Source organism: Lissotriton helveticus, chromosome 5_1 (genome assembly GCF_964261635.1).
Source record: "Lissotriton helveticus chromosome 5_1, aLisHel1.1, whole genome shotgun sequence".
NCBI classification, from domain to species: Eukaryota; Metazoa; Chordata; class Amphibia; order Caudata; family Salamandridae; genus Lissotriton; species Lissotriton helveticus.
In genome coordinates this window covers 1,286,083,717-1,286,155,805 of record NC_136065.1, presented here as the reverse complement: position 1 = coordinate 1,286,155,805, position 72,089 = coordinate 1,286,083,717, and the positions used below count along the sequence as shown (strand labels likewise).

The following is a 72,089-nucleotide window of genomic DNA, read 5'->3' as shown; positions in this document are numbered from 1 at the left end:
TGTCTTAGACAGCTGGGTTAGAGAGGTTTAAACTGCTGCACAAGACGGCCAGCCAAAGAGACATGCACACTTTAAACTGAAAGTGCAATGCCCATCACTGCTTTCTACCACTGCCTGACTGAAAGAATTATGGATTTAACCCAGATCTCTTCACTGGGGGTGAATGTTTTGATTTGTTCTGCATTCTGTGTGTCTTTTGACTGGCAGCAGCAGCAGAAACCAGAAAGCCCTGCCTCCCTGTCCTGACATCCGGCTCGGGATGGGGTTTTGAAAAATAAAATGGTAATAAATTAACTATATTATCATTTTATTTGCCATATCTGGGGGCAATTTGGTTATTGGAGCATTGCTTCTCCACCTTAATGCAGGAGCCGCCCCTGGTATATTCAAAATCTGTGATTTCTGTCAAATGTAATACTATCCAACCTGTTCTGGTTGTACCACTGTCTTTCTCAATTGCTGTTGTAAGGTTTGTGGATGCATGCTAATGTTACTCCTGTACTTCGTGACAGTGTAAAACAGGACAGCTTTGTACCACTGATATGCCAGCATTTGTTTATCTGCTTTTATTACCTTACCCTTCTCTACTAGGAAGAATCTGCCTACAATTAATGTTAGTGATTTATAGCAGAGAGATAGATAGACATGCTATCAATATAAATCATGATGTTCTTGGGTGTGTAAATAAAAAGATTGCAGTGCCTGATATCGGAGCAGCTGTTAGCAAGAGGGTAAAGAGTAATATAAGAGGAGTAATTCTTTGGTATGACTGAGTTTGTATGGCAGAATAATATACTGGCAGACCCTGTTCAGGAGACCACAGGGAAGGCAGGGGCTACTACTCTCCAAACATGGTAGTTGAGGTGATTTGTCACTGGTGCCCATCCTACAGTGGCTTCACAAACTGGTAAAAGTACACCCTTTCCACATTTGACTCTCATGGTAGTGAAGGTGAGCAGCCAAAAGCTTCTTAGGGAAGTAGTGTAGGGGACATCACCACAGAAATTAAAATGTCAACCAACAGACACAATAACATATTGTCAAGCACAGTGCTTATATTTTAATTAAAATTAATTAATTTAATCTCGCAGCAAAATGAAATGCCAGACAGCACAATTAGAGTTGTCAGTTACAGTGTTGTACTGCTGTCTGCGATCTCCACTGAGGTGCTACAATCCTTCGGTACACTCCCCCACTCAGAGTTTCCTAGTGTCTACACAACCTCCGCTGTACATCATTGGTCTAGGCTTGAATTAGGGAGAGTTCACTCAAAGGTACCTCAGAGTTGAGATGGACAAAGAGTTCAGTTCACTTTTACCAATTAAAGTTCATCCTTTAAAAGGTTTAAATGTGTTCTGAGGAATTCTCCAGCTTCCTCAGTCTTTCATTCCATTTACAGTTAGGCCCTGTGGTACCTGGGTTACTGTAGATCAGGGGTCTCCAACCAGTAGCTCGGGAGCTACTCATAGCTCACCAGCACCCACAATGTAGCTCTCAGAGGAAGCCAAAGTACCAAGTCGATTTCAGAGCTACTGTCTATATTAAAGAAGGCAGCACTGCTCGTTTCATTATCCGTAGGAGTTACAGACAGCCAAACCAATGGCAGGGCATCTTGATAACACTCAAACACACACTGTGTTGGCTAATCAATCAATCAGGGATTTATAGAGCATATTTCTCACCCGTGAGGGTCTCTAGGTGCTAGGGGTATGGATTTGGGCAGCTCTGGTCATTCAAAAAGCCAGGTCTTGAGGCTCTTCCTGAATGCTTGCAGGTTGGGGCTTCATCTGATGCTGAGGGGGCGCTCGTTCCAGGTCTTGGCCGCGATATATGAGAAGGATCTCTCTCCTGTTCTGGCTCTGTGGATGTGGGGGATTTCAGCCAAGGACTGGTCAGCGGAGTGGAGGTTTCTCTTGGGGCCGTAGAAGAAGATTCTTTTGTTGAGGTATTGGGGTCCGGTGTGATGGAGGGCTTTGTAGGTGTGTGTGAACAGCTTGAAGGTCACTCTTTTTTTGACGGGGAGCCAGTGGAGGTCTCGTAGGTGCTGGGTGATGTGGTCTTGTCATGGGATGTTGAGAACGAGTCTGGCTGCAGCGTTCTGCACGGTCTGAAGTTTGTGGAGTAGAGATGTGTTGATTCCAGCTGAGAGGACATTCCCGTAGTCCAGCCTGCTGGTGATGAGTGTTTGGATGACGGTCTTCCTGTATTCGCGGGGATCTATTTGAAGGTCTTGCGGAGTATGCAGAGGGTATTGAAGCATGTGGAGGCTACGTCGTTGGCATATGGGTCTGATACATGAACCATCTTTATCCACTTTAAATCTACCTAAGAAGGAGATTGGCCATGTTATATGCCCTGCTCTATCAGTTGAACCGTGTGTGACTTCAAAGAATTATGGCATCTGTAACCAGGGCTGACCCACCAAAGTGTGTGACTGGAAGAACTAGAGTGAAAATGTGTTAGTTGGTAGCATGATCAACCAAAGAGCTGAAGAGAAGAGAGTATGCATCCAGGGCAGAGAAAATGAAAGCATCACATTCATTTTTGTGTGGGTGTGTGACATTGTATCCTTCCCTATTAAACCCTGTTGATTCCTTAAAGCTACTCCTAGTGTCAAGGACTGCTAAATATGTATGCTGGTCCCCATCATAAGAGTATTATCTAGGACGCAATTGTGTCCGCTTACAGTATACTTGTGCCATAGCCATAACATTTTTATCCTTGACTATTTTGGGCATACAAGTCTAGTAATTACATACTTGCTGCCATCATTGACATATTAAGAGCATGATGGCTGGCCTTCTTTTAGCCATTCCTGACAGAGTGGCAACCGCTTCGCCCATAATAATGGCCATAACTGATATATGTTGGGCATCCAGCTGTGGCACAGTGGTAGCCCTGGTTTAATGGTGGGCATTATTAGCATAATAAAGGCATTCTTAGTGTTATGCTAAGCAAGCATGTCCTATGATTCCAATACTTGGGTATTTGAAGCAGAGTTTGTCCATGAAAGGCAATTTTACATGGCGATACTCAATGAAAACAAAAAGCTGATGTTTAGGGACTGTGTATTTTCTAGCAATGAAAATTGATTTGATTTTTAAAGGAAAAAATTATGCATTTTCAGAAAAGGTTTTTCTTCTGGAAAAGTGAGTTTGATTGCTCAACGTGATAAGTGGTTTTGATAGACAAATATGTGTATTTTCAAAAACCAATATGCTAATGAAGAGAACATATTGCAATTCTAAAACACATTTAAAGTTGTTAGCTGAATAATAATTCAATTTGAGTTGGGGAGACTTACTGCTGTGGTAATACCCTTTGTGGCACACAGCAAGTGATGATTTGAATGTTACTTGATTACAAGCAATTAATATTGATAAACGTTTTACTAGCATTCTGCTGATAACTTCACCTAGAATGTTTGGGTGGTTACTACTAATAATCGTGCTTAGGGTGGTCATAGTGTAATGTTAATACACATCATCAGCCTTTTACAGTGATAAAATATGCTAGTAGCTCGGCAGGACTTTCCTTGAGCAGAATTAGCTCTCACTACATAAAAGGTTGGAGACCCCTGCTGTAGATGCTGCTCTAGCAGTCAGGGGCGGGCGAATTCAGCTGTCCTGCTCCTGCCGTGGCAGTTCTTGCACTGGGTGCAATGCAATGACTTTACTGGCCAGTTCCAGCACATAGGCTCACACGGTAGGATCGGTCTTATGGGTTGGGTGCAGATGGAATTGGACAAGTTATTCTGATGGAGTACTACAAAGTTCTTCAGAGACCTTATTGTTACTCTAAGTACACTTGTTGGGATGGGACTATCCCCTGAATTGTAAATGGGCATATGCCCTTGCCCATAAAGTCTGGACTTGCTGCAAGAGGAGCTGATAGTCTACCTGAAGATTAGAAGGATGCCTATTAGCTTAGACGGGGTGGGGGGTGTGTCTGGCCATGCAAGAGGAGAGACTGACACACCTTCCCATCCAATTACAAGATATAGACAGTAGTCCTATGCCCTCTATGAGGGTACAAGTTGTGTGTTCCTTCAGGTCACAGAACAGTGACAGGCCTTAGCCTCTGCACACTTGCTAGATAAGTGTGTTGCCAGGGCTAAACAAAAAGCCAGAATACCAGTTTCACATGCAGTCAGGCACTTAGGGCAAGGGCATATGCCCATTTACAATGCAGGGGATAGACCTGTCCCAACAAGTGTACTTAGAGTAAAGATAAGGTCTCTCAAGAATTGTGTAGTACTCCATCGAAATAACCGTACAAACTGAATGACCTGCATTAAAGTCTGTATGGGAAAGTCCTAAGCCAGATATTCAAGCCCCCTCAAAGGACTCGAACAAGCACTAGCAGAGTAAATCAGTTCAACTTATTTTACCTGTATAAGTTTGTTGTAATGGCTTTATGCTGTATGCAATGCACAACCATAACACACAAAAATATACCAACACAGAGACACAAACAGTTACCCACACAATATATATCTATAATAGCCACACATACCGGCATGTTCTTTCTGAGTTCACCACAAACCCAATCAGACTTCATCCCAAATATCTGTCTTTTCCCAGCCTACTTATAGCATACATTTTCGTTTGGTGGAATTCAGGCATATATTTTCAGTGTATGTAACCAGTATATACGTAATCCATCTGCAGTGAAAGGTTTCCTTACACCACTCTGCAACGAAAGTGCCGATGCTATGGGACTTATCCGCGTACCTCTGTGCAGCTCCTGTAAATTTAAAGAAGCCAGTGGGGCAATGCTTGTAGAAAGCACCATTACTGAAATTACACCACCTGAAATCTGCATCCTAATTTCCACGGTGTTGTCGAGTGGTTCAATGTTACTTTTGAAAAGATCAGTAATCACTGTTCTTGATGCCAATAGCACTTTCCATTTTGGGACAGGTAGTCATTTTTTTATACTTCTATTAGTAGGGGCTTTAAAATACCAGCAAACAAAGTGTTGGTGGAAAAAGAGCAAGGGGGTGACTGAAGATGCAAAATATACATAGGTCCACTTGGAAGCTCTAAGGTGGGGAGCAGTTTGCCCTCTATGATTAATTATGCCATGGTAGTGTTTTATATATGTATTAATGGTATAAGTGTAGCTTTCAACAATCCAAAAACACCCTAACTATAAAAAAAGGTGGTTTATTATTTGGGGTGGGTGAGCGCCCATTTCAAGGAATAATACTTATTTTCAGGCTGAATCCTCAAAGTCACTAAATTAAACTGAGCTCAATCCCCTATTGGTTATAGTACAGAGCAGACAGGCTTAATTTAGGGAAATGTGTAAAGTATGTATGCACTACCAAACAGTAATGAAGTCAAAACACCAAGCAATAAAATCCCAAGCCAAATTAGAAAAATAGAGTAAAATATAAAAAGAATCATGACACTAAAACAACAAAAATCCTATAAGTGAAACTGGAGATCTGAATATTTGAAGTTGCAAGTAGAATTAACGCCAATAACACCAACAGCCAATAATGGTCTATGTAGACTGGATCTTGGCGCAAATTGAGACTAACTGTAATGGAGCCCTGAATACAACAAAAGTGGATTGATCTGGGTCTAAAGTCTTGAAGTGAACATGTTTTAATACGTTTCTAAGTCCCACTTCAGAAAGGGAAACAATCCTCCCTGGGTGGGCTCCAGCTGAAATTGTAGCTACCACAGGATACTTGAAGCAATTTGGTCCCTAAGGAGCTTTGGAGATTTCTTGTGAACACACAGAATGGAACTTAAATGTTTTTTCAGAGGTGGGGGTACCTTTGAGCAGGATGAATCTGAAATCCAATCTGAAGCTATGAAAATGCTGATCAGATACTTTTTCCTACAGGTTCCTTGAGCTCTGAAGGATATGGTTTGAAACTTTTACAAACTTTCTTCTGGTACCCAAACATCCACAGGAGTATATGTCTAAGGCTCAGAGGACCTCATTTATTAGTGGTGTGCCGCTCTGTAAAAACAGGTTCCCCGTGGGACCCGGTGTCGCCTAAACGCTTGGCAGACAGTCTGGTAGTCCTGGAGCCTTATATAAGGCATATCCTCGGTGTATCTTTCGGGTCAGGGAAGCTGCCGGTCGGATGGAAACAGGCGGTGGTGCTCCCGCTCAGGAAGAAACCACATTTAGGCTTCGAGGTATTAGAAAATCTGAGGCCCATCTCCCTCCTGCCTTTTCTGTCAAAAGTGGCGGAAAAGGTGGTTAATATCCAAATTATGAAGCACGTAGAGGAAAGGGGACTGCTCCATGCGACGCAGTTTGGTTTCAGGCCACGTCATTCCACTGAGTCCGCCCTCCTCATGGCAACGGAACATCTGAGAGAGGGCGTGGATGCAGGCCAAACTATGGCTCTGATCTTGTTGGACCTCAGCGCGGCGTTCGACACTGTAGCACACAACATCTTGCTACAGTGTCTGAACAGAGGTGGCATCTCTGGCACCGCGCTGAGATGGATCCAAGACTTCCTCAATGAGAGAAGTTTTCAAGTCAGGCAGGGAGACTGCTATTCTAGGGGGGTGCCTTTGGGCCAAGGCGTGCCGCAGGGCTCGTCCTTGAGCCCTACCCTTTTTAATTTGTACGTCGCGCCTGTTGCATCGATCGTGGAGAGTCATGGCCTCCAACTAGTCTCTTATGCCGACGACACGCAGCTGGTAATCTCCCTGTCGCAGGCGCCCTGTCTTGCTGCCGATGGCTTCCGTTCGTGTATGAAAGATCTTGCCGAATGGATGGCCAACAATTGCTTGAAGCTGAACGGCAGCAAGACAGAGGTGCTGGTGGTAGGGAGAGCCCAGTCTGCCTGGTCGCCGGCATGGTGGCCCTCCTGCCTTGGCCCCACCCCTACCCCGTGCCTAGAGGCGCGCAATTTGGGGGTGTGGTTTGACGTAGGGCTCACCTTTGGCCCCCAGATTAATCGGGTGGTGGGAGTCTGCTTCGGGATTCTGAAGAAGCTGAGAAAGGTCCTGGACTTACTCCCGCTGGAAGCACATCAAACCCTGGTTCATGCCCTGGTAACAGCTCGGGCGGACTATGGGAACCTGCTGTACCTGGGAGCGCCAGAAAAAAGCATGGCCCGGCTGCAAGTGCTGCAGAATGCGGCTGCACGGCTGATACTCAGACTGCCAAAAAGGGCGCACTCTAAGGCGGCCCTCCAGCAGCTACACTGGCTCCCTGTAAGGAGAAGAGTGGAGTATAAAGCCCTATGTACCTGTCACCGTATTTTGAATGGCAGGGCACCCGTCCCCCTGACGAATTTGATCGAAGCCTACATACCAACACGGGCACTTAGATCAACAGGGGGTGGCTTACTGAGGACCCCAAGAATCAAGAAGGCCCGCATGGGAGGCAGGTCTTTCAGATATTTGGCGGCAACTTACTGGAACAAACTGCCAACGGACCTGCGTCTGGAACTAGATGAGGCCAGATTCCGGGCAAAGTTAAAAACCTATCTTTATAGCAAATAAGGGCCCGTGATGTTTTGCTCCCTGTCATCTGTCTACTCCCACTCTCAGCGCGTGGACACGCCGGTGTGCGTAAGCGCAGCGCTCAATAAATGTCCCAATAAATAAAAATAAAAAATAAATAAATAAATAGGGGAAGACACTTAGAGACTCTCTAGGTGTCACGCAGAGGCCAACAGAAAACTTCAGTCCAGGTCCAGTTGCCACTAATCAGGTGGGCACTTCAGGCAAAAACACTCTTGCAGCTTTTTTGTTGTCTCTTTAACCACACAAGACATCAGCCAACCGACACTTGGAGACTACTTCTTTGTCCTGTGTACAAGAGAGAGCAGGACCAGTCCTCTGAGGTTACAGAGAGCAGGCCCAGAACTCTTCTATCTTCTGCAGGTCCAGTAAGTGTTCTGAGGAGGTGCCTGGGTTGTCATATTTATGCCTGGCACCAGCTATAGGGTGGGGGTGACTCCTGGGTGCTTCCCAACTAGTGGGGTGAAGGTTTTTGGGGGGAAGCACAACCCATTATTTCAGCAGTTCCTGTTTGTCCTACTGCAAACAATCCCACAGTGCCTCTTACCCTCAATATCCAAGATTGGCGAAACCTTCTTCCCTTTTGCAGAGCCTATGTACCCACTCAGAGGTGTGGCCAGGTTAATGAGCAGTCTACTCCTCTGTGGTCATTAAAACAGTTCTGGTGGAACGGAAATACTGACTTTGTGACTGTCCCGGATTCGGCTTGGATCTGTGTGCAGTTTAGCGCTGTGTGGAGAGCCTGAGCTCTGGACTTGAGTCCGAGCCGCCTACTGGAGTAGCGCGAGGTGTGTGGGCGGTCTTGGACACCCGGCAGTCGGCGCTGGGTGGGGGCTGGTGGATCGAAGGTTCCTGTCTCTGAGTGTTGAGTGGCTGGGAAACGCAATTGCAGCCTCTCCATTATGCCGCCAAAAGGAACGCGTGGCAGGCCCCGGGCATCAAACACGGCGAATTTGGAGGACAGTACAGCTGGCGCTGAGGTGAGCGAGGCTACACGAGTGGCTGCTGCTATACCTGCAATGGGCGCTGCTGCTGGCGTGTCTGCTGTAATGGATGCTGCACTCAATAGAAACAAGGATGGCGGCGAGAAGAAAAAGATTCCGGCAATATTTTCAGTAAATCAAGATAAGCGGAAGGGTAAACAGCCTGTTCCTCCCATCAATGACTCTGCTCAAATAAGCACCACGGCAGAATTGTCTCTCAATATTGAGGTTAGTGAAGCCCTCATGCAGAATGTTGCTATATCTATTGCTGAGAATGCGGAGAGTGGTGAGGGGAATACTAAAGTTGTCTCTGAACTTTATCCAGCTACTACTATTCCCTTAACATCTGTTGGATGACGCTGACTCGGGAGAGCGTGTGAGTGATTTGGAGACCCAGGGGGACATGGTGCCGGGGGCTAATGAGGGCAATGAATATTCCAGTGGGCTTCCCCGCTTAGTAAGGGAGGATCAAATGCTCATGCCAAATACAGAATGATTTTTACTCACTCTCTGATCACTCAAACTCATCCTGTGAGGACTTAACATTACAGTATACAACGCAGATGAGTGTTAATGATGGTAGTGAACATAGCTCATTTTTGGAGGAAGCAGGAGAGCTTAACGAAGGGCAATCCCTCACTGTTCGCAAAAAAATAGAGTTAACTATCTGCAACGGTGGTAGGACCATAGAACGTCCTGTATCTGAACAATTACCTCTTGGTGAAGATGAGATATCTCTCTCACTCATCTATCAGTCAATTATGTCTCATCGTGCAGAAACACGGGAGGAGAGTCAGAGAGTTCAGAATATTTGCAGGAAATTACAAAATTCAGTCCGACGGATGTCAAAATCGCATGCAGAATTTCTGTCGAGGTTTAATGAAGCTGAAGCGCGGATCTCGAATCTGGAGGATGAACTGGCTCAACAAAAAATTAAGACTGCCTCTATTCAATCAGTTAAGGACAACACGCAGTGGAAGATGGCCGATATTGAAAATCGTGCTTGTAGGAATAACTTAAGAGTGATTCAGATTCCAGAGGGGAAGGAAGGACAGAATCCTCGGCGCTACATCATTGAATTATTCACAAAAGCCTTCCCGGAGTTGTCTAAATGGGACTGGGACCGTGAAATCGAGAGAGCTCACCGCTTTCCATTTAATAGGCGTGTTCATACGGGTAGTGGTTCTGTGCAGCTAGTTGAGAGACCAAGAGCTTTTTTGATTTCACTTAATAGCTTTTTGGCACGTGAAGATGTATTTCATCTAGCACAGCCCAATAAAAAAAGATCGGCTGGGGATTTTGAGTTTTTTGTGCAGCCGGACTTCTGCCGGCATACGGTTGAACTCCGATGGCAGCTGCGTGAATTGATTCCTCGATTTCAGGCAAAAGGTACTCAAGCCTATTTGTTAAATCCAGCAAAGCTGAAGGTGATCTTCAAGGATCGCATTCACTTTTTTTCTAGCGAAGGTCCCGCTAATGAGTTCTTGTAATCAGTTTAGTGAGTGCTGGGGTTATATAAAACAATAAATTGTAGCATTGTATTTAGTGTGGGAATATATTTTTGTGTTGGCATAGTCTTGTGGCATAGTCTTATTTTTTTCCTTTTTTTATATACTAGAACTGGGTAGAGTCAGGAGTAGGGGCAAGGGGGAGTAAGGTTCACCTGCATCTACAGGACCACATGTCCTAAAGTCTTGTTACGGGGGGTGAGGTTTGTTGTGCGGGAGAGGGGGGGTTCTGGGGTGGGTCACCTAAGTGGGGCAAAAAGGGTAAAAAAAATCACAGTAACTCTAGAAGGAAATAAAGTTAGAGTTGTTTCTCTGGCTTATCGTATAATTTGTGTTTTTATCATGTTTAACATGATGGTGTGGATAGAAGTGTTGTTTAAATATCATTATGACAGTTAAGGGGGTAAAGATCTGTTCATTAAATGTTTCCGGCCTTAAAAACTGGCATAAGAGAAATAGAGTCATGGCAGAGTTGCGTAGTATTCAACCAGACTTGGTATGTCTCCAAGAGATTGAGATATTAAATATACAGTCTGTACAATTTATGGCTCCAACTTTGGCGATGCTTCTATTTTTGAAGCACTAAATTTAGAACTAGCAACTTGGGGGACACCTTTGATAGTATGTGGAGATATAAATATCAATGTATCCACTGTAGATTTGCAAACGGTGCCCCGCAATTATAATGGTCGGAAACCAAGAGTGTTTAAAGCTTTATATAATCTTTTAAAGGATCATGAATTTGAATTTGAATTTAAAAGCATTTGTTCAGCGCACTTCTACCCAGCGGTTTCATGGCGCTATTGCGATAACAGAGGATGAGAGCGAAGGGGGGGAGTTTAAACAGAATAGGCTTTAATGAAAAGAAAAGTTTTAAGGTCCCTCCGGAACTGGGTATAGGAGGGCACAGTGCGGAGGGCAACAGGGAGGGAGTTCCAAAAGGTAGGGGCCAAAACAGCGAACCTCGCGCCGCCAGCTCTCAGTTTCTTAAATCGGGGGATGGCTAGGAGGGCCGCGTGGGAAGAGCGGAGCTCTCTGCCAGGGAGATAAGGAGTGACAGCGGAACAAAGAAATTTAGGGGCAGTCCCGGCTCTTGCCTGAAAAGTAAGGCAGCCGAGCTTAAAGAGAGCACGCTCCCGCACCGGCAGCCAGTGCAGCGCCTTTAGTAGTGGACTGGCCCGATGGTATTTGGGGAGGCCATGAATCAGGCGCGCAGCCTGGTTCATTACCAGCTGCAAGCGGTGGATTGCGTAAGCGGGAGCCCCGTTGTAGACTACGTTGCCGTAATCAATACGGGACAATACCAAGGCTAGCACGATGATTTTCAAGGCGGGGAGAGAAAAGAAACGGGAAACCTTCCTAATTGTTCTCAAAGAAAAAAAACAAGAGGAGACGACTGAACTAACGTGTGAGTGAACAGAAAGTTGTGAATCCAGAAAAATCCCAAGGGTTTTAACTTTAGGCACAGGAGAAGGAGGGACACCGAGTGAAGGGGGCCAGAAGGAAGGGGACCATGGACTGCAACCACCTCCAGTCAAGACCAGCTCGGTTTTGTCTGGATTAAGTTTGAGGTGATTGCAGTTCATCCAGTCCTGGATGAGTCTCATCACTGACTGGACGTTCTCGGCAGATGAAGGGGAGTTGGAGAGGTTAAAAATTAGTTGGAGGTCATCGGCGTAATTGAACACCGTGACCTCCAGCTGCTGTAACATAAAAATGAGGGGGAAGATGTACAAATTAAATAAAAGGGGGGAGAGTGACGAGCCTTGGGGGACCCCACACTCAACCCTACGAGAGGCCGCGGAGAAGCCGGTGAGATGGACCGCCTGGGTTCTCCCGGCTAAAAATGACTCAAGCCACGAGAAGGCCAAGCCCTCAATGCCCGCCGCCCTGACACGGCAGAGAAGAATGGAATGATCCACCGTGTCAAAAGCGGCGGATAGATCTAAAAGTATCAGGGCTTGAGGGATCTTGATGTCAATGCCTTCCCGTAGCCTGTCCATCACCGAGATCACCACTTTCTCCGTAGAGTGCAGGGGTCTGAACCCGGCTTGATGGGAGGAGAGGCAGTCATTGGCTTCTACGTGAGCACTCAGAGAGGTCGTAACATGAGTCTCAAGGACTCATAGGCTGATTGATGTCTGGGGTACATTAAATCCGACAGATCCTGGGCTCCCTTATTATTCCTTTCCCCATAAAAAGTTTGTACGTTTTAGATTATTTTTTTCTATCTGCCCTGTCATTAGGTGGGGCTTCAATTCAAATCTTCCCAAGGGTGTCTTCTGACCATTCTCGAATTGTACTTGCTGTTATCGCCACTGCCCAACATCTGCCGGTAAAAACATTTTCTTTTGACCGGAAACTATGTTTGAACAAAGATTTTCGGGGACATATGCGTAAGTGTATTGCTGAGTTTTCTTCTATGAATAGATACTCTGCCCATTATGCTACAGTATGGGATTCGTTTAAGGCATGTTTTAGAGGTGAGGTGCTAAGTTTTGTTTGCCAGCAGAATCGGCAGAGAAAACAGGAGATGGTGGAGTTGTATCACGCCTTAGAGATGTGGGGGGTAAATTAATTCAGGGAGCTATGTCACAAGCGGGTAACATTCAAGAGTTAGAGGAAGATACAGAGTCAGCTAGGGCTAGAATTCAAGGAGTATGGAACACGGAAAATGCTAGAAAATGTATGGCTCATATAAAACAGATTCATGAGTATGGGGAAGCCGTAGGCCAGTCTCTGGCATTACGGCTACGTATGTAAGAATCTTGGAGTCGTATCAGTGCTTTGAAAGAAAAGTCAGGGAAAGTTTGTCAGGATCCTACAGTGATTCTAGCAATTTTCCATCAGTTTTACTCCGAGCTATCTACTCTACAGGTAACGCATAGTGTACACATCTTGAATTTTGGAGGGGCTATAGCAGAGCTTGATTTTAGTGAGAGGGCAATGTTGGACGACACAATCAGCATGGAAGAGTTAGAAGCAGCAGTGAATGGGTTAGCTCTGGGTAAAGCAGCTGGACCAGACAAGCTCCCGGCCGAGATCTATAAGCTTTTTTTCACTTTAATAGCGTTGTATAGCTTTATTTCGAAATATTTCATTTCATAAAAGCATTGCAATAAAAACAAATACAGAATAAGGACAGTTATACAATTTAAAAATCAAGAGAAGAAATCATTAAAAAAATAAAATATACAACAATGCTAAAAAACGTCCATCTTGGGACAATCATACGGACACATACTTGATCAACCTTGGGGGATGAAATGGGACACAACAATAGGTAAGTGGGCCGATGGATTATAAATTGGAGCCATTACTGGAGGATCATCATCCTCGCGGATCTTATCCTCCAAGCCCACCCCAGGTATTTCGCCAAGCCACAAGCGAACAAGGGTTGAGGGTCTGATCTTAACAGATATAGGGCCTCCGCATATGACCGTGTGCCCAGCCTCAGACAAAGCGGTTTCAACCATCTGCGGCGAGGACTAGTATATGCGGGACATACAAACATTAGATGGAAAATAGATTCAACACTGTTCGTACAGAAAGGGCAAGTTGATACAGTTTGCCAGGGGGGTTTCCAGTTTGCTGTCCATGATCCCAGGGGCAGAACACCAACCCTGAATTTAAAATACAGCGCCCTATCTGTTGGGTTGGAAATCACATCCAAATAATGTTCTCTATAGGGGCGGCCTTTAATCGACAAAAACTCCACCGCAGATCTACATAAGTTGGTTTGTTTAGCTCTCTCATTATCCACCCACACCCAGAATAATTTCTTTAGTAATTGTTTGGGTGGCGAAGATCTGTTGGCCCAGGCGTCATCCAGACCGAGTTCACAAAGCAGACGCTTTACTTCCGAGAGCCAACCGATCTTACACCAACCCGAGGTGGAGAGGAGCTCACGGAGAGCATCTGCATAACTCGAAAGTTCAGGAACATTCCATATACGGGCCCACAAGAGAAGGGGGCGTAACTTCGCCTGCTCAGCTATGGAACGTGTACCTGTGTCGAATAGGAGAGGGAGAGTTGGGGAGCTATGAGGAAGCCTCATTAAATCTTTGTGGAATTTGTTCTCAAGATGGGATAGAGTGTCAAATTTCTGAGTACCCCACAACTCCGCCCCATACAGTGACGCACTCACAGCTTTTGCCCTATAAATATCTAATATCACCCCGATAGGCTTAAGGGAAGAGGCACGGTGTTCTTTTAATAGGGCGCCCGTGACCCTCCTATGAGCCAGAATGATCTTTTGATGGTGCGCCTTCCAGCTCATAGAGTCACAGAGGCGAATTCCTAAATAATCGAATTCCCTTACCCTTTCTAAGGGAACTGAGTCCAAAGATGGAGGGTGGACTGTCTTCCTGGGGGGATTCAACACCAGGAACTTGGTTTTGCTAATGTTGATAACCAAGCCCCTGGTGGCACAGAAGCCCTGGAACCTAGTTAGCAGGGTTTGGAGGCCCACCGGGGATTTCGAGATCAGCAGGGTATCATCTGCAAACAGGAGTGTTGGTATCTTCCTGCCCGCCAGGGAAGGGGCGTCTGCTGGTAGCTGGAGCAGATGCTCCACCACTCCGTTTAGATATAGTGAAAACAGAGTGGGGGCTAGCACACACCCCTGGCGGACCCCCCTGTCTACAGAGATGCGAGGTGTTTTTTCGCCCTGCGCACCCCATCTGATTCGGGCAAAATTTTTCTCGTGAAATTTAATAATTAGTGCCAGCAAGTAAACGGGCATACCCAGACCCTCAAGAACAGCCCACAATTGGTTGCGTGGGACTAGGTCAAAGGCAGTCCGCAGATCTATAAAGGCAAGATACAGACTGCCCTTGCCCAGTTTGACCACTTTCCAATACAGCATAAGGAAACGGAATGTCTGCTCGATTGTGCCGGTACCGGATCTGAAGCCGGCCTGAAAGTCAGATAAAACCTGCGCTTCCTCAGCCCATTGGAGAATCCTCCCTAAAACCACCTTCCCTGCTACCTTCTGAGTGGAATCAAGCAGACTTATGGGTCGGTAGTTGGCCGGATCGTCCCTACACCCTTTTTTGAAAATAGGGACAACTTCCGCGCCCCTCCAGGAATCCGGAAATCCACCGCCCTCCAAGGCCTCATTTAGGAGTTTAGCAATGAGTAGGCTCCACTCCTCTACATTAATCCGTAGCAGGTCGCCAGGGACTCCATCTGGGCCCGCTGCCTTATTGGGCACGATACACCTAATTGCTACTTCTACCTCCTTGGGTGAAAAGGTAGAGTCAAAGTGTAAGCTGTTATCCGGTATTATGTAGCTATCGCCCCTACACTGACCCCTAGCCCCCAGAGAATTGGAATAGAGTTTTGAAAAATGGGCCAGCCAAGCGTCCCCTGTGATGTTGCAAGTCAACAGTGAGTCGACTGGCCTATCCCTGCCTCTAAACAAGGCCCAGAAGGCCCTTGAATCCTTTCTGGACCCAGCATCCATTAATTCACTCCAGAAATTAGTTTCGTGGGTAGCCCTTGCCACCTCTTGGGCTTTTCTGTATTCCTTCCTAGCAGAGGAAATCAAACCAGGGTCTTTCAGGCCTACTGCTTGGATAAGGTTGCTTTTGGCCAGACGACAGGCAGGTGAGTACCATTGATCTCTGCCCCTTAGTACAGTTCTCCACTTAGCCCCACCCCTTCCCTGGGGAACTAAGAACAGGTTGCCAAGTGATGCGATGGTCTCCGTGAAAGTCGTAAGAACGGCTTCATCGGAGTCCAACGTACCCAAAGTGCCCTTGGCTTCCAACATTATGGTTCTTGCTTGGGCCATTCTTGATTCATCTAAAGCCACTTTGGCCCATTTCAAACGTCTCCCACAGTTGGATGGAACAACTTCGTTAGATGATTTCCAGGTGGACCGGGCGATGCTAAATCCCCTGCCTCCCATGGGAGAGCAAGTGATAAAACCAAGGGATTGTGATCACTATCCGATGTTTGTTGGACATCCATATCGAGAAAATGCTCCCACAAATTGTGGTTCAGCAATATATAATCTATTCTAGAGGTGTGGCCCACCCTATTATAGGTGTGCGCACCCCTTGTATCTGATTTGGAACGGCCGTTTGTGGCTCTTAGGGCATATTCCAAACAGAGAGAATTGATGTCGATAGCATTCTGTGACCATTTTTTTATGGGGTCGAGAGCGAGCAAGGGGATACCTCTCTTGGCATCGTCCTCCCAGGTATCCAGAATGTCTTCACAGGCCAGCGGTTCGAAGCAACAATTAAAATCACCAGCCAAAACAATAAAGGAATCAATGTCGCAACCACCAAGCTCTTCTTCAACTCCAGAGGAGGATAGAGGAGAAGAGTTCCCCACCCGGCCCCCCCTAAGATACAGGTTAAACAATTCCATAATCCTACCCCCCGGGCACCGAATGGTAAGTCTCAGGAGATCTGGCGATTGGGTATTTATGTGTTTTATGGTAAGCCCCAGAGAGATACTGACCCAGACAAGAAGGCCACCAGAAGGGCGGCCTTTGCTGCCTTTAGACTTGGAGGCCGGCACGTGGTACGTCGCAAAACCAACCCTGTGCACGGGCTCCAGACACCAGGTTTCTTGTAGGAGACAGATCCCAAAAGGCTCCACAAAGGAATTCCAGTCAGGTTTGTTTAGATTACGCACAAGCCCTGCCACGTTCCAACTTAGAATCTTGAGCGAGGAACTGCCTACCGAGCTTTTACAAGGTTGGGCGGCAGTAGCTGGGTAAACAACATGAATACCGTCAAGCCGGGGATGCTGAGGATGAGCCACAGTTGTCAGCGAGTCATGGCCTAACAAGATCGCTGCTGAGGAAGTGCTGGCATTGCCATCGGGCAGGGGAGAGTACAGCAAGCCCTGAACAGGGGTGGCCTGGGGCATAACCTGGATCAGGGGAACAATGCTCCCCATGTCCAAGGTGGTCAACAGTGGTGAAGACTCAGCCTCCACCTGCGAGGTATTAGATTTGAGTAATGGTACCGGCGCAGGGGATGTTACAAGTCAATCCACATCTTCGAGGCTGGCAAACCTATTAGAGGTTGTAATACCAAGCCAGCCACTAGTTGGATTGTGCTCCTTAGGGGCAAACCCCCAGCTGAACTGCTGGGGAACCAGAGTCCAATTACCCCCCTGAGGGTGCACAATCCGGGGTGGATAGAAGAATGACAAAGGCCTCGGGGCAATAGAAGAGCCCCCATTCTGGCTCACCCAGGAACAGATGTGGTTGGCCGTAAAAACATCATCAAAAGTTACGACTATGCAGTCCCCTGGGATTGATTTCCTAGTTGTTCCCACCCACGGGACTCTGCGAACCATTGTAACTCTGCTCCTCCTACCATTAGAGATAGGTCTATAGGTATTGAGCCAATGCATGACTTTATTATGGAGGGATTGCTGGTGTTCGTGGTAGCCATTCTCTATTTCCGGCACACCCGTCAATACTGCCACATAATCGTTGGCTTCAGGTGGAAGATCGATATATCCCCCTCGGAAGTTGCTCTTAAAACTAGGACCCCCCAAAGAACGGGTATTAAATTTGTTTTGGGAGGTATGAGCAGAACGAGAACTAGACCTAGTGGAATTCTGCGTTCTCGCGTCGGCCGGGTTGACACGAATATGTGGTTGAGTGGTGGGGGCGCTTGAGGTGTTGGCCCTGGGCTGAAGAGCCGGGTTTGCAATATCAACTCTCTTGGTCCGTGGTTTGGGGATGGGCTGGGTGGAACAAGGCACAGTAGGATTAGGCTGCAAACCGGGGATGACCGTGGGGGGGGGGTAGCAACCTGGGCAACTCTATTGTTATCTATCAGACCCTGGTGTTCAAGGCCTCTCAGGCCAAGAGTGGCCAAAGCAATAATGCTTTTCTCCATCTCTAGGAGGTTGTTCTCTATTCGAGAGAGCCTTAAATCCAGGGGAGACAGAAGGCTTTTTAGGGTGTCCCAAACCACTCCTATAAATTCTCTTTCCCTCCCTTCTTGGTCATTTGGGGCAGAGTCTAATTCTCCCGCTTGGTGAAAAACTACCAGATGCCACAGAAGCAATCCCCTCGTTGTTAGCGCACCAAGAGGCCTGTGGGGCGGTGAAAAGCGTCCCTGTACTACCATCAGCTGTTGTGCTACCAATAATAGACAAATTACCACCCCTATTTAAGATCTTTTTATGTGGGGAGGATATGCTAGGTGAGCGTTTTCTTTTATTTGGGTTGCCAGGGATGCTGTCTAGTCCTCCATAGGTAGTGGAGGCAAAAGAAGAATCTGAGGAGTTTAGGATGGAAATAGGGGCAACAGGAAGACTACCCGCAGCAGTTGATTGACCCTCGGGCAAAACAAATGGGCACAAAGGTGTAGGGGGGGTAGGTGAAACTGGAATGTTATGGACATCAACCTTAGTTTGACCTCCCTCTATATTATGAGCACGAGTAGGAGTAATAGCAGATGCAATATGCCCAAGGGAAGATTTCTTATGGGTAGCAAAATCGAGTGACAGCTTTCTAGCAGCTTCTAGGTCAAGAGACACTCTAGTTTGCAATTTGGTGATTTCTTGGCCTATGGCAATGTTCGTCCGTGTAATAAAGTCATCCATAGGTCCATTTGGGGCCGGCCCCCCCTTGGCCGCCCTGTTGCGAGTTACACGAGTACACATGTAGGCTAACAGTGACTAGCAACCAGGACCACGCTAGAGAACAGCCACAGATACCAACAACAACCAGGTGGCGGGGAAAGGGTGACAGAGAAGGGGCCCAGACCAGACCACTCAGACCTCGAACGGCCTCAAACGGCCCGGTCTTTGCCCTGTCTTCGCCCGGGCTGCGTCCCGCGCTGCGGGAGTGCAGTGTTGTTAAGTAAGGGGAGAAAAGGGGCGAGGGGCGGGCCAGCAGGGAGAGCGGACCGGAAGCTCTCCGTCGGTCTCGCAGGGACTTCTGGGAAATGAAGTCCCTGCACGCTCGCAGCTCCGCTGGTTCCTCGCGCCCCTTACCGCCTGAGTCCTGAGTCCTGATATGCTCCTCCCTGATGCGTCCACCACCAGTGTCCACCAACGCAGCGGCACCCGCGGAGCGGGTGCGGCAAGGAGTGGGCTTCTAAACTCGTGCGCTGCTGTAAAGTGCGCTGGTGCACTACGAAGCCTCGTCGCTGGAGCCTGAAACCGCCGTTCTATAAGTAAGTGTCTTAATAAAAGATGATATGTTATGTACATTCAGGGCGGCACAGGAGGGATATGCCCCGAAATCTTAGGCAGAAGCCACTATAGTAGTTTTTAGTAAAAAGGGCAAAGACCCGGAATTTGTGGGCTCTTACAGGCCGATCTCATTAATGAATTGTGATGGTAAAATATATTCAAAGATCCTGGCCACCTGATTGTCTAAAATTATTACTCCTTTAGTGTCGCAGACTCAACACGGTTTTATTCCTGAACGTTGCACAGTAACACATGTCAATAAGGTGGTGACGCTGTTCGATGTTGCCCAGACAGAAAAGCGGGAACTCTGCCTTATTCTATTGGCGTTTGACCATGTGGAGTGGACATACCTGTGGGAGTTGATGCTACGTTTGGGTTTTGGTAAACGGTTTATTACGGCCCTTCAGGCTTTGTACACTTCACCGGTCGCCAAGATTGCTTCAATGGGCCTATTATCAGAGACAGTTAATATTACTCGGGGCACAAGGCAGGGTTGCCCCTGCTCACCATTGCTTTTTGCGCTGCACATAAATCCGTTTATTGAACAGATTAGAAATAACTCTTTGATTAAGCCCTTCAAGGTGCATAATGTCCCCTACCCAGTGTTTACATATGCAGGCGACATTGCAGTAACCACTTCGGATCCACTTTTAGCTCTTCAAGAGATTGAGCGACTTGCTCTTTTATTTGGCCAGGTATCTAGCTACAAATTAAATGTTGCCAAAACGCAAGTTTTATTCTCTGAAAAAGGGATATTGGATGATATCCGAGTGGCAAAGGAAGTAACTTTTCTCGGCATTAGGATTAGAGCTTCGCCGCATGAATTAGTTGATGTTAATTGGACTTCGTTACTGCGTAAGGTTCAGGAATCATTGGATAGGTGGTCTAGATTGCACCTCACTGTGATTGGTAGAACTAACATTATCAAGATGAATAGTTTACCTAAGGCCTTATACGTGTTTATAACTATGGCGTTAGAAATTTCTGTGGCCCAACTTCAACATTTGTTCTAAATTTCTATGGGCACCAGGCAAACCTAGACAGGCTATGAGATTTTTGACTCTACCAATCGAATGTGGGGGATTAGCCATCCCGGATTTTGCTTTGTATTTCTATGCTTGTTTTTTGTTAAAAATGCAGATCTTATTGACCGGGGAAGATATTGACAATATTGCAGAGGTCCCCTTAATCTTTCAGATCTTGTTGGGATCAGAGGCGCGTCAATGTCTTTTTAAACAAATTGATGGTAGCTACTACAAACGCACAAGGTTTAAGGTTTCGATATCCGCTTTCAATGTATAGAAAAGAATACGGAAGCTATGTGTAGTTGAGAAACTGTCCAGGTATATCCCTACAAATGCTGTAAAACTTCTTCCCCCTATTTTCTGGGATAGTGTTGCTTTGGGCTGGAGGGCAAAGGGCATTGTTTGATATTGGTGGTTCCCTTATGTCCTTTGAAGAGCTATTAGACAATGTAAATTGTCTGAATCTCATTTCTTTAAGTTTCTTCAAATTCGAGATTTTATTTTCAGGAAAAAAATTATACCGGTTTCTAATACAGTAGTTTTGGCTATTCAACGCCATGCTAAAATTGGGGAGGTTTATCAGCTATTATTGTCGTACAGAAAGGATGACTTAGATAAACAGGGAAACAACCTTTACAACGCAACTTTTACAACGCACTACCCTTACAACGAAACTTTTACAACGCAAGATCCATTACAACACATGTCATTACAGCGCAGTCATTACAACGCATACCATTACAACGCATACCATCACAATGCATGTCATTACAACGCAGTCATTACAACGCATACCATTACAACGCATACCATCACAACGCATAGTACCCTTACACTATCCAACACTTACCCTACTGTTGCACCCCCTGGAGTTAGAATAGTAATTTTTACCCCTATACTATCCAACACTTACCCTACTGTTGCACCCCTTGGAGTTAGAATAGTAATTTTTATCCCTACACTATCCAGCACTTACCCTACTGTTGCACCCCCTGGAGTTAGAATAGTAATTTTTACCCCTATACTATCCAATACTTACCATACATGCAATGTAATTGTATGCGGTGTAATGGTATGCGTTGTAAAGGTAGTATGCGTTGTAATGGAATGCGTTGTAATGGTAGTTTTAGGAAATTCGTTGTAATGGCATGTGTTGTAATGGAATGCGTTGTAAAGGATGTTGCGTTGTAAAAAATGCGTTGTAAAGGCATGCGTTGTAAAAGTATGCATTGTAACGTCATACATCGGATAAACATAATGTCAAATGGGCTATGATTCTGGGCGCTGAAATATATATATTTAAAAGATGTCATTATTAGATCTAGAGAAGTTCTGTTGTCTGCCAACTTGAAAGCACAATGTTTTAAAACTTTTTTTAATTTGTATTATACGCCGGCACGCATGTTCAAATGGGGGACAGGACAAGACAGCAAATGTTTTCGGTGTAGGGGGGAAAACGCGGATAATTTGCATATCTTTTTTAGTTGTGGTCATTTGTCAAATTATATTACTGGTATAGAGCAATTTTTGTCTAGAGTTATTAGGGCTGCGATTGTTTTAGCATCTTCAATTATGCTCTTGGGTATGGGGCCTGAGCTCGGGAAGGGTACTCCCCTATATAAACACCGAAATTTGATTTTTATAGCTATGACTGTCGCCCGGCTTTCTATTGCGGCGGAATGGCTACAACTTGAACCTCCCTTCTTCGAACGATGGAGGGCAAAGATGTATAATTTATTTCATCTAGAGTTTAGTTTGTATGCAGTTAAAGGGGTGAAGAAACGAAAGATTGGTTTAGGCATTTGGGGTTTGTTTTCTGATCATATGCATATATGGAGTCATGATGAATGTATGTATTTGTTTTCTTTTGAGTTACTGTGAATAAAAAATGTTTAAAAAAAATAAAAGTTGCCTCCAACAGCTTCAGGAATACTAAAGGTAACTTTCAAAGAGTTACATTCCCATTTTTATTTAATAAAAACTCCGACTTCATCATTAGATTGATTTTTTATTGAATTATAAAAATGATTCTTTAAATGGAGTCTGTAGCTGGTACAGGTCAAACGTTTTTGAATTAAGAATATGATCTACACTTCAATATTTCCTATGGGCCAGCTAAAACCTGATTAGTGACAATGTTATTTAGGGCCTAGTCACTGGGGGAACGTGCCATTCTACTGTCACTTTGTTCACTCTTAAATATTACGCACCCTACATTTTGGACAGTGAGGTGTGCTTAGGAGTGACTCATTTAATAATTTAAATCAAGTTTTTGTACCTATCAAAAGAGTGATTTTGACAGGTCTGTCTAGCAGGGTTCAAGCTGCTGCTTTCAAACTAGACAGGCCCTGGTTTTTTTTGCCACTGTAGGGGAAGGCAAAATAGGTGCTTCTGTCAGCTACTTTCAGTGGTGGGCAAAAATGTCTGGTTTTTTATGTATGTCATGCTTTTAACCCAACTTCTCATGTGTGAGTACCTTTTTCAGTCTTAGGGTTTAATTTGTTTTCTAGAGCTTATGGTTTCCTTCTGCACCTTATAACTTCTGTACTAAAGGTACCAACATGCAAAGTAATATTATGGACTGGAAGAGCTACCCACCCTTAAAACATGACTGCTCTGTGACCTGTTGGATATGACAATTGTTTGTATGGTATTCTCCAAGAATTTTCACATTGACCATTTTTGGGTGCTGTTGGACTCGGTGCACTTTAGCCCTGCTAATCAGTGGCTTTGCTCCCCTTTCAACATGATAGAATTGGTATACTCCAATTGGCATATTTAACATTTAACATACCAATAAGCCCCTAGTAAATAGTACTTACGGTGTACCCAGGGCAGCTAAGTTAAATGTCACCAGTGTACTGCAGCACATACTGTGCCACTCAATGCAGTGCCCGAACACACATGACTACAGGTCTGCCATGTGCAGCAGAGTGGTGCAGGTATTAACTGCAAATTTGACCTGTCCAAATAATCCCTTTTGGCCGGCCTTGTGCCCATTAACACAGGGCGCATGGTATTTAAGAGTAGGACATGAAAAATGTTAATGTTAAACATATCCTTACAGTGAAAATGTCCAAAAGGCTTTTTTTCACTGTAACGTGGCAATATGTTCCACAGTGAAGCATTGGGATATAATGTTAAGTTTAAATAATATTATTTCCGCCTATAAAACAGCTAGAGAAATATTTCACAAACTCTTTTTAATAGTTGAACAAAATAGAATTTAATGGTAAAGTTGATTTTTTTCCTGCTATTACAGAAACATTTATTTCAGAAAAGTTACCTTTTGTTTGCTAAATGCTTCTAAGGCCTTTCAGTGTCTTCCAACTGTCACCTGACAGATGATGATTACCCTGTGGTGAGGTATGAACTGCTCCCAGAATCAAACAATAGACTGACCTCAATGGTCAGAGATAACCCATCTGAAACTGATATAATTTGGAGGGGAGAATCCTCTTTGACATTAAAGTGTCAATTCCTGTTTGAATGTCACATCCTGCCGAATGGATCTGCTGGGGTTTTTCATATGATACTTGGGGCATATTTCAAAGATGCCTTCCCTGTCACAAACACATGTTAGCTGACACTTGGCCAGGGCTCCTCATTTGTCCGGTAGCCAGTCAGGCTTCAATCACTGTGGGACTCTCTTTGACATTACAGTGTTACAGCCTGTTTGGCAGGTCTCCTGGATTTGTATATAACATTTGGAGGTTCACTCCAAAGTAGTGAGACAGAATGCTAAAACACTTTGTGATTATCAACTGTCTGGTTACTGAAAGCTCATCTTTGAATTTACCAGACTTCTGTGTCTGAGTTTGTTTGTTTCGGGGAACAGGGACTGCCTAAAACTGGATTTTAGTGGTAGATATTGAGAGAACTCCAAGATTTCCATAGTACACTCCCTCCACACATGCACACAAAGACCTCAGAGCACAAGTTCAGTGTGGCTGAATCTTCGGCTATCTTGAAAATGCCCAAAAGGGGAAGGTTAGTGCCAGGAATCTTTATCTCATTAGCTAGTGCATCTCCAGGGGTCATTCCCACTTCTAGTTCATGCCAGGCCTAAATGTGGCACCTCCAGGCACCCACTTCAAAACTCTCTTGGACCTGAGGAAAATCAGAAGAGGACTGAACCTCCTATTTGCAACCTAATAAGAACCCTGGAGGACTGGACCTGCACTTTTTCTTGTACATAGGACACAGAAGTGAACCACAAGGGTCATAAAGATTACCTCCTGTTACAGTTACAGGGACACAACAATCTACATGGGGTCTTTTCCTGCAACTGCCCAGCTGATAAATGGTGGCTCGAATGGACTCTCCTATTGACCTCTGCCTGCCATCCTGTGAGTCTATAGGTGACTCCTGTGAGTTCTAGGGGGGCTTTAGAAGTTTACTCCTGTGGTGGATTGGGTCATTCATTCATTCCTGCTGTTGACAAAGATCTTACTGTGTGGCCCATATGTGACTTATCTATAACTTGGTGAGATATGTAATAATTTTACACAGTCATCTGCCCCTTCAATATTTACTTTGACTATAATGAAACATGCATCCTCGTTCTGTCGAATAATGACATGCAGTGAGCTACTGGATGAGTTATGCCCAAGGAGGGAGCATAATCCAGTTATCTAGCCATCAACTCTGCTGCCATCCAGCACCCAGTGTATGTGTTCTGCCCCTTAAAACTAAACAAATTGGTTAATTCCTAATTTGCATATTTAACTCTCTTGTGAGGTCATGGTATATGGTTTGCAAACTACTCTCATGGCATGGAAAGTTTAATATTACCCATGGACTGCAGGATTTATTGTGCCATCTACTAGTTTAACAAGGAAAACGGGGCTTGAAGCCTGCCATTGCAGCCTCCTGCTGCAGTTTAAACCTGCAGACTGATCAGTCAAAATAACTTTTTGATAGTGGGGGAAAAATCTAATTTTAACTATTAATAAGTCATACCTATGTAGGATTAAAATAATAATTCTGCTAACTCAGGTTTGGAACAAGGTAAGGTAATAGTTCAACCAATATTTTGATTTTATTTACTAAAGATCTAATAAAATAATGAAGTTAGATTTTTACTAAATGTTTAGGAAAGGTAACTTTTTTTTAAAGTTACCTTTTCTGCCTGAAGCTCCTATTGCCTAATTTGCATTTGCCTGCCAGCAGCTGCCCTATCAGTGCTTGACATTACTGAGGTGTAAAAACTGCTGCCAAAGCAGATCAATGGCTTAGGTCTGGTGACAGAATCAACCATGCATGTGAATCCACCAAAGGGGCGACCTCGCTGGGCAAGAAAGTTAAGTTGGTCCCACTCAGCTTTTTTGCAGCTCGAAAATCCTGTTCAGTGGACCCTTGCAGCAATTCTATCCAACTTCGATGTGACCTTCCCAAATACAGCATGCCTTGCCTTGCTGGAGAATTCTGAGCTCCAAAATCGATACTAACACTGAACGTAGAAATCTTACCTGGTAAAGGTGCCAAAAGTATCTGAGTGACAAGAACACTTCCCTGGTTGCAAAATTTGAACTTTTCCTGCCTGAAGTTTTCCCTGCCAAAAACAACGGCTTTAGCAGGCCATGTGCAACGTGTTTTTATTTACTCACTTACAGCGAGCATAAGGAAGGGGCAGGTTATGTCTAAAACTTAATGGAAAAGAGTTTTATTTAATGGCATTTTACATAAAAGACCAATAATACATATACTTTGCATCATTGAATTCCAATCCTGCCCCTCTACTTCCACAGATCGACCAGTGCAAAACAGGCATATGGCCTGACTAGTGGGTGCAGAAGCAACTTCTGTATCATCCAACTGGTGCTGAAACATTTTTTGTTTTTGTTGTTAGATGAGTGTACGTCTACCTATGTTTTTTGCTTTTTTCCGGTTTTCTAAATGTTGGTACAAAATTGTTCCACAGCAGGGCGTTGTTTCAGAAACTAAACATGTGCCAGATTTTCTCAAGACCACAGTAACCTTCACCACATGTTGATTCCAAAGCATGCCAATCACCTTCATAGTTTAAATTGTTGATAGATCTGTAACGTGTGAAGTAATGAACAGAATAATCTGAGCCCTAGGTATGTGCCGGTCCCAATACAGGCCTGTCAGTGCTCTTCCTCTTTCATCGTTATTTACCAGGGAGCACTTCATTCTGCCAGCGATAGCTGAGCTGGGCTTTAGCTCGGCAATCAGCATGTTATCCGGGAACACTAAATGTGGGCCATAAACTGCCTGCATATTGCATATGTCGTTAAAGCGATATTCATGCATCTGTGCTAAGGCAAATTACATCTGGGCAGGCAGATTCATGACGGAGATAACGTGACACATTGCACTCCCAAGGAAAATAACAGTGCCACTCAGGGTTTGTCGACTGACGTAGCTTGGGCAAAGAGGCCTAAAGAGCTCGGCCCTGCCCACCTCCCGCGCTTGGACGCCCTGCGAGGTTCCCTTCTTTTCCTGTTTCACTCGCGGCCCACACTCTGCTGCAGGCAGCGCCGGCAGGGGGAGTAGGGTATGGGCCGCCATGACACGGCCCTGTCTGGTGACGCCGAAGGCACCCAAGGTTTGAACTATTGAGACGGCTGCTGTGCTAATCTTTGAGAAGAGGAAGGCAATGGCTGACACTCACTGGATGGTGTACCTGCAGAAGATATTTTATCCACTTCTTGCTATCGTTGGGATTCCGTGTAAGTAGAACAAATATTCCACCTCTTGCGTCCACCACCCTGCCTTCCCTTTCTATTTATCTCGCACTTGCAGGTTCTTTTTCATCCCTGCTTTCCAACCTTGTCATTTATTTACCATCTTTTTGTTCTTTCTTCCATCTCCTTTTTTCCCTCTTTCTTCGCTTGCTTTGTTTAAAAGTATGATAGTGAAAAGTAAATCCTACTCGCCGAAAATGAGTTCTGATACACCATTAATTGCAACCATTGGCAAAAAATAAGCTCCTCAGGAGAGAGTATATGTTCTAAGCAGAGACCTGTGCATTGATGGAACTTTGTATTGTCCAGAGCTCTGTCCTGACTTAACATTTTTGACTCTATTAAGCAACTTCTGTCATGCAATCCAGTTAGTAGACTATTACACCTGCCAACTATCTTTAATATCAATTTATGACCCCAGACTCCTCGCCGCTGTGCAGTTTGCTGTATGTGTATTTGTTCAATCAAATTGTAAATGCAGATTGTGAGGTTAGGCTTCGCATATCACCCTGTTGATTACCAGGCAATAGTGGTCAATAGATAATTTTAATGAATGAGAACTGTTATGTGCGCTCTCTTGTAGATGGGACCTGGCATTCTAGCATCCTTGATGTTTGAGCCTTTTAGGTTCGCTACGTCATGCATACTGTGTTAGCGCAAGGACTACTGCGGGCATAAAGTTCCATAGATCATTAAAGGTTATTTGGGCTTCTTCCTAGTGAGGTTTTGGGCAGCCATTGCAGCTTGTGTGGCACAAAAGCCTTTTCTGTTAATGCAGATACTTCAGATCTCATGCTGCATGTGGCAGCTGCTTTCAATTCGTCGCCTATAACTTCTGGAGTGAAACTGTATACAAACAATAAAACAGACCTACCCCACCTCCCCTGAACTTTGAAAAACATAGAGGGTCTGATTTACAGTTAGATGGATGAGGAACATCCTACTCTTGCGGGATACAACCTTTACAACAAAACTTTTACAACGAACTACCATTACAACGCAACTTTTACAACGCAAACTATTACAACGCATTGCTCTGGGGGGCGCTCTAGGATAGGGAATAGGTTAATTTACTATCCAATAACCTTCCCTACTATCCACGGGGACTGGAGTTGGAATAGTAAATTAAACTATTCACTATCCAGCGCCCAAAAGCATTATGCGTTGTAATGGTATGCGTTGTAAAACTTACGATGTAAAGGTAGGCGTTGTAAAGGTAGGCGTTGTAACGTCATACATCCACTCTTGCTGACCTGGAGAAGAATGCATCAGAGGAGTTTCTCCCATCATACTATCCACGTGGAGGTAGAAATCCCTCCCATGGAATCCCTCCTCTTTTAGCACTTCCTCTTGAAATAGGTGTTTCTGTTTCTACACAGCACTAAATGCTATCCAGAGCCCACGCTGTTTTGCCTATGTTGCCGCCATATGTCTTAAAATAATTGTGTTGAGAATTTCACTCTCCACGCTGTAAATTTTATTGTATTGTAATGTATATGATAGTTCGGCTTGTAGGGGTATGCAGTGTCTGCATCTACAGCTTGGTAGAATGGTTCAGGGGTAGGCATGTCATCTCCAACCAGAATAAGCATATCTCAACCTCTGTATTTTTTCTGGATAGACTCCCTCAAATGTATATTGGTAAGGCTTCTAGGCTCTTTATATAGCCTGCCTCCAGGAGCTTGGCACCAAATCTCCAACAGGTATTGGTGTACCTAAACATCTTGTAGGGTATATTATTTCTATCCTTGAGTAGCTTGAAGTTTCTACAATGTTAGTAAATAGTGAGATCCATTCCCCAACATCCTTTGTGTTTCTTTACATGAGCAAAGGTCTTCTCTTGGCAGTGCCTTTTTCTCCATCGTTAGAGCTTTTTGTGCCATCGAGGCCACCCAAACCATAAAACTGAAGTTCATGCCGGTGAATAGTGTAAACCAAACTTTATTTCGAACTTAAGGATTTCTCAAACATGCTGCAGTGCCTTAGACTTCACTTATTTGTGTATTGTGTCTTTTTTAAACGCCAGCCTGCTCATGGGGTCAAGGTGAATACTAACTGGGAATGACATTTACTGTTTAAATACTCTCCCTTCACCACCTTCCTATCTCCTTTCCACGGCCTTGTCACAAAAACAACAGAAAGCGGTCACAAAACACATACTCCTCTACTGGTAGAAGACGTTATTTGAACCAGTAAGTAGCCTGAACCATGTTTATGCTGGTCTTCGTAGCAACAATGCTAGATGAACAGATTGTTTGCCTGGTAGCCCCACTTCTGAACTTTCGTTTAACAAAGGAACCTCTAAAGTGAAAACTGGCCAGGGATTTCATTAGTGAGAGTGGAGAACCAGCGCCCAGTCTCCACTATGTATCTTTGGCAAACTGAGACAAGTATCGCTGTGCCACCAGTAAAAGTTTGGACTCACGAAAGTCTTGCATGACAAGAGCTTGATGTCTTTCTTGGTTCTGTTTATACAGTGGAGGGGGGCCAGCTTGCTAGAGGCTCCCCATGTCACAAGTTCCTTGGATCCTTGTCAGTGTCCTGACCATTCGTCTTTCTAGAGAAAGGAGACTCTCAGTATAGTCTTTCTTCTTCCTCCCTTCTTGTCACCATTTCACCCCCTCAGGAACATGTTCAGGAACTCCTCCCAGTCATGTTTCCAATCACCCGAGGAGCACACATGAGTCAGGGAGCAGGGACTGGCTTGAACCAGCAAGTCAATGACGTCTCACCTGCTGATATCTTGGCTGCTACGCGCCTTTTCCAGAGGTGCCAGCTGTTTCACTGAAAGGATGTAAACAGAAGTGAGTGTCACAGTCTCTCAGGCTTTGCATGTTAATGTGGTGGTGCTCAAATGTCAATACAGCAGGGAGCTTGCCCTGTGACAATAACTGAAACTGTGAATGCCCGCGAACCAGAAATTATTTCAGAGAATTCACATCCATTCCCTGGCAACAATAATGCAGCTATTCATCCCTGCCACAAACGTTCATGATGAGGTGCCAGAACTGTAAATTAACTCGTGAACTTGTGGAGGGAAGTGTTCGGTATTGCACAAAAGATTTCGATTACACAAAATACATGCACATTTCTCAAGACGTTTCCAACAGTGGGGAAGAAATTTAAAAAGTGAATTCTATGGAGTTGGGTCCAATGTTCCCAATTACATTTCATGAAATTCTTTACTGATGGGGCAAACAGTAAATTCCGTACATATTAGTAGAATATACTCTTTCTTAACATAAAGCCAAATTGCATTTGCTAAAGAAAGACTGTTCTGAGTCAAATAACCATATGGTCCCCTCCAAGCACATGTCCATAACACAAGGAATCCTCAAATTCCCTCTCTTAAGTCTCAGTACTGTGGGTTGATTCAAGCTGAGGATGTTTCTTTAAATCGTGAAAGCAGTCCCATGGAGCATCCAGGAAGGAAACCTATTCTGCCTCAACCTGGACCCGGGTGCACTTCCTCTGCCTCAACTATGAACAGGACAAGATTCTGCAGCCTGAGTTCAAGCCATTTCCTCTGCTTACAGGAAACGTGCATTGCCCTGAATCAAGTTTAATGTGCACTATGAGGCATTAGGGAAACAAACTCTTTTCTGGGGCATGAAAACCTTTGCGTGGCTGTAGTAACCGGTCTCAGTACAAACACAACTGTTGATATTTGGTAGCCATCGGCAGTACATGCTATCTATGGCTTGTCCTTTAGTATCCCTGACACTGACCTTGATACTCATTCCCCGGGAGCACATAAAGACAATGACAGGTGCAGACATGAAACAAGGCCCTGAAGTTTAGCTTCTGTGTTTTCCACTTCTTGCCCTTCTCAGCCACTGAGCTCCAAATACCATGCTTAGTAGGGACTAAATGTGGGACAAGGAGTCAATCCTGTGATGTCATGGACAAAAAAGTGTGCAATGTCACTTATGGTTCCCATGGGGCTTTGGTGAATCAATGTTTATGAATGCTGAATAGGATCAATTGACTGACGCTGATGGACATACTCTTTACTGGGATAATCACATTGTTTTAATCTAATGACATCCTACTCCTACCAAATGTTAGACAGTACCAGGCTTTGAGACAGCAGCAAAACAATATTATAACTTTCCTTGAAGTAGACAAACCTATATTTCTATTGGCTGTGTTTATTTTAGTAATAGACAGTTACATAATCCCAAACTCATTGAAGACTCATGACTGTGGACGCCGCCTCTCGTAGGAACATATGCAGTGGTGGCTGGTGGAATTTGAAATTGGTGAGGAGTGTGATCAAAAAACTAATTTAGTCATGCAGGTGAATGAAGCAAGCAAGCTTGAAGTTTATCAGTAGTGAACGGGGGTTCCCCATCCAAGAACACTTTTTTAAAATGTTGTATATTGGCCCAATATCCAGCACAATTTATGTGATAAATAGATCAAAAATTCAGTTCTTATATGCATTTGTAAATACAAGAAATCATTGCATATTTAATTGGACCAAAAATGCAGTTCTTGAAAGCATTTATAAAGGAAAATTGCCCTGCTGCGGAAACCTTGTGCTCCTAGTCCTGCCTTGCCTGAGCAGGTCTGTGCCCCAATCCTGCCCTGAATCACCTCTGTACCCCAGTCTAACCCTTCACGAGCCACCCTGTGCCCCTTCCCTGTCCTAAAGCCACCCTTGAGCCCCATTCCTACCATGAAGCATCCAGTGTGATGTTCTGTAGCAGCGGAGAGAGCAGTCATACCTCAAGGGGACTTGTATTGAGAGAAGTGAGGTGCTTCTTAAAACATGACCTATTGATAGGTATACTGGCAGCTCGTTTCCTAGTTGACCTCTAAGATATCCAGGCTCCCAGATCAGTATTACTTTGCATTATGGGATTACTCCTTTCCGATTATATACAATTACAAAAGTTTGAATGTGAAGAATAAAAAGAAGGACCACAGACCCCAGCACCTGCTCCCACGAAGAAACTGGACCAAAATCACAGATGACCAGCTCACCGCCTCACTCAACAACTCCACCCCAACCATCCCGAAAGACGACGACCCCAACACCGCAGCCCAAACTCTGCACAGATGGATCTTGGACAGTGCCAACACCATAGCCCCCCTCAAGAAGAACAACAACACACTCGCCAAGAAAGCCAGATGGTTTACCACCGAACTTCAAGAGTCCAGACGCACATGCCGCCACCTCAAAAAGACCTGGAGGAACTCCAAATCCACAGAAGCCTACAACAACTTCAGAGCCACCACCCACACCCACCACCAACTCATCAGAAATACGATCAAAGACAGAATCTCCACACACGCACACAACAGCAAAGCGCTCTTCAGCATCATCAAGGAGTTCGCCCAACCCAACGGTGAGTCTACAGAAATCCCTCCCTCTCAAGACTACTGCGACAAACTCAGCACCTTCTTCCACCACAAGATCAAGAACATTTATGACAACTTCGACAAAGACAGCCAACACACTGAACCCTCACCATCCACCCCAGACACCCTGAAACCAACGATTGACAGCTAAAGACGAAGAAGTCAATCCACTCCGGGGCCCCCACGGACCCCTGCCCCACCACATCTTCAGCAGAGCCACCAACACCATCGCACCCATGCTTCGCCCCACCATCAACCGCTCTCTAGAAAATGCCTCCTTCCCCGATGACTGGAAGCATGCCGAGATCAATCCCCATCTGAAGAAGCCCTCAGCAGAACCCACAACCTCAAAAACTACAGACCCATCTCCCTGCTCCCGTTCTCAGTGAAAGCCATCAAGAAAGCCATCAACAGCCAACTCGCCACCTTCCCCGAAGAGCACAACATCCTCAACCCCTCCCAATCCGGCTTCAGAAAAAAACACAGCACAGAAACCGTCCTCCTCGCCACTACAGACGACATCCGCTCCCTCCTGGATAGAGGAGAAACACTAGCCCTCATCCTCCTCAACCTCAGCGGCCTACAACACAGTTTCTCACCGCACCCTAACAAACAAAATTCACGACACAGTGATCCGGGGCAAGGCCCTCGACTTGATCCTCTCTTTCCTCTCTGGCAGAACACAGCGGGTCAGACTCCCTCCTTTCATCTCGGACCCTACACCAACCACCTGCGGAGTCCCCCAGGGATCCTCACTCAGCCCCATGATGTTCAACGTCTACATGGCTCCACTCGCCCCCATCGTCAGAACACACAGACTCAACATTGTCTCATATGCAGGCGACACCCAACTCATTCTCTCCCTATCCAATGAACCCAACGCAGCCAAGCACAACTTTCATGAAGGCATGGAAGCAGTCGTCAAATGGATGAAAAGCAGCTGCCTACAACTCAACACCGACAAAACAGAAGTACTCATCATGGGGCCATACCCCGATGCCTGAAAAGACACGTGGTTGCCCCCTGCCCTTGGAAACCCGCCCACTCCCATGGGCCACGCACGTAACCTCGGAATTATCCTGCACTCCGAACTCAAAATGGACCACCAGATCAACTCCATTGCATCCTCCTGCTTCCACACCCTCCGCCTCCTACGCAAGACTTTCAAATGGATCCCCCTCGAGCACAGAAAGACCGCCACTCACGCCCTCGTCACCAGCAGACTTGACTACGGCAACGCACTCTACGCTGGAATAAACAAAAAACACGTCCGCAAGCTCCAAAACAACCAGAACGCCGCCGCAAGACTGGTCCTCAACCTGCCAAGACACTGCCACATATCCCAGCACCTGTGTACACTCCATTGGCTCTCCATCGAGGCTAGAATCACCTTCAAGATTCTCACCCACGCACACAAAGCCTTCCACAACACCGGACCTCATATCTGAACAGCCAACTCGAATTCCATGCACCCCAAAGGACCCTACGATCAGCCCAGCTCTCCTACGCCGTGGTCCCCCGCACCAGAAGTCCAGATCGGGAGGCCGCTCCTTCTTCCTCGTGGCCAGAGCCTGGAACACTCTACCGCTCCACCTCAGACAGAAGACATCACTCCCCATCTTCATGAAAAACCTCCATACATGGCTCTTCGACAGACCTTTACCTTGATGGACTGGAACATGTACCTCTCCTCCTCCCCTGCGCCTTGAGACCCTCACGGGTGATTAGTCGTGCTCAACAAACCAATGATTGATTGATTGATTGAAGGATAAAGTTATCTGTGCAGGCACAAAATGCCTGAAGCACTGTCTGTTTCACCTCATAGAAACTGTCGCCGGAGTTGGTGAGATAGCTTGGGGGAGATAACATCCGGTGGAAAGATGTGTGCTATCGGAACATTTATGGTTTTAGAAGTGACTAAAAGGTACATTTCACCTGCAAAGTAACTTCTGCATTTTGTGAAAGCCAGTGGTGGTTAGCATAGGTCGTGCTTCTGGGCGATGGGGCCGGGCTGGGGAGGGGCAGGGTGGGGTGGTAGTAAACTTGGACATACGACGGAATGGAGGAAAGTGTAATTACTGCTGTGCTGCTGTGAGGTCCGCCGCCGCACCCTGGGAGTCCACCCCAGCCGTCTGCATTGCCGCGATCCGGGAGCCCACCCAGATCGCGTGTGTGAAGGAGGTGGCGTAGTCTGCTGATCGCCACCCGGGAGCCCACTCCGGTCACGTGCTCTGGTCCTGAGAGTGCCCGGGTGCAAGTGCTGCCTGTGGAGGAGTGCTGGGTCCTATGCTGTGCCCGGTGACCGAAGTAGTCACCTCCAAGGTACTGGAGTCCTTCTGCTCCCGTGCTGCTGCTCCTACTGAGTGATTCAGGCATGATAATCTCGCGAGGAGCGAGATTTAACCGGCAGCCATCTTTAAGTCAGGCGCCTCAACCAATCCCCTGCGAGGAGTATCCGGCAGCCATTTTGAGGTCAGGCAACTGCTGGAAATTGCAACAAGCATTGGTAAATGACTACCAGAGGAGCTGTCAGGTGCCTCATCATACATTAAAGGGCCATATCAATGGACTTATTGAACTGCAAGCTCGTCCTATCGCCTGCCCTTGATATACATTGATGCGAGTAGCAGTACCTACATGTCAAGTAGCTGGTGGACTGCTCTTTTCATAGGCGCCCTGCTATTTAACCTTACACTATATCATAAGTGAAGATTGGCGCTAACGGTGGCGCTTTGAACCGAGTGGCAGGCGCTGTGAGGGTTCCTGTAGTTTGGCTATTCACCACAAAGCATTTGTTCCACCATATTCATACGCGATGTCTGGATCGCCCACGTCAAAACAGAGTCATGCCTCTGCCAGCGCCAGCACCAGGCCAGAGTAACCTATGTCCACAGCCCAAATGGGTGAACACAGACTTGGCTTGCTCGGAGTCCCTTTTCTTTGCCCGCCGGAACCCTTGGTCCTCATATCGGTGGGAGGTATTGTATTGTATTTGCATACTTATATAGCGCTACACTGCCACCCAGAGGGTATCCTGGCGCTTTAACTCAGCAAGCCGAAATCACCGATGCAGAAATCACACTGCTCTTGGGAACAGGTGGGTTTTCAACCCTCTCTTGAAGGCTAGGAATTCACTCTGACTCCTGGGCGAAAACGGAAAAGAGTTCCAAAGTCTAGCGGCCGCAAAACTAAATGACCGACCTCCCATCCTTATCCTCTGGACTCTGGGAACCGTCACCAGACACGCAGAGGAGGAGCGTAGGCTCCGAGATGTAGAGTACCATGAGAATAAGTTCTGCAGCAGGACTGGGCCCTGTCCATGCAAAGCTCTAAAAACCAGACAGGATGCTTTGAAAAGGATCCGCTGATGAACAGGCAGCCAGTGTAGATCCCGTAATGCCGTGGTGGAAGAGGCAGCGCGCGGACGAGAAAGTGCCAGCTTAGCTGCCATATTTTGGACCCGCTGCAGCTTGCCCACCAGCGTTCTAGGCACCTCCAGAAGCAGTGCGTTGCAATAATCCACTCTACTTAGGATAATACCCCGCACTACCTCTGGTCTAGCCTGCGCTGGGAGCAGTGGTAGGACTTTACGTAACATCCGAAGCAGCATCATACAGGTGGCTACGGTTTTGTTAACGAAAATGTCCAGTTGCAGGTTGGGGCCAAACATGACCCCCAAATTACGAGCAGACTCTGCTGCAGTCACTGCCTCCGAAAAGGAAGAGGGCCAAAAATCATCCGGGAGTGAACGTGGGACACGGTCGTTGGAGCAGTACAACACCTCCGTTTTTGACCCATTAACCTGGAGGGAGTTGGAGCGCAGCCAGTTCGATGTGGCAGTCATACAGCGGTGGAATGTCTCTATGGAGACGGCGTCTTTGCCCTCCAGAGAAAAAAACAATTGGGTATCGTCAGCGTAATTCAACACCGAAATACCGAAAGAACTTATCAATTGGATCAGAGGGCGGAGGTACAGGTTGAATAATATAGGGCTGATGGCCGAGCCCTGTGGCACCCCCTGCCCAACTTTCCGCACATCCGACTTAAAAGGTGGCAAAGCCACCACCTGCTGCCTGTTGTCAAGATACGAGACTAACCAGTCCCTAACCAACCCCGTGACCCCGATCTCCTCCAGTCTCCCAATAAGGATGGAGTGGCTGACCGTGTCGAACGCGGCCGACATGTCGAGCAGCAATAAAAAGGCTGCCCGACCCGTGTCGACCCGCGAACGAAGATTGTCTAACACGACCATCAGCGCAGACTCCGTCCCATGCGCTGGTCGGAACCCAAACTGGGCCACATCCAGCCAGGTGTTATCCTCTAAGAATCTGGATAGAGAGCGGGTGACCAACTTCTCCAAGATCTTAACCGGAAAAGGGAGCAAGGAAATGGGCCTGTAATTTGACAGACAGGTGGGGTCGAGTGTGGGTTTCTTCAGGAGGGGAGAGACCACCGCCAACTTCCAACTCTCTGGGACCGTCGCGGTGACAAGCGACTGATGGCAGATGGAATACAGAGGATGAAAGAGTTCTTTTTGGAACAATTTCCAGAATTTATGCAGGAGTGGATCCAGCGGAGAACCTGATGACACAGTCCGTGCCAGTTTACAATACTCCTCAAAAGGAGGAAGAGAAAAACGACTCAGCTGGGGTCGACTGGGGAGTTCAACCGGAGCTCCCAGACTGAGGGGGGGACAACTCAGCTGGGGTCGACCGGGAGTTTCTTCCAAAGCTCCCAGACTAAGAAAGGTATGGGCCTTTGTTGGCAGGAATGGCTAGAGGACTTTGTAGACTTCATGAAGGGGTCTCATGTGACTGAAGAGGAGCAGCAACTGATTGCATTACGCAATTTAATCGAGAAAGATGTTGGGTAGATTATAAAGGAGCTTCCGGCTGACGCTGCTTCGTCCTATGCCAATGTGCGTGATGCACTAAACAGAAAATGTCTTCATGAACGGAACATTGATTATGAAAGATATACATTCAATCTGGCTTCTCAAGAAAAAGACGAGCCCATGAGTACTTTCATTACGCGACTTTGACGCTTGGCCTGCTACTGTGAATTTGACTCTTTCTCGACGGAAGACGGCCTTCGCCTGCGAGTCATAGAAGGATGCCACTCTAAGTCGTTAGGCAGACGTCTATTAAAGAAAAGTAACTCTCTGGATGAGATCGAAGAAATGACGTGAATACATGATCAGGCAGAAGAACATGCCAAGAGAATGGAAGCTGGAAGAGGCGAAAAATGTGAACAAGCATTTCGGCTCCAATCCCGTAATACCAATAGGTCTTCCCCTGCAAAGCAACGATCATTCAGATCCAAACTTCAGTCCCATTATGCAAGTCACCAACTTAAATGCTAACGCTGTGGATATGACTTTCCTCACACGGAGACCTGCCCTGCATTAGGCCAAAAATGCAGGAAGTGTGGCCGGGACAACCACTTTGAGAACATCTGCGGAGCTCCTCGCAAAGACACCCACAGAGACAATTTCAGACAATACAGACAGTCTAACACTCGCCATCATGCCAAAGCAGTGTGGGACTGCAGAGATTCTTCTACTGGCTCTTCACAGTCCAGCCATCAGTCTCATGGGACATATCGATCCCGTCGATCACAATCTCGTGAGTCGAGGTCGCTGTCACCAATATCGCAAGACAGTGATGAGTACGTCTGCATGGTTGTGGATCCGGACTGGTTGAAGAAATACCCATGACTAGATCTTAAAATGGACATGCACTTGGCCAAATTTGTTCTGGATAGTGGAGCATCTCTCAACTATATTTCAGTTGCAGAATACAAGAAAATGAGTCCACCACCACACTTGCATAAAGCCGCCGTGCGGGTGTACACTTGGGTGTCAAAGGAACCTCTTCCTTGTTTAGGACAATTTCCGACTAATCTCACGTACAAGGACAGAACTATTCCGGCCCGCATTCATGTCATTGATGGTCCTGAAGCAGATTGTCTTCTTAGCTTGCCCACGGCGGAACGACTTCGAATAGTAGAAATTTTGTATAAATTGATGATTAACCTGATATAGTTCACAAGTTTCCGAAGTTATTCACCGGACTTGGAAAGATGGCTCACTGCCAAGTTTGATTGCATATCAATGAACGTGTGACTCCCATAGCACAACATCATAGGAAAATTCCATTTCACCTTCAACAGTCTGTAGAGGAGAAACTGCAGGATCTTCTCCAGGCTGACATCATTGAGAGAACATCAGGACCCACTCCCTGGGTCTTTCCAGTGGTAGCTGTGCCTAAAAAAGGTTCACCTGGCAAAGTGCGTCTCTGTGTAGATATGAGGGCACCCAACACCGCCATTGAAAGAGAAAGACACCCGGGACCTCATATTAGCAACATGATTGTGTCACTCAATAGGGCGCAAATATTCTCTAAACTAGACCTTAACAAGGGCTATCACCAGCTGGAACTTCATGAAAAATCGAGATATATCACCACATTCTCGACTCATCAAGGACTGCTCAGATACAAAAGACTAAGCTCTGGGGTCTCTTCTGCCGCTGTGATTTTTTCAGGAGGCCATCAGAAAGGTAATTCATCACATTCCCAACACTCTAAACTACAGTGATGACATCCTTGTCTATGGAGCAACAATGCAAGAACACGACACGGCACTGGACCGAGACTGTCATGCTCTGTTGGAGGCCAATCTCACTTTAAATAAAGACAAATTCAAATTCCACAAATCCACATTAAAATTCTTCAGACACATCTTCTGAGGTGCTGGAATGAAGCCTGATCCAGAAAAGATTGCCACTCTGAATGATACCCCCAGGCCGCGAGACGCGGGGGATGTACGTTCCTTCTTAGGCATGGCAAGCTATTGTGCATGCTATATCAAGGACTATGCCACTATCAGATACCCTCTGAGAAAGCTGACCAAACAAGGATACACATTTCAAGGGACCACAAGATGTGATCAAGCCTTTCATGCAATCAAAGCTGCAGTTAAATCTGCAAACAATCTTGCATATTTCAATCCTAGAAGAAAAACTGAAATCACCATGGATGTGAGTCCCATAGGACTTGGAGCGATATTAGCTCAATATGACAGAGAGAGTGATCAGCGGAATATTGTAGCATATGCCAGTCGGAGTCTCACGGACATAGAGAGAGCATATTCTCAGCTTGAAAAGGAAAGCCTGGCGGTGGTCTGGGCCTGTGAACATTTTCACATCTTTATTTACGGAAAACACTTCACACTTATTACAGATCACCAGGCCCTGATAACCATCTTCAGAAATCCCCGTGCCAAAATGCCACCCAGAATAGAGCGCTGGGGCATCCGCCTTCAAGAGTATACTTATACTATCATCCACAAGCCGGGAAACGCTGCAAATCCAGCTGACTATATGTCCCGACATCCCAAGGCAACGTCCAAATCCAATCCATCATTAGCTGAGGAATACATCCATTTTGTAGTGGCACAAGTCAAACCACCAGCAATCCCTCTGGAGGCCATCCTTGACGCTACCAATAAAGATGCCACACTACAAAATGTAAAACATCGCATTCAGGCAAACAGTTGGAGGCATTTGGAGGAATCTGGACAGAGTGTACAGATTAACAGTAAGGAACTGTCCTCTTTCAGACATGTGAAGGATGAACTGTCTATCACATCAGGTGGTGTTGTACTAAGGGAAAAACGGATCGTCATTCCGAAACAGTTACGCCAAGGAGTTATCAACCTAGTGCATGAAGGGCACAGAGGTATTGTAGCCACGAAGAGACCGCTGCTGAAGCGGGTCTGGTTCCCTATGCTTGATCAGATGGAACTTACACTGAAAGACTGCCCACAGTGTCAGCAAGTAGGTCGAGAGGATCCACCTGCGCCTCTCCAAATGTCTGAACTGCTGGATGGTCTGTGGCATCATGTTGCGGTGGACTTTTTTGGACCGCTACAATCTGGCAAGTATATACTGGTCATAATGGACGAATACTCACGTTTCCCAATTGCGCACCTCATAACGTCAACCAAAGCTGCCACCATTATACCTGTACTCGATGAGGTTTTCACAGCATGGGGCATACCGAAGGTAGTGAAAACAGATAATGGCCCACCATTCAATGCGCAAGACACCGGATGATATATATATATTGCAGATGTCCGGCAACATTAATGTTAGGTCGCACTGTGCGGAACAGAATACCAGCTTGGGAAGATGCAGCTAGTGGTATGTCTCAAGACTCTGAGCATGAAGAATTAGCAGCCAGAGACAAACTGAAAAAGGAAAAGATGAAGGAATATGCAGACTGACGGAGAAAAGCTGCACAGCCATCCATCCATGAGGGAGACTGGGTATTGGTGCAACAAGAGCAACAGAGATAAACAGACTGTCAATATCATGCATGCCCACTGCTGGTGACAAAATAAAAAGGGACCATGATTACAGCTGCGTCGGAGGACAAGAGGATCACAAGGAATGTGACGCAGAAATGCACGCCCAATGTCAGAGAAGCATTGACTGTACCCTACAGTGTGGCAAAAGGAGATGCACCTGAGTCAGTAAGTGATGATCGAACTTCCACGTCTCCTGATGAAGGGGAACGGGCGGCTCAAGAGGCACCTCTCCTGCCGCAACGAACTCATCGAAGATCAGTTCGCCTGATTGAAGAACTGTAACTATGTTGTTTTCTATTATTGTTTAATCTGGCATGCACGGACACGCCTAAGATAGTTGAAGTTGTTTAAGGAGGGGGAAGATGTAATGTTGTGAGATGTGCTGGGTGCTAGGACCAGCACATGAGGTTGCGAGGTGGGAGGAGAGCTGGGTGGCGGAAGAGGAGGAGTGAGGAATGGGCAGACCAGAGCAGGAACATGAGCGTAGTGGGTGCATGGTAAGAAAGCTCCCATTACCAAGAATAGTGTCTGTGTCATTTGTACTGGTGCAGCAACACTACCCTTAATGACCCATACCTAAAGGGCCTTGATAGGGGCTCAAACTAGATACTAGCATGCCTAGGTGGGTGTGATTATACAGCAGAGGCCCCCACTAGGCTCTACAATACGCTAAACAAGTTGTAGCCTGCCCCCCACGACCACACACATATAACATCTGCAAACGTGCACCGCAAAAGTTCCGAATCACTTAATTAGAAAATGAACTGAGAGATACGGTGTATGTCTGGGGGAGAGTTGGGGGCAGCAGCTCCTGCGAGGTAGCACGGGCCCTGCTTAGGGGAGCAATAACACAAGAAGAGTGGGGTTTGCCAAAAGGTTGTGGGGAGGGCAGGACTTGTGAGACACTCTGACGCATGGGCACCTGATATGAGGTGGGAGTACTGAGCAGGGCCTGCTGAGTGTGAGCAGAGAGGACAGGACCACCATCTCATGCCCCTCTAGCCATCAGTTGAGGCAGATGGCTAAAAGCAGCAAGCAACAGAAAGCCCGTTCCTAGACAGGGATGTATCTGGAGAGCTGTGGCGCCACGAGGCAGGGAGTTTCTCAGTGCGAGCATCCAGCCGTCTGTTGACAGAGTCCTACGACAACAGGTAGATTAGTCGTCCTACCAAGACCCTCCTCACAAAAAGGGCACCGCATGCACCACTCACCCAAGAAATCCACTGCAGAGCATTTACCAAATCCACCATTGACATAAGTGTGCTTGACGTGCAACATTTTCATTGTCTAAAGGTGTGTGCATTCCCACCCACCTTCAGAGAAAAAACAGGAGTGCCATGTGACTTCATTTTGAAAGGCGAGAGCCACTAATCACTGCATGCTTGTCTGATAATTCAAACGAAAAGCAGAGACTTCAAGACCCAGAATGCATTAGAACCCATTCTAGAGGAACACAAATTGGAAATCTCATGCTAAGAGCAACAAAATCGACCTGTGACCATATGCTTTCGGAACTTGTTTAGACTCAAGAGTTGAAGTAAAGTTTATACAGCTTGGAAGCAGTACACTGAATTGATACCTCTGACAACCACAAGACACATCAAACACCAGGCTGGCACGCACGAGGCAACAGTTCCTGGCTTACCTGGCAGACCCTACTGCTCTGGTCCTGAAAAGGCATGCTTGGGAGGTTTTAGAGGATGCCAGTAAAGTCTCAAGGATTGTTGTGCCCCCTCAGTGTTCCTGCAATTCGCTAGCCTCTGATTAAGGTGACAAGAGGTATGGTTTACACAGATATTCTTCTAAAGCACGTCCAGAGTATCTACTTACAGTATGCATGTGACCCGATGCATTGCATGCTGTTTGAAAGCGGGCAATGGCAGCTCGGCCTTCTGTCCCAACCTGCAACACCTGGCCTGAGCCAATCAATTTGCTGCAGAGTAAAGCAATTATTGACTTGGCAAGGCGCTGTTACGCTCCTCAGGAGATTTGGGGTTCCGACAGCAGTCCTCAAGCGCCTCTTTAAGTGCACATGTTGGGCTGGAAAGAGCAAGGCACACGTCCAACCCGACATGCGCACTTCACCTTAAGGCAGGCGCGCAACTCCCATTCGGCTGAAAGGGCTTCAGCCCCCACCCTACTCCCCGTCGTGTGTGGCAGCCCGGGCTGAGACAGCTTCCCGGGCACACACAGCCGCACCCGAGTACTTCACATGTCTTTAAAATACCATTTATTTGCTAACAAGGCTTTGTTTTTTTGTCACTCCTTCTTGAACCCCTGCATCTCCACTCTGCCACTCTGATTATCGCTGGAAGAATTAGGCCCCCCGAAATTTTTTCTAAGCCCAAAATTTCGCTCTAATTGCGCCTCTGCCTTAAGGAGCCTGTCAATCCTCAAGCTCCCAGTCATGCTCCAATCCCACACGTTCGCCCTCTACAGCTGGCTGTAAAAAAGCCAGAGCCATTCCGCGCACACGCATCTAAAAACAAACCAACAAAACAAATGTAAATATCGCTTAAGTAAACTGTGGGCCCAGCACCAATAGAAATAGGGGGCAATGCCCCCAAACCCCTACAAAGAAACTGCCACTGAGCATATGCACTTGTGTGCCTCAGGATCACCCTACAACAACCTGGCTGAAAGCGGAAACTGTCTTCAACCACTTCATTACCACTACACTGTGCCTCAGACACAACTACGCTGATGTGCTTTGAGGTAACATACACTTGCTGTAGAAGGAGCTCTTCAAAATGGCACCAATACTTTCAGAATACTACATTTTATAGTATACAGGATCAGGAATTTTCAGTTCTGTTAAGGACACGGAGGCCAGGATTATGCAATCTCTTCTTCGCTTTTTATTTTCCTTCAGTAGCCATTCAACTCACAGATGTACATATAAACAACCATGGCTAAAGAAGATCTGCCTCTTCTTCCTGTGAGGTACCAATGCCACCCGTAAAGTAAAGTTTTGGATTTTTCTTGCTTCTGATCTGAAACTGAAGTAAACACAGTGCTAAGTAGAACATTTCCAAATTACTTTAAATAACAATTCTATGGTGTATATCAATAAAAAGAAACATTTCATATAATAAAATGTACATTTCATATACTCCAGTAAGACCAATTTGGGTAAACTACTCCTTGCCTCAATGTCCTTAAAAGACTTGAAACTTCTTGATAGCTTATTGTGAGTAATTGAAGGGAGAATGAACCCTGTTTAGGGAACAACCAAAATCCCCGTCAGGGTGAACCACAAAAATTCACATGGCCACTGTACCCTCCTTTTTGGAGTGTTACACCCAGATTTCTGAGCTTTCAGGGTGCCCTGGGTGGCTGCCACTCCTAGCTGTTCCATCGCTGGTGGCTACTTGTTCCCAGAATACAGTCAATGGGCATCTCAGGACTAACTATCACCCTCCTCTGGGTCACTCCCACCCCAGGGATTTCAGGGCCATGGGGCATGATACACCCTGCCCTGGTGCCTGAGTTACCCTAAAACTGACTGGTGTATTGCTCTGGGGAAAACAGCATGTATACTACCATGGTCTGACTGGCCCCGGTGTCCCTCAGAGCAGTGACAGGGACTCATTCGCCTTGACCTGGTGGAATTGACTACTTTCATACTCAGGGATCATACATCTACTCTCTAAGTTCACCTCCCAACTAAGGGCGATTGGGGCATGGTTACCTCCTGCCCCTGGGGACTACTTACCCTGCTGGCCATATTGGCCCCACCTGTAGAGGTCCCACTAGTGGGTGGTTTCTAAGGACAGACAGAGTCCCTCTGCTTATGTCCTAGCGGAGAACAATTGGAGCAGCAGGATTTGGAATCGGGTGAAATGTGCAACCATCCACCAGAACCTCCCTCCTCTTCTCAGAAGGGGCATGGGAACCCTTTCCCCCACCTGCCTCTGGGACTCGTCTCTGTCTCTTTTGACCTTCCCCTCACGATGCTCAGCGGAACCTGAACTACCCTTCTTGGGGTCACTTCCATGTACCTTCTTGTGGACCCTGGTGCAGTCCATCTTTAGCAGGCTCCCTGGGGTCATGGACCTTACTAGCTAAAAGGTGTTAGTGCAGCTCTGTAAAACAAAGACTGAACATGTGCTCTCTAGCAATCAGGTTGTACAGCACTTTGTAATCAATCACTTCACAGCTCTTCATCCAACCATCCGGTGCCTTGGAAAAATGATCCCTACAATCCAGCCAGGACTGTTGGGGTATCTTTTTTGACTCTCCCTAAACTTTTTCCTTTTCCTTTCTGAGGTGAACCCATGTTTCCTGCCCACTTTGCCTGTGGATAACTGGGCCTCACTCCCTTCATTGGGAGCATGTCCTCAGAGGCTGCCCCCAATCTTCTTTAGGGACCTTATTCATCTCCAAGGCAAACAGTTGTCTATGCTATCTCCACAACAAAGTTAGGCACCACATCCTTAGGGATGGGGACTCCCCTTGCTCCAATGGGCAATGGGTAACATTACTACCAATACAGCTGGACTCTGCCTACTTGTCTCTGATGTCCAGCTCCTTGAGACTGGGCTCATGGGCCATCTTCCTCTCCTCCATGGCCAGTCTTTCCATTGCCATTATCTTTATCTTCCCTGATTCAATCTTTTGCTTGGACAGCTGCAGTTTGAGCTCACTCTCCACCTTCCTGACCTCCATCTCTTCTGGGAAGAGACCTAGGCAGATGCCCTGCTCCCTGCCCCTACCTGGGCCTCTTCTGGGAGTGCATGTGCTCTCCTTGCAGCTCAGGTCCCAGGTGTGGGTATTATATCCCCTCATCACTCAGGTTTGCCCCCTCCTCCTCTGAGTCATCCTCTTCTCGGTTGGTCTGCAACCTCTGTACCTTCTCAAGGGCTGTGATGGCTACCTTGAGACCCAGTTTGGTAGCCTTCCTATCTGCTTTAAGCCCCTTCTCTTTGCAAAGCTTCAGCAGCTCAGCCTGCTTAGGGTGTCAAACTGGATCATATCCATCTCCATGGTACAAAAAAAGAAGGCAGGGCACTTAAATTTAGAAACCCGAAGAATTTGAAAAAGAGGTCAACTCTGGTGTCAAATTATTTATATGGATATTTGCGATACTGCGCAACATCAATGTGAGAAGTTGGGTTTTGGTTGAAAAGGGTGTGACCCCAAATCAAGCAATAGCCACAATTCCCAACAGGGTGAACCATAAAAAGTCCAAAATTAACCTGTGCTTAACCCTCTGGTACCTTGCCACAAAGCAGTCAGGCTTAACTTAGACACAATGTAAAAGTATTTGTGCACCACACACACAGAAATAAATTGAAAATATAACACAAGAAAAATCCCACACCAGTTTAGAAATGTAGAGTACATATAATAAATTATTTGACACCAAATGACTAAAATCCAATCAGTAGAACCAGAGTTATGAATTTTTAAAGTTCATGGTAAAAACTAGGGCCTCAAAGATCAAAGCGCTAAATATGGAAATCTAGTCGCAGAAGACCGGGTCAAAGTAAAAACAAATATGCCCAACATAAATGTAGCGCAGGTGGGATACAGGGAGTGGGTTGGGCCTGATATGCGCTTACTTTCAGACTTAGAAAACATTCTGAGAAAAAGTCTAGGTAGAAGTTCAGTAGGGCAAGGCTGCCGGTGGAACTCAAGGAGGGAATGTAGGCGTTGGGGAGCCACTGGACTAAGGTGTGGAGAAGATTTTTACATTCAGACTTAGCCTCTCTTTTGGAAGTTGAGAATCTCCTGCAAGATGAGGCAGGAGGCTGTAGCCGTCGGGAGTTCCGTGAGGCTGGATACCCCTTTGGCGAAGGACCGCTGAACAGGATATGCTGCTGTGGAGAAGTATGTATCAGGAGCTGTGGCTAAAGTCAAGCCGACCAGTGATGCAGCTTTGGTGGATAGACGAGTAGGTTGACCCCATTCTCCCCTCATTTCACAGAGCACTTTTTACCCAACAATGTTTTAAGAGTCCAAGTTTTGAATGTTGAATATCTGGGCACCCTTGACACCACAACAAAAAGCCAAGGACTGGAAGGACTTACTCAGGCAGAGTCTAGTGTAGGTTCAAGATGGTGGTAGCCTGGTCTGTCACTGAGGCTCTGATCAGGAGGCCTGCCAATTAGCTTTTAGACTCACTCTGGTTGTTTTGGGTTCAAGTGATACAACAGGGCTCAAGCAGTAGGCCAGGCCTCAAGGGTTCAAGGCAGCCTCCAGGCATGAAAGCAGCTTTTCCATGTGCATCAAAACAGTCTTGTGAAGTACACACCAGCCTACAGCATCTGGCAGTCCTCCGAGAGTCCTTCCTCAGGTCCAGAAGTGAACTGAAGAGTGAGTATGAGGGTCCTCTGTCTATACATGCTGCTTCTTTTGAAGTAGGAGATATTTCTGCAGAATTCCCTTTGAAGTGATTGAGGTTTCCTGCTTCCCCTGCCCTGGCTCCTGACTGTCTGTATGAACAATGCAGGTCTGGCTGGTCCTTTGATTGAAGGCAGAGGATATCCCACTCCGTTGCAAGTGGGTCTGTGCCCAGCTCTGCCCCCATCCTGTCAGATGATGTCTCATCCAGGTACACCTAATCACTCTATTGTGTGGCTGTCTTGGAGGAATAAACAAAGTCCAACAGCCAATTACACCCAATCACATGACCCAGGACAGGCTGCAGGCACAAAATAATGTAGGGCAGGAAAATGCCAACTTTCTAAAAGTGGCATTTTCACAACTTAAAATCTGAGTTTGCCATTAAAGAGGATTTTAATTACAACTTCTCTGACACCTAATATGAAATGCTTACCTGTTCCCAATCAAAAGCTAGCACTTATTAAATGTAATAAGACAAACCATTGTTATCCTATGGGGGAGGTAGGCCCCACAATAGCGAAAAACAAATGTAGGAGTTTTTTACTACCAGGACATGTAAAACGTAACAGTACATGTCCAACCATTCAATTACAATGCAGCCTGCCCTACGGGCTACCTAGGGCTATCGTTAGGGGTGACATATGCAATAACAGGGGAGGTTAAGGCATGCCAAGGGGCTTAAATTGACAAGTCAAATTGGTTGTTTAAAACTACATTCAGGCTGCAATGGCAGTCCTGGCAAAGGTTGTGGGGGGTGGGGCTACTTAGGTGCCTGGCATAATAAGTGCTGCAGGCCACTAGTAACATTTAATGTACAAGTACTGAGTATTCTACAATGGATTTATAAGCAAATTAAATATGCCAAAAAGGTTTAAACCAATTTTACCATGTTTTAAAGGACAGAGCACAAGCACATTAGCATTGGTTAGCAGTGGTAAAGTGTACAGAGTCCTAAGGCCTACCAAAAGGAATGCAGCAAAAATAGGAGCGGTGAAGGCAAAACATTTGGAGTTGACCCCGTAAAAAGGGCAAAGGCCAACAAGTATGCTATACAATGTTTAATTCTATGACAAGATCGGTAGCTTCAGATCATGCAAGTCTAAAGCGGATCGACAAAGAAAGAACAACCATTTCTTAATGGTTTGTAATCAAATTCCTTAAACATAGTATCCAATAACCAGTCCGCCATGTGAATGATGTTTTGTAGAACTGCACCAACATTAATGGATTTGGAGACAGCTGCACCTCTAAGTGAGAACCCCAAAAAATTAAATATCAATGCCTGCTTTAAATAAAATCCATCTGATCTATCAAGCCAAGGTGAGATAGGCCAGAAGGTCAAACAATGGAAATAAGTAGTAGGAGACGATCTGAATTCTGCAGTGACCATTTTGTAAGCTCTAATGTAGTGTACCAAAGCGAATTTGCTTTCACCTAGAAAGCTGGGAAAGAATTATGTCCTCCTAAATATGAGAAAGGTAACTCCTTTTTGAGTAAAGTACTTACCTGCAAGATCCAATGCTTCAACATCCAACACTGTTTTACACAAGGCTAAGCAAAGACGCATGGCCAGGTTGGCAGAATTTGTATTCCTGGTTAAATACTGTATGGGCGAATTTTGCGGATCTGCGGGCCGCAAATTCGCTCAAAATTGAAAAAAATCAGCGAATTTACGGATTTTCCCACGAACTTGCGTGATTTGCACTCTACTAAACTGGAGTACTTTCTACTGGCTAATCAGTAAGTGCTACCTCGTTGGATAAATGTATAGTACTTTTCCTACACTGCAGCTGCGTAAAGGGCCAGAAGATTTGTCTCCACTGACCATGTGTGCCTGTAACTTTGCTACCGCCCCAAAGGGCGCCGAGGTCCCTTAAGTGAGCTGTCCATCATAGACCTCCCTCGAGTATTACAGCTAATTTTCAACTGGAGATATGGGGTTAAAGCACACTTTCCCAGCCTCGACCGTGCTCACTAATGTTTTGGGCTGATTAAAACGTTATTGAATTTGAGCTTCAACTCGAGCACCTGCTATATCTGTAAGTGCTTCCTGTTGAGGTTTAATTTTTGTGACAGGAGACTCGTGCCATAATGAATCCTGCCCTGCATAGTTATCCACGAAGATGCCACCGTTTTGTGCAATACCTCTACTCAGCTGGAGTACTTTCTACTGGCTAATCCAGTAAGTGCTACCTCGTTGGGTAAATGTAAAGTGCTTTTCCTACACTGCAGCTGCGTAAAGGGCCAGAAGATTTGTCTCCACTGACCATGTGTGCCTGTAACTTTGTCACCGCACCAAAAGGCGCCGAGGTCCCTTGAGTGAGCTGTCCATCATATTTGGGAAAGGGCGGGAAGACGTTTGATACCGCTAGTGTGTGATGCGGGGCCAAACGAGCGAGGCTTCTATGCGTGTCAATATGCCTCTTGTGTATAAAGGGTCAGAGAGCGAGCAGGGCAGCAGGTGAGGAGAAAGCAGCCTCCTGGTCACAGGAACTACACGGGGTTGCGCTCGAGAAACTCAGGGATTCAAAGACCTCCCTCGAGTATTACAGCTAATTTTCGATGGCAGATATGGGGTTAAAGCACACTTGCCCAGCCTCGACCATGCTCACTAATGTTTTGGGCTGATTAAAATGTTACTGAATTTGAGCTCAGGCACCTGCTTTTATTTATATCTGTAAGTGCTTCCTGTTGGCCCACAGGAAGCACTTACAGAGTTAAGGCAGGTGCCCGAGTTGAAGCTAATGGCGCAGGCAAGCTGCCAGATTTTAAGTTGCTTCAGAAAAGGGGGTGGTGATGAACAGAGTGCCTGAATTAAGCAGACCACTCTTACCCAGTCCAAAGATCAGGGCTTGATCCATCACCGTTTTTTAGCTCACTGCACCATCCCAGCTCAGAACTTGGCTATATGCAAAATAGTCTGTTCCTGTCCCAGTGCATGATGGGAACAGGGCAAACCAAACTACCAAGCCAATTCTTATACTGGGAAGGAAACAAGCTTCCGGGGACCGGTTTCTGCCATTTCAGGCGTCGTCGGCCGGCTTGCTTGAATCCTGAGGGCGCAATGAGCAAGGGACTCACATCTGAGTATACCCTTCCACGCTTATGGTGGACAAAAATGATTCAGAAAAGGGGGTGGTGATGAACAGAGTGCCTGAATTAAGCAGACCACTCTTACCCAGTCCAAAGATCAGGGCTTGATCCATCACCGTTTTTTAGCTCACTGCACCATCCCAGCTCAGAACTTGGCTATATGCAAAATAGTCTGTTCCTGTCCCAGTGCATGATGGGAACAGGGCAAACCAAACTACCAAGCCAATTCTTATACTGGGAAGGAAACAAGCTTCCGGGGACCGGTTTCTGCCATTTCAGGCGTCGTCGGCCCGGCTTGCTTGAATCCTGATGGTGCAATGAGCAAGGGACTCACATCTGAGTATACCCTTCCACGCTTATGGTGGACAAAAATGATTCAGAAAAGGGGGTGGTGATGAACAGAGTGCCTGAATTAAGCAGACCACTCTTACCCAGTCCAAAGATCAGGGCTTGATCCATCACCGTTTTTTAGCTCACTGCACCATCCCAGCTCAGAACTTGGCTATATGCAAAATAGTCTGTTCCTGTCCCAGTGCATGATGGGAACAGGGCAAACCAAACTACCAAGCCAATTCTTATACTGGGAAGGAAACAAGCTTCCGGGGACCGGTTTCTGCCATTTCAGGCGTCGTCGGCCCGGCTTGCTTGAATCCTGATGGTGCAATGAGCAAGGGACTCACATCTGAGTATACCCTTCCACGCTTATGGTGGACAAAAATGATTCAGAAAAGGGGGTGGTGATGAACAGAGTGCCTGAATTAAGCAGACCACTCTTACCCAGTCCAAAGATCAGGGCTTGATCCATCACCGTTTTTTAGCTCACTGCACCATCCCAGCTCAGAAATTGGCTATATGCAAAATAGTCTGTTCCTGTCCCAGTGCATGATGGGAACAGGGCAAACCAAACTACTAAGCCAATTCTTATACTGGGAAGGAAACAAGCTTCCGGGGACCGGTTTCTGCCATTTCAGGCGTCGTCGGCCCGGCTTGCTTGAATCCTGATGGTGCAATGAGCAAGGGACTCACATCTGAGTATACCCTTCCACGCTTATGGTGGACAAAAATGATTCAGAAAAGGGGGTGGTGATGAACAGAGTGCCTGAATTAAGCAGACCACTCTTACCCAGTCCAAAGATCAGGGCTTGATCCATCACCGTTTTTTAGCTCACTGCACCATCCCAGCTCAGAAATTGGCTATATGCAAAATAGTCTGTTCCTGTCCCAGTGCATGATGGGAACAGGGCAAACCAAACTACTAAGCCAATTCTTATACTGGGAAGGAAACAAGCTTCCGGGGACCGGTTTCTGCCATTTCAGGCGTCGTCGGCCCGGCTTGCTTGAATCCTGATGGTGCAATGAGCAAGGGACTCACATCTGAGTATACCCTTCCACGCTTATGGTGGACAAAAATGATTCAGAAAAGGGGGTGGTGATGAACAGAGTGCCTGAATTAAGCAGACCACTCTTACCCAGTCCAAAGATCAGGGCTTGATCCATCACCGTTTTTTAGCTCACTGCACCATCCCAGCTCAGAACTTGGCTATATGCAAAATAGTCTGTTCCTGTCCCAGTGCATGATGGGAACAGGGCAAACCAAACTACCAAGCCAATTCTTATACTGGGAAGGAAACAAGCTTCCGGGGACCGGTTTCTGCCATTTCAGGCGTCGTCGGCCGGCTTGCTTGAATCCTGAGGGCGCAATGAGCAAGGGACTCACATCTGAGTATACCCTTCCACGCTTATGGTGGACAAAAATGATTCAGAAAAGGGGGTGGTGATGAACAGAGTGCCTGAATTAAGCAGACCACTCTTACCCAGTCCAAAGATCAGGGCTTGATCCATCACCGTTTTTTAGCTCACTGCACCATCCCAGCTCAGAACTTGGCTATATGCAAAATAGTCTGTTCCTGTCCCAGTGCATGATGGGAACAGGGCAAACCAAACTACCAAGCCAATTCTTATACTGGGAAGGAAACAAGCTTCCGGGGACCGGTTTCTGCCATTTCAGGCGTCGTCGGCCCGGCTTGCTTGAATCCTGATGGTGCAATGAGCAAGGGACTCACATCTGAGTATACCCTTCCACGCTTATGGTGGACAAAAATGATTCAGAAAAGGGGGTGGTGATGAACAGAGTGCCTGAATTAAGCAGACCACTCTTACCCAGTCCAAAGATCAGGGCTTGATCCATCACCGTTTTTTAGCTCACTGCACCATCCCAGCTCAGAACTTGGCTATATGCAAAATAGTCTGTTCCTGTCCCAGTGCATGATGGGAACAGGGCAAACCAAACTACCAAGCCAATTCTTATACTGGGAAGGAAACAAGCTTCCGGGGACCGGTTTCTGCCATTTCAGGCGTCGTCGGCCGGCTTGCTTGAATCCTGAGGGCGCAATGAGCAAGGGACTCACATCTGAGTATACCCTTCCACGCTTATGGTGGACAAAAATGATTCAGAAAAGGGGGTGGTGATGAACAGAGTGCCTGAATTAAGCAGACCACTCTTACCCAGTCCAAAGATCAGGGCTTGATCCATCACCGTTTTTTAGCTCACTGCACCATCCCAGCTCAGAACTTGGCTATATGCAAAATAGTCTGTTCCTGTCCCAGTGCATGATGGGAACAGGGCAAACCAAACTACCAAGCCAATTCTTATACTGGGAAGGAAACAAGCTTCCAGGGAACGGTTTCTGCCATTTCAGGCGTCGTCGGCCCGGCTTGCTTGAATCCTGATGGTGCAATGAGCAAGGGACTCACATCTGAGTATACCCTTCCACGCTTATGGTGGACAAAAATGATTCAGAAAAGGGGGTGGTGATGAACAGAGTGCCTGAATTAAGCAGACCACTCTTACCCAGTCCAAAGATCAGGGCTTGATCCATCACCGTTTTTTAGCTCACTGCACCATCCCAGCTCAGAACTTGGCTATATGCAAAATAGTCTGTTCCTGTCCCAGTGCATGATGGGAACAGGGCAAACCAAACTACCAAGCCAATTCTTATACTGGGAAGGAAACAAGCTTCCGGGGACCGGTTTCTGCCATTTCAGGCGTCGTCGGCCCGGCTTGCTTGAATCCTGATGGTGCAATGAGCAAGGGACTCACATCTGAGTATACCCTTCCACGCTTATGGTGGACAAAAATGATTCAGAAAAGGGGGTGGTGATGAACAGAGTGCCTGAATTAAGCAGACCACTCTTACCCAGTCCAAAGATCAGGGCTTGATCCATCACCGTTTTTTAGCTCACTGCACCATCCCAGCTCAGAAATTGGCTATATGCAAAATAGTCTGTTCCTGTCCCAGTGCATGATGGGAACAGGGCAAACCAAACTACTAAGCCAATTCTTATACTGGGAAGGAAACAAGCTTCCGGGGACCGGTTTCTGCCATTTCAGGCGTCGTCGGCCCGGCTTGCTTGAATCCTGATGGTGCAATGAGCAAGGGACTCACATCTGAGTATACCCTTCCACGCTTATGGTGGACAAAAATGATTCAGAAAAGGGGGTGGTGATGAACAGAGTGCCTGAATTAAGCAGACCACTCTTACCCAGTCCAAAGATCAGGGCTTGATCCATCACCGTTTTTTAGCTCACTGCACCATCCCAGCTCAGAAATTGGCTATATGCAAAATAGTCTGTTCCTGTCCCAGTGCATGATGGGAACAGGGCAAACCAAACTACTAAGCCAATTCTTATACTGGGAAGGAAACAAGCTTCCGGGGACCGGTTTCTGCCATTTCAGGCGTCGTCGGCCCGGCTTGCTTGAATCCTGATGGTGCAATGAGCAAGGGACTCACATCTGAGTATACCCTTCCACGCTTATGGTGGACAAAAATGATTCAGAAAAGGGGGTGGTGATGAACAGAGTGCCTGAATTAAGCAGACCACTCTTACCCAGTCCAAAGATCAGGGCTTGATCCATCACCGTTTTTTAGCTCACTGCACCATCCCAGCTCAGAACTTGGCTATATGCAAAATAGTCTGTTCCTGTCCCAGTGCATGATGGGAACAGGGCAAACCAAACTACCAAGCCAATTCTTATACTGGGAAGGAAACAAGCTTCCGGGGACCGGTTTCTGCCATTTCAGGCGTCGTCGGCCGGCTTGCTTGAATCCTGAGGGCGCAATGAGCAAGGGACTCACATCTGAGTATACCCTTCCACGCTTATGGTGGACAAAAATGATTCAGAAAAGGGGGTGGTGATGAACAGAGTGCCTGAATTAAGCAGACCACTCTTACCCAGTCCAAAGATCAGGGCTTGATCCATCACCGTTTTTTAGCTCACTGCACCATCCCAGCTCAGAACTTGGCTATATGCAAAATAGTCTGTTCCTGTCCCAGTGCATGATGGGAACAGGGCAAACCAAACTACCAAGCCAATTCTTATACTGGGAAGGAAACAAGCTTCCGGGGACCGGTTTCTGCCATTTCAGGCGTCGTCGGCCCGGCTTGCTTGAATCCTGATGGTGCAATGAGCAAGGGACTCACATCTGAGTATACCCTTCCACGCTTATGGTGGACAAAAATGATTCAGAAAAGGGGGTGGTGATGAACAGAGTGCCTGAATTAAGCAGACCACTCTTACCCAGTCCAAAGATCAGGGCTTGATCCATCACCGTTTTTTAGCTCACTGCACCATCCCAGCTCAGAACTTGGCTATATGCAAAATAGTCTGTTCCTGTCCCAGTGCATGATGGGAACAGGGCAAACCAAACTACCAAGCCAATTCTTATACTGGGAAGGAAACAAGCTTCCGGGGACCGGTTTCTGCCATTTCAGGCGTCGTCGGCCCGGCTTGCTTGAATCCTGATGGTGCAATGAGCAAGGGACTCACATCTGAGTATACCCTTCCACGCTTATGGTGGACAAAAATGATTCAGAAAAGGGGGTGGTGATGAACAGAGTGCCTGAATTAAGCAGACCACTCTTACCCAGTCCAAAGATCAGGGCTTGATCCATCACCGTTTTTTAGCTCACTGCACCATCCCAGCTCAGAAATTGGCTATATGCAAAATAGTCTGTTCCTGTCCCAGTGCATGATGGGAACAGGGCAAACCAAACTACTAAGCCAATTCTTATACTGGGAAGGAAACAAGCTTCCGGGGACCGGTTTCTGCCATTTCAGGCGTCGTCGGCCCGGCTTGCTTGAATCCTGATGGTGCAATGAGCAAGGGACTCACATCTGAGTATACCCTTCCACGCTTATGGTGGACAAAAATGATTCAGAAAAGGGGGTGGTGATGAACAGAGTGCCTGAATTAAGCAGACCACTCTTACCCAGTCCAAAGATCAGGGCTTGATCCATCACCGTTTTTTAGCTCACTGCACCATCCCAGCTCAGAACTTGGCTATATGCAAAATAGTCTGTTCCTGTCCCAGTGCATGATGGGAACAGGGCAAACCAAACTACCAAGCCAATTCTTATACTGGGAAGGAAACAAGCTTCCGGGGACCGGTTTCTGCCATTTCAGGCGTCGTCGGCCCGGCTTGCTTGAATCCTGATGGTGCAATGAGCAAGGGATTTTAAGTTGCAACTTGCAAGTAAGCAACTTCAACTCTGGCAGCTTGCCGGCGCCATTTATCATGGTTACAAAGTTAACTTCAACTCGAGCACCTGCCTTAACTGTAAGTGCTTCTTGTGTTAATTGCGGATTTTGCTGCAATTTCGCGAGATTCGCGAATCACGGAATTGCCGAAAATCCGCAAATTCCACGAGCGGAATGGATTTTTGGCCCACAGTTAATTATCAGACTATGCCTGGAGAAATTATAGAACCATAGCAACCTCTCATAAATCAGAATATCCAGGGGGACATGGTGAAGAAAATCTAATTCAAACACCAATTTAGAGACCAAAGGATGCTCACCAATGGGGTGCTTGGCAACCGGTACAACCTAGAGAAATAGGTGTGCTATACAAGTTCAAAATGTTGTAGGATAGACCTTCAGATGCCGGAGAAATTTATGTTTGTTGCCACCCTGGTCTGTGTACCAGCATGACTATCTGCCCTAAACTAATCAGTATCTTTTGTGAGTAGAATCGGACCAGGCCTTATAGATAAGGTTGACAGCTTGCTCGGAAAAATTCTGACAGTGGCCAGCATCCCCAAAAACTCTCCAAGCAACGATATGCAGTTGATTCTGGATGATGAACAGATGAGGTTGACTTACTAGGTCCATAAGTAGAGTTGGAAGGATTGAGAAACTCAAGGGATGTTGGCAAGATAGTTCTAGGAGGACTGGAGACCAAATGTTAGTCCTCCACACATAAAAAATTGAAATCACCTCTGCTTTCTAATTCCTTTTTTGAAAAGCTACCCTCAACACATAGAAAGGTTTGAGGACATAGTTCAAACCCTTCTAGTCATGTATAAACACATCCGTCGCCAGAGCTGAAGTGTCTTGCCTTCGAATGTAGAACAGTGGCAAGTGAAAGTTCAGATGAAAGGCAAAGAGATCTGTTTGGCATGGACCCCATTTCTACATTATCTTGACAAACAAAGATGAGTTCAATTTTCAGTTGCTTGAATCCCTGCGGTGTTGGAAATTCCAGTCTTCTATACTGTTCTCCCTGCTTGGGAGGTGAATTGCTATGACAGATATGTAATGGATCAGGTAGTAAGGCAAAGAATCTTTGGCATTCCCGCATATAGTTTACATGCTGCACTGCTGAAACATTGTTTATTTCCAGATAATACAGCAGTGATATTTCTGGGTGCAAATCACAAAAGATTTGACTAAAAGTTCCAGACAGTTTGGTGCTATGGGGCAGAACGGGTGATATATCAGAGTCGGGGTTGCCCACGTAAAGGTGAAAAGATATGGGGTGCCTGGGCCAAGTACAGAGGTCATTGATACATACCATGAGGAATGTTTTGCATTTGCTTGAAAGAAGTGACATTATAGTTTACACCAAGAGAATGAGGTTATCTGATAGCTGTAATTATGATGGGGTGCACTCCATGCTTTTAAAATTTGGGTCATGCGTCTCTCCTACGATGTCATTTTGGAATTGATGTTGATCTGAAGCCTGTATTATGTTTAATAAAAAGATGTTGAAAAAAAATATTCCAGACAGTTAATGTGTTAAGACAGTTCCTTCTGAGATCATATTCCCCCCCCCCCGTTGCTAGTTCTCCACAGCTTGCACCCTAGCCGATACGATCACGATATCTGCAATGAGACTGAAAATGAGCCTTCCATTCCACGCTTTTGTATGATCGAGTCACACTGCAGATCTTGTTGCATGTATGTCGAAAAGTAGAATTGGTCAAAGTATGAGAGACCCTCCTCAGTAAAGGATCTTTAATCTTTGAGGGGCGAGGTAGTGCATAGGTCCTGGGATGACCGACTGCTTGGAGGAGGTTACAATGCCTACTAAACTGACTATCCAGATGATAGCGATATTGTCTTTTGCTAGGACCCATCAGATTTCGTTCTTTATGTCACAAATCGTTTGAATTAGTAAGGACAAAGAAGCTGAAATGGAGTTTATGGCAAAGCCCAAGAAGGTTATCTGTTTGGAGTATTGAAGATCTGATGTGTCTTGGTTGATTACAAATCCAAGGTTATAAAGGAGATCCTTGTCATGTTTTGCTGATATTCAGTCAGGGTGAATGGATCTTGGGACATGATCAAGATGTTGCCTAAATAAACGATTAGACAAATCCCATGAGTTCTTGGAAATTCCACCATTTGTTTCTGTAACTTGGTGAATCCCCAAGGAGCTGAAAACAGCTTGAATGGATTGAATTCCTTGAGACTGATAACTAGACAGAAGCCATAAAGAAGTTGTTTGTGGGGATTTGGAGTACATGGTTACATATCTTGTTTCTGAATTAGTAAATTCCACTATTTTGTTTTATTACTTTTAGCTTTTATAGCTAAAGCGCTATAAAAGAAATAAAATAAAATAGTTGTATTTGAATTGTTATTTGTGTAAATACTGGAGTGATCAACACATCTCACATTCGCATATTTGCATTTAGCTGGGTCTGAACTGAGGTAGAGAAGTGAGCTGAAGAATGATGATGGATTCAACCCAGATCTGTAACTGGGGGTGAGTGTCTGAAAAGTTTCAGCACACCGTCCATCATCTCATTGTGTTTGCTTTGTTTGCCCTAAGTTGGCAGGGCATGCCCAGACGTGGATCCTTTGTTCACTTTGCCACTGGATTCAAGCTAGCCTGGCTAATGAGGGGTGTTACCCTGAAACCGGTCCCAGGATGCTTGTTTCCGGTCCAGAGAGGACCTGGCTTGGCAGTTCGGGCTGGACTGTTCCCATGAGGCAGAGGGTCAAGACTGATTTGCATATAGCTGGGTCTGAACTGGGGTAGAGAAGTGGGCTGAAGAATGATGATGGATTTAACCCAGATCTGTAAGTGGGGGTGAGTGTCTGAAAAGTTTCAGCACACCGTCCATCATCTCATTGTGTTTGCTTTGTTTGCCCTAAGTAGGCAGTGCATGCCCAGACGTGGGTCTTTTTCTCACTTTGCCACTGGATTCAAGCTAGCCTGGCTAATGAGGGCTGTTACCCCGAAACCGGTCCCAGGATGCTTGTTTCCGGTCCAGAGAGGACCTGGCTTGGCAGTTCGGGCTGGACTGTTCCCATGAGGCAGAGGGTCAAGACTGATTTGCATATAGCTGGGTCTGAACTGGGGTGGCGAAGTGAGCTAAAGAACAATGATGGATTCAACCCAGATCTGTGACTGGGGGTGAGTGTCTGAAAAGTTTCAGTGCTCCGTCCATCATTTTGTGTTTACTCCGCTGAAAGCAGCCAGCTTTGTAACAGGGTAGACAGCAGACAACAATGCTACCAGACCTAGAGGGGACAAGACACCATAATCTGCAAGGTTCCACGAGAGCCCACTGATTACTGATAAGCACACATGCCAGAGCGATTCTAATCCAGTCAAAAGCATCCAGTATAAAAGGCAAGGAATTGAAGGATTTCCTGATCCTAGTACACACATCCTTGCCCCAGCCCCTCCGTTCTGGTAACGCTAGATGCCAGCTGCCATGCCTCACTTCCCAGACTGCCCTCACCCAGAACAAGAACACATACCAGACAAGGACCCCCCCCCCCCCCCCCCCCAGCTTGTACCCTCTGTTGGACGCAGACACTAGAAAGAAAAAGCAAGACATCCAAAAACAAAGATAAGCTTTAGCTAACTGCTAGAACCCCTTTTGCCGGCTCAACAACTCTGGAAGAATAGCCAATAACTTAAACAAACAAACTCACCCAAAACTGATCAGCATGGCCCCTAACCTTCCTCGGTCTAGGATCTTACTGGATGGAAGAGTTGGTAGAACTCAAACAGTAGAAAAAACTAAAACAACATACTGCAGTGGATGTCTGCTTGCAACGCATTTTAAAACAATCCCTGCTTACAGACAATGCCATGCTGGGGCAAAACCAACATACCGCAATTGAGCTTGAAGCAGAGCAACTAAAAAAAAATATTAATTTATCTTCAGCACTTAATTGATAAATAGTGGAGTAAAATGGCACCCATCCTAAGGCTGTCCATGTAACCCAGAAAGAGTGGAGCAAAATTGAGCTGGCATGTTTATGCCAGACGACCATGGCAAAGCTGTAACTGGTGCGGAATGCAGTAGCTACACTTACCCTGGACATTCTTAAACAGCAGTCGGCATCAATAGGTCTAGGTGATCTGCATTGGCTTTCGGCAGAGAAGCGTATATCGTTTAAGGCACTCTGCATTGTTCATAAAGCCCTCTACTCAGCAAGTCCTGCAGACTTTGAAAAATGTTCCAATTGTATGTACCAGCCAAAACCCCTCCACTCTGCAGATTCAATGTTTTATGGACAGTTATCCAAATAAACTTGTTTTCTACCTTCCTGCTGCTCGTAATCATGTAATTGTTCCCAGAGTCCATAGGAAAAAGTGGGGAGGCAGAGCCTTTTCGGTTGCAGTAGCAAGGTTGTGGAACAGTCTACCCCTCTATCTTGCCTCCAAAAAAAACACATATTCCTTTTAGAAAGGCGTTAAAAACCTGGTTCTTTACACTTTAGCAAGACATAGGAGATCTGGGAAATATTACCATGCTCTTTTCTTTTTTTTCAGTTCTTGCCAAGCAGCCCAGCAGGACTACAGTGCCTTCATACCCATGTGCATTTGTTGCACTCAGAGATCAAGATCATGATACTCATCATCATATGCAGTCCCTTGGGGTTTTGATCTTTAGGTGTCCAGTGTCGTCTTCTGCCCCTGTACACAGCATCCCCCTTAGAATGCATTATTCCCTCACTTGTGCTACCAGAGTCCAGGTTTCCTAAACTGAAAGCAGCATGTTTCAAAACTGAACCTTTTTTTCTTCTCAGCTGCAATAGTTGTAAAGAACACACATTTTCCATCCAGTTGATCTTGAAGAGAGACAGATGTCAAACATATTATACAAGCCAGTTAAGCTTCCATTCACACTTAATGATTGCCAGACGTTGAGGAGCAGAGCTGAGGACATCAGAAAACCTTGGCAGAAGAGGTTGTTTTGAAATACAGCAAAGAAAAAGAGGGAGAAAAGAAAACCAAACAAAGAAAGATTATAGGTGACCGAGGAGAAATGTCTGCCACAGGAGGTCGAAAAGCAAAATGAAGGCTTTGTTCGGCCCAGCAGCCATTTGAAGCATGAAGCTGAATGTCTGCATATACTAAAGTTACAGTGATACGGAGAACTGCATGGTGGTCCTGCACAGGGTACATAACACGCGCGTTCCTCAAGAGTCACAGGTTTTTAAGCAATGGACCACAAATGCATAGCTTCGCAAGATTACAAGAGCCTCTAATAATAATAAACGACAATGAGCTCCATAATCAGCACATTCTAAACAGTTACACATGTAAGACAATATGAAAATAAACCCAGGCCAGTCCCACAACCACCATGTCTTAAACATTTACAGACTTAAGAAAGCACGAAAATAAATGCAGGCCAGTCCCACAATCAGCATACCTTAAATATTTACACACAAAAGAAAGTACGAAAATAAATGCAGGCCAGCAGCCCCACAATCAGCACATCTTAAATATGACACACTGGATAAAGCACAGTCAGGCGCCTGAACACCTGATAATTAAGCATTATAGAAACTACACACCAGAAACACCAACATGCATAGTGGAAAGAGGCTGAATCTTTGTTATACAAAAGCCGGGTGCTCTTTTTCATCAAGCATGCATGGATTTCTCCCTCTGGTGTGTTTGTTCAGTCTAGTTGGTTTCCAGGTTAGAAGCTGTGTGCAGCACCCTCACAGCCCAGAGTGTAAAGTTTTGAACCCAGGAGCAGGTGGGATGCCACAGTTAAAGCTCACTAAAGAGAAAGCGTGATGTGACCACAGCATCCTGGAAGACGTACCTTTCTTGATGTCGCAAATGATTAGAAAACCATGACATGCTGTATGTGTGGAATGTCAACAGAATGATGAGGCATAGCAGCACATAATAAAGGCTGTAAACTGGAAAAAGCTGAGCGCCGGGCATTAGAGTCTGTGTTGTGTTTGCTTCATAGAGACTTTAAGGCAACAAATGACTAGACCTCAGAAGTATTTTTTAAATCTCAGCGGCTGAAAACCCCACACCTAGAAGATCCTTATCTAAAAAAGAGTGCAATGAAACAAAAAGAAATAGACAAAAGGGGATTCAATCTTGTAAGGGGCCATTCACCAGCGCCAGGAACCATCCATGAAGAGGAGGGACAATTGTGAATGATTAGTCACAGAAAGGAAAGGAATTTCAAAAATGACACACAGGAACAAGTGGCAAGTGAGGGGTGTGCTCAAAGCCCACAGAGGAGATACAGCATGTCCCGAAGAGGAGACCTAGAAATCCGAGAAAATGACTTCCCACCTCCCATCTGTGCTGCTTCCAGGGAAAAACACCATAAATGATCTCATTATCCAAGACAATTAAATAGCACGTGTGGCCCTTGAAAGTTCAATCTCAGGCAGCTTGATAAATAAACAAATTGATCGCTCTTCTGGTATTCTCACATAATTGTCTGGAGACAGATGTGCTGTCAAGAACCAATTATTAACTCTACAAAGTGTTCTTTGTCATGCCAAAAGTAAAGTAATATATAACTTGCCAATCTCTAAACTAATGTGAAAACTGATTCTTTGCAAAACTGAGGTAGCATCTCAACACTTCTCCAGAATCTGAAAGTAGTTTAGTCAGAAACCTTTGTGAGGCTAGTGCTGAAAAATATATACATGTACATGTTAATTGTGTTGTATCAAATTAAAAAAATTATTTATTTTAGTCTACATTTTTGACATCTGATTCTTAGTTGATAATAAACAGCAATGATTCACAACATGAACACATGCCTATTTGCAAAAATAAAACTGTTGTATTAGACAGAGTCCTTTGGGCAGTCTAGGAAATCATTGACTATGATTAAGTTAAAAGATGATCTGTTGTTCTAGCTAAATGAAAACTACTCAGTAGTTCTGCTGATTTTGCTACGCAGCCATATTCCATATAAGCTTGCACTTTCTCAATATAGTACCCATATCCAAGCTCTGATGTCAGTACTGGGATGGCATACATTCTCACATGTAAGTTTCCAGAGTATGTGATATAGGGGCCTATTTTTATGTTGGCGGCAAGCATACACTGTTGCAATGATGGAGTATGCTTACTGCGGATAATGGTCTGTCCACTGAATTTAGAAGCAAGCAGACCATAGTTAGGCTGCAGCGGAGACTACTGAGTCGCTGCCATGACCAAACTTCTCCAACTGCCCAATGGAGTAAGGGCCATCAGAGATTTGGTTATATATGTTCACCCACCAACTTTGGACGGGCAGACATATAGCCGTTTATACTGCCCATCACAGCCACGAAAATCCTAGCAGTAAGGGGCAATACAAACCAAAAATAGCTCTGTGAGATGACTCATGGCAAAGAGGGACAATGTTTTTGTTTTTTTCAAAAACAAAAACTTATTTTTTTGTTTTTAAAAATTGAAAATCTTTGGAACCTTTACGGTATGGCTCTGTCATGTTTGACTGAGCCATACGGCAAAGTTCCACTGCATTCACAGGAACCGGCTTCATAGCAGTTGCTGTGAATACTTAAAATGTCTACCGGGTAACGGACATTTCATAATATGGCAGTTCGGACCTCTGCCAGGGCGATGGAGTGAATTACTGGGGGAGTATGGCCCAGCTGGCAGATTATAAATCAGGCCCATAGTTTGGACAAGACAGATATGCATATATCATAGGACTTTGGAACCCAGTACAGGTTTTATATGTAGGTTTTAAACCTGCCTGTTGTATGATGTGGTGATTTTAATTCACCAATATGGCATAAAAAAACGGAAAACACTTGAGGAGTGCATAAACAGTTGCATAAATATTGGCATAGAGGCCCTTGGGTATCAACTCTTTCCTTAGACGCAGAATAGGAAAACCCCATTGAAACATTAGGCCCAGAGTGCAGTTAACTGCAGCCTCAGAGATAAAGCGAGGGTATCCACATGAGCGTGTCATGCAGAGGAAACCCAAAGTGGCTTTTGTTGCAGAAGGAGAATATAGAGTCAAAAATAAGACAGCCAGAAAATGTGCTTATGTCCCCTTATGGTGTCCTTACAAATCCCAGTGACATAGCTCGCAACAGAGAAATACAAAATTTAGGGTCCTTTAGTGTGGCTATAATTCTGCAGCTTGTTTGGTGATATGTCTTCAGTTCTTCAGTGTCTGCTTGCTTTTTGTAAAACATATTTTTATGTGAGACTAACACATTCATTTATTTTTTCAAGCCAACATTGTGACTATTTTGGTCTTCTGGAGGAGAAACTGCATGCTGTCGGCATCCAGCCGCTACTACCTGATGGCCATGTCTGTGGCGGACACGATGGTGCTCATTTTCATTGTCATACTTGAGTTGATTGTTAAATACCACATCCCCGAGCCCTTCTGGTTCAAGAACCCCTGGTGCACGATCCGTGACTTCTTCAATTATGGTGCCTACAACACCTCGGTGTGGCTGGTGGTGGCTTTCACAGTTGAGCGATTCATCTCCATCAACACATTGAAGCTCAAGGCTCGTATCTGCACACCTAGAGGTGCTCTTTGTGTGATAACAGCTGTCTTTTTATGTAGCCACATCTGTGCCATTCCTTACTTCTGGGCCAATGAGTCCAGAGCAAACAACAAGACTGGGAAAATAGAGTGCTTCTACAGTACCGATGTACCACACTTCTATGTGAAAGGGCTGGTTTGGTTTCAGACTACTTTGGCTTATATTATCCCGTACATCATCATATTCACCTTGAATGGGTTGACTTTACGGCAGATTTACCGCAGCAACAAGGTCTACAATGGCATGATTGAGTCCTCCCAGAGATATCGAACCACCACCCACTTTCGGGCTCAGAAAAGGAAGTCTGCCGTGCTTCTGGTTACAGTGTCAATGACCTTCGCCTACTTGTGCACCACCCGGTTTATCACACAGATCATTTTGCGAACCTCGTTTTATGGCATTAATAGAAATAACTATGAGAAGGCTATCAATGTGGCAGCTGATATAGGCACCATGCTTGATCTCACCAATGCTGCTGTGAACATGTACCTGTACGCCTGCACCCAAGCCCGGTTCCGACAGGAGGTGCTGTCATGTGCAAAAGCTTTGCTGCTCCCCTGGAAGCAGAAAAAGCACCCTGAGGTGGTCTTCCAGATAGATTCGGGTCTGCAAAGTCCAACGAGGAGGGTTACTGAGGTGTTATCCAACAAGAAATGTCTTGAATCTCAGGCATCATAACATTTCAAAAATCTTCACCCCATTACATCTCAGACCAAGAGACAGTCGAGGGCAACGGCTTCTATTTGGGATTGCATGCTGTTGCATCCGTGTGCTCGTTAGTAGGATAATCCTTAAATAATGTACCCCTCCACTGATCCGCCTATACCCTGCTATTCCCTAGATCACCTCTCATGTTTATACGAACACCTTCTGTTTGTCTTCATGCACCAGAGAGATATGCTTTGTTCTTGAGAGTTTTATATTTTAATTTAACATGCAAAGGCAGCCATGTGCATATTCCCTGCACTTCCTTTTTTTAATCCCATCTCACAACACATTAGCTGCACTCTCAACAATGTAAAAAAAGAGTTTCATCTGGGATAGGATAGATATATGGAGCATTTACAAAGCATACGCCAAAACGTTGTCCCTTGCTGATTGTAGATTAGTTGTTTTAATACAAAACTCAAGCATTTTTCATTGATTAAATCATTGGGAGACTGCTCTTTAACAGCAAAATACTTGTTTTTCATTGCATCTTGTTAGTAATTCAAAGTTGTATTATTTATGTATTGTCTTTGTGAAGCGTTGCAAATCTCCTCTGGCAGCCTTAGATCACCCAGGCAGGAGATACAAAAAGAAGGAAGGTGTAAAACCCCAAAGCATAGGCACTCGCAAATATTTTCCCTGGGGCCAAAAAGTATGGTCTGTGATGTGACCGAGGGCTGCATTGAAGTCAGCGAGGTGGTGATTAGGCGGTGCAAGGATTGACGGTAAGATGGGTGTAGGGAAAGTGAAGCATACACATCTAGTAGTTGAAGTGCACAATATGAAACTAGAAAACCTGGTATTAATCCTGGCATCCCCACTTGACCAAATCGTGTGGTCCTAGGCAATTGTTTTTTTTCCTTTTCCCTACTTATAAGAGGGCATCGAAATACATGATTTCAGGATGTGCACGGTACAAAACTTTTTCCTGTGCTTAATTTACCAAACTATAATGTTGTTCATGTATAAAAGGAACTGAGATCCCCAAAGAGGGCACTTAACAACTGACTTGCCTCTTTCGTTCACTATTGCCATTGTTGACTAAGTGGGGGGATGAATGTTTCTAAATTCATGTTTGAAAACTATCTCTTTTCAAATAGAACTTTTCAGTACTTTTATATAATCTGATGTACTAAGGTGAAAATGTTCTGCTTGTTAATTAAATACACTTTTTAGAATTTTTAAGAGACTTTATCATATTTGTACACTATTACAGCAAGATGTCTTTGAAAATGAAGGTGTTCCTAAAGTTAAACAGTGCAGGACTCCCTAGTTACTTCACTTCTTTAACGTCAATTAACCTTTAATTAAATGCTTGCTATTTATTTAACATCATTTTATTAGAACCAGGTCTGCTGTTGACCATGGGGCCACAGGTAAAGGTCAAGAGGGCGGCATGCGGCCCCTGGGCCGTACTTTGAGTATCAATGCCCCAGACAAAAAATCAATTGTCCAGCTGAGACTTACTGTAGGAGCCTGCCTCAATGTAAGTTTTTTTAACAGTACAACGTCTCTGATATGCTGGTTCAAAAGTCACATAATTGCTTTTGGCTAGCAAGCCGCTAGCTACACCAAGGCATTTTACCACTAGAGGTGCTACCAAGGCTGGATTGTAAGCCATTACATAAACAAATAAGGTCTGATAGAGAGGAAGCTGGTCATAGGCACAGCTCAAAGGCTACAATTTCAGTGGCTTCTTGATTTTGAAGAAGGCATTTTTAGGCTGTGCTTGCGAAATGTCATCTATAAAAAAACAAGCATTGGCAAATCCAATAGGTGATTGCAATCCGAGAGCTATTTGCGTTTTCAATGTCTTTTATCCATTTTGAATAGCAGCAAGTCAAGCAACACAACAGCAGGGGCATGTCAAGTAACAGAACGGGGTGAGCAAGCCACACAACATGGTATGAGGAGTTGGGAGGTTGAGGAGGAGGGAAATAAGCAAAGTAATGGGAGGGAGTCAAATAAACAACACAGGAAGGGATGGAGGACTGTTGGGATTTACCTTAGTTAAAAAAGCATAGTTGTTTTTACATAGTGGAACATAACATTGAGATGCCTAGATATATGCAACACGTACAGGAAGTATAACAATGTGGCAGACATGAAATAATGCAGTGATTTAGTTTAGATACTCTCATAAAATAGGGTTGCAGGAACTTCAAATGCTGTCACATTAATACTACCATTGCTAAAAGCCATTACAATTAAAATGGAGCTTGGGAATAAAAAAAGAGGCATTTCTTTTCTAAGTGTGCCACTGATTTGCTATTAACACTAAGTGCAAACAGCTCAGCAGTACACAGGAATAAAAAGAGGCAGTGCTGCTCTGTTACCAGCACCCTGCTGTCTGCAGTTACCAGCCCAGTCCTTAGCTAAAGCAAGCCTTGCCACTGAGCTGTGCCAGGCTGAGAGTTTTTCCACAGTGCTTATGTTGCAACCTCTTGCTAGCAGTTTGCGTACAAGATCCATGCCTTGGAACACTATGGATGAGCTGTGACATTAATATGGCACATTATAGCACTGGACTGATAAGTACTTATTAAAAGTGATAGTTTTGTCCAGCTGGTTTTCTGAACTCACATATTTGAAAGTGCTTTCATGTGCGCTAATGAACAGAAAATGTTTTAGTGAAATAAATTATTTGGCCAAGAGCACACATTTTAATTAACGAAGCTGCAATTTATCCAGGTTTTCTAGTTTCACTATGTACAACACAGTCAGGAAATAGGTATCTATTTGTCTTTCCTTATTCTGAGGCTTTGGAAGCTGTGTGCTTTAAATGAGCACTAGTTATATAACTCAAGCTCACAAGCAATGTGTGTAAGCATGGGGAGATTAAGTGATGCGCCCAGAATCATAGGATGTCGAGCAGACGCCAAGAGGGTTGGTGAGGGGCACAAAGCAGATCATATTTTTGCAAAAGAAGATATTACACAGGGAGAGCAATACATTTAAGTGCCCTCCAGAGACCTCCAGGACCATCTGTTTTCAGTCACAGCTGAAGGAGAGGCCAGTTTCGGGAAGGAAACACAGCAGTAACAGAGCAAAGAAACACACAAAATCAAAAGCAATTCAGGGGCTGCTGTTCATTGCTGTACACAAAGGTGCGACCATGCGACCAGCACTCCCCCTCCACACTTCTCCCTGCCTGAGAGAGGATGCTTGCAAAACACACCAAATATGCCTAAAGTAAAGAAAATAAAAATGAAAATCACGCACCAAACTGCTCCGTGCAAGAAGGTTGCAGGAGCTTCTAGTTTCACAGGCACAACACAAACGAGAGTGGGTGGCAGTGAATGAGTGGCTTTAAACAGGAGTGGGGGAGTTTATGACAGAAGGAGTGGGTGGGTGGGAGTGATGATTAAATTAACTAAGGCAGAGGGGAAAAACACAAGTATTCATGCGGAGTGCTGGATCATCAAAAAACGGACTGGAGCAGATGCAAATTCACAAAGCACGCATGTGGAGTGCTGGAACACAAAGAGAAAAGTAGCACCAAAAATGGGAGTAGCAGATGGGCACAAGTATTTGGTCCATGCTCCAGCACAGGGCCAAGCACAAGGAGAGGACTTAACATAGGCATGCCTTCACAAACTGGAATGAAGGAAATGAGAGTGACACTGCAGCAAGCAAATGAAAAGCTGTGGGCGGGCTCTAAGCCCATAGTGTGTAAACAAATTGTCTCAGAGAGCAGAGTACTAAAAATCTTAATAGTGGCTTAGAACTTACCCAATACTTATCTGAAATTACCATTCGTTGATCCCCAACGTTGCTCCAATTTTCATGCATCTGATTGGTCAGCACGTTGTCTGCTTTCGCTTTGCACATCATCCTTCTCAGCTTACCCTGACTATGCGGTGGTGTGGCCAATGACTGGAAGTACAGCTTCCGGTCATTGGCAACTGGCTATTTGCAGTGTCCTTCCACTGGCTATGCACTTCGGAAAATTGATATCTACCACTCCATACAAGTACATCTGCAGGCCATCTCCTCTCCTCTTCAGTGTTTATTTATTTTATTTGAAAAGTTTTATATAGCGCTGGCTAGACCCGGAGGTATCAGAGCGCTTTACATGAGGAAGAACATAGTTTCAGAACATAGTTACACAGTTACATCAGTTGCTGGAGCATAGTTACATAGGTGTTCTTCCCACATTGTTCCTAACTCATTCCCCCACTCACTATTTTCCTCATTATTATTTCCTCCTTCCTTCTTCATTGCTTGTCCATCCCTCACCCCCCCATCTGCCCTGCGGCTTATCCCTTCTCCCCACTAATTCCTCCCATTGCTGCTCATTTTTGATTTGTGTGAGATAAGTTCATTTTAGTAAGCACAGTAGTTTAAATCTTGAACATGCAGACAATGAATAACTTGCTTTTATGTATGTATTTAGGTGTTTGAAACATGTTGTTTTGGCTACATGGAGCCACCATCTCTTTGCAGAGTTTTTTCTGTGGAAGAAGGAGGCTTGCAAAGATGGGGGGGTGGAGCTGTGCATTGAGCACCATACAGCAGATGACAAAATTCCAAAAATGACTATGTTTTACAAACATGTAATTATAACAGAACAACCAGCATATTCACATACACCTAGACAACCTGAAGCACACTGATTTGGTGAGAATCACAAGATACCATGGGGAAGTGCCAGTGCCTGTATTAAAAGTGATTGGATGCTCAGGTTTCAAATTGAACAGCTTACCCACTACAATTTAGGACTGGATGACACCAGTCGCTTACAGACACAAAAGGCTGCTGGTGAAAAGCGAGAGGTCATCACTGCACATTGTTGTCAAATGCAACCTATTCCGGATGTGGCTGCAATCCTCTGTACAAGTGCTTGCAGCATGTAAAAATAAGCATGATGCAGACAGCATTGACCATGTTTTAATGCTTTTTTGGTTACTTAAGACATGCTTCACAGCAGCAAGCGCTGCTGTGTAGCATGTCTAAAAAACATTGACAAAACCAATAGATTTCAGAGTCGAAACCTATTGGCTTTGCCAATGTTTGCTTATTCTCAGATAACTAGGGAGAGTATTTAGAGGGAGTGTTCAACATGGCAAGACATATCACCAAATACCTGACCTGCCGAGCGGTAAATAGATTAATGTAAATTCAGGCTTCTGGGTGGTTGATGAGGATCAATAGCTTGTCATGATAGAGGGCCTCTAATCTTTTTTCCCCCTTTTTAAAAAAAAATTCTTAGCCATAAGTATAATACATTACACAACAAAGAGTGCAAGAGAAAAAAAACCAATAACAGGAAGTAGAGTATACATAGCACAAAAGAAATAGAGAAATAGCATCAATCAAGACTTAATATAATTACCACAAACGTACAGGGAAAAGACAACATCAGCAGGACCAATAGCACATTTTTAAAAAAGGAGAATAATTTAGGAAAGACCAATATAAAAATCCAAAAAAGCAGTAGATTATTAGTCCCATTGGAGGCTAGACCAAACCCTTTTAAATTTTAACCAAGATCGCAAGCCTCTTGCTTTGAATAATGCTAATTCCATTTCATATATTTGTCTAAGTAAAACCCAAAATTTATTGATGCTTGGACTCGTATTTTGAATCAATACTCGAGCTACACATAAACGAGCACATGCTATAACAATTGAAACTAATTGTCTCATATAATTGCCCATGCCTCGTATTACCCCTAAAGCTATTTCCTTCTCTGCAATCTGGACATCAAAGCCAGCCAATATTGTAAGTACAGAAGTTACCTCTGTCCTGAATATATTCACCCTTGGACAAGTGACAAACATATGTCTTAGATCAGCAGCATACACTTGGCATTTTGGACAGAGTGATTTAGCTGATGGTTGAGTCGTAGCCCATTTGGAAATAAGCTCAGGAGTATAGTATAGCATAAATATTATCCTATGTTGTTGAAGTTTCAAATTAACAGATGTTACAGCTGTGTCTATAGTATCCAGTGAATCATATATTTCCTCATTAGTTATATCGGTTTGGAAAATCCGACTTAATTTTGCTGCTACCTGTATACCGTCATCGCTAGCGGCTGCTAGTAGTTTCTGATAGACTAGAGTAGACTAGACAGCCTTGCCTGCTGGTAGGATGCTGATTGCTTACTCAACCTCCCCGAGTTCAATATCTTGTTGCAGAGACTCATAGTCCTATGGATTCAGAACAGGTAACACACTCTCCTGTATATAATCCAGGGCAGTTTGTTTGCTAAAGGATGTTGATTCACCATGTTAATCAGCATAAAAAAGTCTATATTGTTCGACTATATCTACTGAACGAGTGTGGGATAGACCATCTCCCCCTTTTATTGTTTTAATGTAAGATTGCTAACAAGCGGCCAAGCTTTTCCCCATACTCATATTGCTTGGATTTATACTTGTGGTAATTGGCAGCTATTTTATCCATTAACCTCCGATTAAGCTTAGCTCTTACTTCTACAAACCTCTGATATATTGGCTGTTCCTCCACATCTTTTAGAGCAATAGCCTTGAGACCCTCCGGGGTGAGTAGTGCGCTATACAAATGGCATGATTGATTGATAGCTCTTGCGTGTTGCTGCTCCAAATCTGATAACAGCCTATGTTCCTGCTCCATCTCCCAAGCAGACTGACGATTTTGCATTAAGATATACTGTAACGTGGGCTCTCTTACATAGGCCTTCAAACAATCCCATAACACTCCCATGGATGCAGTGCCCCTAATATTCTCTAGGAATTCTCCTAATGTACCTCGCATACATTTCACAAAATCTAAATTACTAAGGAGATGTTTGGGAAATGAAAATTCCCTAAATGGTTCTTTATCCCCCCACTGGACCTACCCAGTTAGCATCAACGGATTGTGGTCCGATATAATTTTAGGACTGACCTCTATAGACGCTTTTTCCAACATAGTTCTATTAATAAAAATCATGTAGATTTGGTAATAGTGTTTATGCAGGGATGAATAAAATGTGTACCCTGGAATGGGTGGACGTAATCTCCTCCGAGCATCCTCCAGTCGATGAATATGGAGAAGTTCTAGGATAGCGGCCCTAGTCCTGGCCATTCTAGCCCGAGTTGCAGTGTTGGTGGTGTCGATCTTCTTATCAATGATACAATTAAAATACCCCATGACTATCAACTCGCCAGCCCACTCCAATAGTTCAGAGCATAAATATGATAGATGACCTCGGGGCAATCGGTAT

At 45.4% G+C, this 72,089-nt stretch overlaps 1 protein-coding gene across 1 annotated transcript; it reads left to right on the top strand.

Annotated features, from left to right (window-relative positions):
* The first annotated feature begins 26,564 nt into the window (after positions 1-26,564).
* LOC144755319 (putative G-protein coupled receptor 139) lies at positions 26,565-66,082 on the top strand. Its single transcript, XM_078644120.1, has 2 exons — positions 26,565-26,896; positions 63,867-66,082. Exons 1-2 carry the CDS (start codon positions 26,824-26,826, stop codon positions 64,865-64,867), a joined length of 1,074 nt encoding a protein of 357 aa, XP_078500246.1. The 5' UTR covers positions 26,565-26,823; the 3' UTR covers positions 64,868-66,082.
* The last annotated feature ends 6,007 nt before the right edge of the window (positions 66,083-72,089 follow it).

Excerpts from the sequence above, each read along its gene's own strand:
- LOC144755319 (XM_078644120.1), top strand. The coding sequence starts at position 26,824 with ATGGCTGACACTCACTGGATGGTGTACCTGCAGAAGATATTTTATCCA. Across the intron at positions 26,897-63,866 it reads TGCTATCGTTGGGATTCCGT|CCAACATTGTGACTATTTTG; the intron begins GTAAGTAGAACA and ends TATTTTTTCAAG.